A 72,089-nucleotide genomic window follows, 5' to 3' on the forward strand; every position below is an offset into this window, starting at 1 on the left:
TTAAAATAAAATTTTTCGACTCGGCTTATCAGGATTTTATTTTGTTCATATGTATATGTATATACATAAAAATTCGTTCCAGTCCAATATTTATCTTTCGATTTTCATCGAAATTTCCAGTCGACGTTACTGTACATTTCTCAACTGCTTTCATTTTTACCGTAACCGAAAAATGTATTACCGCAGGTACGATTACCATCGATCATGGTAATTGTAACTATATTTTCTTTATAACAATTGCGATAATTTGGTGTCGGTACAGTAATAAACCGATCCGGACGCTTGGGTTAGACTGAAAAAACGTAATCAACCAAACGTACGGATCTCAATTTGTATTTTGCAGAATTTTCTAGTAACTTTATCGGATGTTCTTGCAATTCCCCGTAACAAGTATGAAAGAGCAAACAAAAAAAAATAACAGCACACAACAAAATATTTCCTTCCTGACACGTTTGATACCGAAGCGCGATACGCGGGTCTGGATTGCGTGAGAGGGAATCGGAAAGCTCGGATATCACAGACCGTTATCGGTACATATTTGAGAGCCCCGATTTATGGCGCAAGGCAGGCTGCGAGGGAGCGAGCGGGGGATGCGGTTCCTAACCAAGCCGACGATACAGCCGCTCAGCTCTCACCCATTTACACAGGCGAGAATTCCTCCTCGTCAGAACGATAGAGAGGCGCGGAGATTCTGCCCGAATGCTGCTCGTGTGAGGTGCAGGGCTATCGCAATACGTCCGCTCACCTCTCGCGTATAAGCGACGAGGGATTAGGCTATCTCACAGCCTGTAAATCACGTCTGCCGCATTGTCATGCAAACAAATATTACCAGGCCCGTACTCTGCGTCCAGTTTTTTTTTAAACTCGCGAATAAAATGGGCCGACGGATAGCGGATGGGTGAAAAAAAAAAAACAACAACAACAACGATACCGAGATTTTAAAAAAGATGTATAACATTCTTTGAAACGAAGATTGATCTTTCTTTTTATTTATTGCAAATATGAGCAGGTAAGTTTTATTTGTCGCAACGGAAACATGATTCTTCTGTTTGTATATAGGGAAATTTTTGTAATATTAGAGTCGTGTTCAAGTAGATCGTTTTTCCGGGTAGAGCTTGAATGAAATTTTTCAAATCAATTTATTCGTTTAAGTAATAGACGGATTTACAATATTTACAATTACTACTTGATTGTTTATTGTCGATGATCTTAAAAACTGCTGGATAAATTTTTGAGAAACTTCTGTACCATCTCTACATTAGTGTCACCCGAGGTATGAACTAAAGTTGTTTAATCGTTTAGGTGCCGATAAAAAAGTGATTGAAGAGATTGCAGGCGTTATGCAGCTGGCACGTCTTAGTTCGGGATTCTCCGCCAGGTGGCGAAGGCTCGAAAGTCGTTCCCGCGAGCTAATTGACTCCTCGAGTATACAAAGCCAAGGAAGTAATACGTTCAAATTAATTTTCAAACAATTTTGGACACGCATAATTTCGAGTTCCTTATCCGAATATAAGGGGGTGCAAGTCAGTTACGCGTTTATGTCTTTTGTCGCTGTAAATCGAAAATGTGGGGTTGTATAAAAGTATGCCGAGATGGAGTTCCGGCGCTGATTGTGGGAGTAAAATGGAAAGCGAGTGACGCGGGCCTGGGTAAAATTTGGGTGTCCGCATTAAGTCAGCTTGTGTGCAGCGTGAGTCAGTGACTATGATTGATGTGGTTTGTACTCCCCATCTGACGGGTACCGTCTCAAGCACGCTACGATCGTGGCCAGTTAAGAATAGTTTTAAAGACATCTCCCGGCCCCCTAAATCCTCTCCGTGTCAAGTACATTGAAGTGAACGCGCACAAGTTATTCACAAATGTGGAAAACCGTACATTTACAAACACGGGGAAAGAATTAGATGAAGATAAATCAAAGTTAACACGATGCTAATCATCTGAGGTGTAACTCCCAAATCATCTGCAATGAAACTTGTTCGTGGGTATTTTTTGTTGTTGTTTTTTTATTTTACTTTTTTTTTTTTATGCTACAGCATGTAAACTTAATGTTGCGCCCAGGATTTCAAGCATGAGAGGATCGACGAGTAGAATGACAACAAAACGGTAGACGCGTCACTTTGTCAAATTATTGAGGAAGCAAAGATTTATATACGTTTGTGGAGTTTTAAAACTTTTAATCTGTATTGAAGAATGAGAAAAAAAAAATGTGGATATCCAAAATATTGTAGAATCATCAGAACTAATGAAAATATGAAAAGGAAATAAAATGACGGAATTATTAAAAATATAAAAAGCTAGAATATATAAGAATCGTCGTAAAATCGTAAAGCCATATTTTCATACCTTCCCATATTTTGAGTGTTCTATTTTTGACCTCTTATATTTCGAAATTACGTATATAATTCATAGTTTCACGTCTTCGAAAATATTGCGTTACGATTTTTTTACTACGTTGGTCAGTAAAAATAGAGTGAAACGCATGCACGAAAACAAAGTAGAGTTAGAAGACACTGTTAAAACTTGATACTACACTTTGAACCCAAATATGCGTGAACACGAATCAAGTTGTGTGGAATCTACGGTACTTGTGAAAAATATTCAATTCCGAACATGAATTTACGGATCTAAAAATTCTTTAGAAAGTCTTGAAAAAATATATTGAAATATACGTTTCAACAGCTTGAATGAATTTGAATGACGTGACGGGTAAATTAAGACAAAACTGTGTTTGAAAAAAAATCTAAATAGTTGAACAAAGAAACACACACTCATTCTGTGAAACTTATATTTATTCCTATCGTTCAAAAGAAAAAGGAAAAAGAAACAACAATTTAGATTCAGTATCTCGTATATACAGTGTGTGTGTGTATACAATAGCTAGGTATAATAGGCATAAATTGTTGTGTACGTTTGAAAATCGTCGGAATTACCCAGCGTGGAATGTATAGGTATAAAGAAAAGGTGCCGCGGGTATTTGCAAAACGTATTTTTTTTTTCTAGGGTTATCGCAAGATAGTGAGATTGCAGGTATGTGTATATATATATATATATATATATATATATACCTTCAATCTCACTATATATATATATATATATATATATACCCACCCATACCTGCAATCTCACTGTATTTATACATAATACGGCGATATCGAGCCGACGGACAATCGCTGCGTTCCTATCTATGCCGGATTAGGATCTGATCTGTACGATTTTAACCCCCGTGATTAGCTGCAGAGTTTTGGCAAATAAACTAATCGCTTCAAGTGATCGGAATGCCGCGTCGGAATTAGCTGAAAATACAATGTAAATTTGCACATATGTTATAATATGTTATATATATATACCGTGGTGTAGGCTCAGAAAAGTAAACAACCAAATGCACATGCGCCTATAATATAATCGTATGATTCGTGACGAGTTTTTCCTCTGCTTGTTGCGGGTCGATCAACTCGGTCAATTAAATCAGACGGTTACTGTCGGAAAAAAAAAACAGAGTTGGTCAGCCTGTCAAAACAAATGGAAAACTCGGGTCATCCGCACTTTAGTATTCAAACCCAACAAGTTGAACGCATCGATTGTAACTTTATGGATTTGTTGAAATATGTATAATTATATGGATTTTTATCTAATAGTTTTGGGATATTATTTATCGTCCCTCTTGTCTTGTTTCTAGATTCCATTCTCAATTAATATATAAGATGTGCAGCTGATGTAATGGTGAATAGGCAAAATCGCCAATTTCAATTCCGTGAATGTCTGATTTAAAGTAAACGTTTTTCGACTAACTTGAAACCAACTGCGTAGACAAAGAACAAACGTCAAGTTGACTAATATTGTTAAATGATAAAAAATGGTAAATCCAATCTTGAAGAAATTCATAAAACGAATGCTAGATAGGTTGATCTAAAATTTGATCGATATTATGCATAATACTGCAATTTATAGTAAATCAGAAAAATCCCAAATTCAAATATATTATGCGTTACGTGCACTGAGAAAAATTTCATTTGTTACAGTAACTAGAAAAATTCGTTAAAACAGATATCGTTAATAAAAAACTGTGTGAATATTGCTGGAATTGCGAAAAACGAGGTACGCGTAAGCATTTTGCGCTATTGTCGATCCTTTTTTTGATAATTGCAACGCAAAATTAGTTCGTTCGGTTTACTGTACTTTTTTAGTTAAACAAGGCTTCAACGTCAATTTATTGTCGCAAAAGCATTAAATTTTCGCAACAGTTGCAAGAAAATATATCAACAGTGATCGTAATGATAAAGAATAGTAACGGATACCAGACTTTCCGGTAACAGCTAGAAAACTAATTTTGATTTTGTACCTAGAACTATATTTCTCGATTGTGGTAAAAAATGAAATTAGTTAAGGACTGAGCGGTAACCGGAAATAAAAATTTCTCTCGGTGTGTTACTAGATTTGAGGAATGAACTTGACAAAAAAAAAAAACAAAAAAAAAAACATAAAAGGAAATCGAAAATCGCCGGTGTGTTGAAACGATTCGAATATGGATAGTGAAGAATCTTACGAAGTTGGTGTGTGGTGGAATTGCGTGGGCAGGGTGTTGGGGAGTCACGAGGAGTGGATTATCAGCAGTAACGTGGACAGATTGTAGATCCATCAAAGGTGGAGAACTCCGAAGTCTTGATTACGATTTCGGCGGCTTACGCTCTGTTCTTTGCTTACGACACCTAATCTCTGGGTATTAGTAGCTCAATACGTCGTCATTAAGACGTACTCAATAAAAATAAATTGTGTTCACCTCAGAGCTGACACAGTTATATATTATATATGTATGTACGCGATACGCCTAATTCTGTCCGCAAAATTCATCGGCTAACGTCGTTCGGCAAAAAATGGTAGAGCTGACTTTGAATAAGAACTATCATGAAAGTAACGAATCCACATCCAAACTCACATATCACTTTTTTGTACCCTAAATGAATAATTGATGGAACTATTAGCTTTTATCAGTTAACATTTATACCGTTCAATGTGATGGGACGGTTAATAATGTACAATAAAATACGGGCTGGGTGTAATCAGAAAATTAATTGGCCCGACCTAACATACGGTGTTATATGGGCCAAGGATAGGATCGATAACGAATATATTCCGTATTCAATGAGGGAAGACCTTTTATGAATATAATCTGACAAATTTGAAAAACAGTTCTGGCATTTTGTAATACACTTCATTCTCTTTATTTATGTACAACTTGTCAACGATTAGTAATTAATTATTCTGAGAGTTGAGACAAAATTCTCCCAAAAATGTACAGCACATTAAATTTCAGTGTTATTAGATCGCTGTTCAGATTTTGACGAATTCAAGAAACTTGTCTTGAATCGTGAAACTTTAAAAATATTGTTCCATGTGTTTTTTATATTGCAGAGAAGGACCTAATTCTGTAACTGTTCCATATCCTGTTTTCGATTTGATTCATCTGACATCAAAATTCCTGTATAGGTAAGTCCCAATATTTGATCTTAAAATTATTCACTATAGCTCGTCAATTAAAGCTTGAGACATTAAATGACTTTGAATATCTTTACATAATTTCTATAATGACTAGAAAATATTTTAAGTTGCTGCACACAAGGATTGACGAAGGCTTAAGTCAGTTTACGTAACTTGAGATGAATTGATGGATTACAGTATATATTACAGAAAGTTGAAATGGCATCGATTAATCTTAAACAATTTGAGTATACCGTCCACTGAATCCTCGATCGGCTGCGTAGCTTGCAAAATATTCATGTGACTTGATAAGCGTTGTCAAATGATATAAAGATACTTTTTTCCAACAACCTCATTCAAATTCATGAAAGCCCTTAAATGCTGCAAAATGACTTCTAATCACAGTGTCTTTTAACATACTCTCACTGACTCAACGTATACTTATTATACAAAATTATTACAAAAGTATTTAGTTTAACAGTCTAACAGCATGCATGATTTTTGATGTAATAATTTTTCCATTATTTTCTATGCTTCTAACATGTAAGACGATTTAAAAATAGTGCATATGAAAATATTAAAAACAGAAAAAATAGAATGATTTAAAAAGACTGAAGTTGCATGTTTTCAATATGCAAGATGACTTTAAGTACAAGCTTTGCATTGCTTGATTTATACATATAATACGTTCGTTTCCGGTTCCCAAATGATTTCAGACCAAATTTAAACTACCTAACTCTAAATCATTTCGACAATTTTCGGCATGCTGACTGTACATCTACTCTCATTGACTCATCACCAGCGAATGAACAAAACTTTTCACAAATATCTATCTATATGTATATCTGATCCCTTGAACAGGGAAAATAAGCAATAGTTCATCACGTTGAACACGTAAAGTAAAGTTTTGACAAGTGAACAAAATGATGTAACCAGACGAACAGCTAAAAGTAAAATTTTATCATCGGTACATGCGTCGTTTAAATTAAGTTCCTAAAACCGTGGCAAAATACGTTCCTGAGAATGGTCAAAGCGAGACCATACAAAATACAGTCACTGCATCGGGTTGTAAAATCGTGTTGCGACACACCAAGGCGCAATCAGATTTTCACCCTCGGCCAAAGTCCTGCAGGAGCTACACGCTGAAGAGACCCTCACAGTGGCCGAGAAGATGCAGGTTTGCGGCTGCCGAAGAGCTTGCGGTCGTCATCCAGAGCTTAAGGATCAGTCGGTTAACTGCGGAGTCGCCGAGCGCGAGCATTGGGCGAGGGGGGCGGCACCTCGGTGTAGGATGAAACGGCGAAGGTGGGGAGTCGGTAGCGTCAATCGGAGTTTAGGAGGCCGGGATTGGCGGTACTGGCGGGGGGCGTTCCCGGGGGCGTGTCCGGGGGCGGGGCCTCCGATTCGGGTCCGCAGTGCCCGATGAGCTCCCACCGAAACGGCCGGGCTTCGTCCGTCACTGTCGGGGCCACGGCTGGCTATCTGCGGATCTGTTAACAGCAGTTGCTCCTCAAGCCCCGTAACCACGGCATCATCGGCTAGCGAAGCTCCCGGCGCCGCGGCCCTTAACGGAAACCCTTCAGTGATTTCCTTCGTGACATCCAGGCGCGACGTGATATATCCGGGGTGTCGGGATTGTTTTTCGATCGATTAGAAGGTGACCATGGATGGCCTGCCGGCCGGACGTGAGAGGATAGTCGGAGTGGTTAGCTGCCGTTGATGGGACACAGTGTGCACTGTTTCATGTTGGACCCCGCGGTTTTGCAGTGATGTATGTAAAGGGGAAAGGGTGAGGGTGCCACAGGAAGCAAGGGATACTCGAGACTAGGTGAACGGTACCGGAGTCCTTTTGTATATGACAACGCGTCACCGACGATCATGGATTCGATGAAACGTTGTCTGTAGTCGTCCTTTGAACGGCAGATTGTGAATTTACTGAGAGTATTGGAACGCGAACTCTGCGTTCGCCGGGGCCTCGAAGATGATGGAGGTTCAGCAACAGCACTCACCGGTCGGGGTTGGACCCTTGGATTTCTCGAGACGCGGCGTCGCCGAGGCCTCGGCCTTCAGGATCGTCAAACCCAAACAGCCACCCTCCGCGATGCCTCATCAGCAATCCCTCCCAACGGAAACAAACAACAATAATAACGAAAACGCACAGGATAATCCCCAAGTTCCACCAGCAAACGAAGGTAATGTCTGAACACTAACGATGTGACGTTAAGATTTCCGATTGTGGCGGACTACCCACAGAACAAGTTTTTCGATCAATTCGGTAATTCATAATCAGGTACAGTCTTGTTTCAACACCAGATAATGCTAGATTGACATGAGATATAATTTTAGATTGACACCAAGTTATGCTAAAAATTTTCGTACATTGGATAACTGTATTACATGCGTACAAGCGCAATTTTCTGACATTTAAAACAGCTTGAAATTTTTGAAGACATCACTTAGGTACGTCATTTCATTCGGTAAAGCGTAAAATTTTATTTCGTCCATTCAACTGTTGTTAAATTAACCGATATCCGAACTTGGCACTTTTTCGAAATTAACGGGGCCTCCTCGAACGTTTAAATGGTAGATAGAATTTTGTTACAGCCAAATCATAACTATTTGGTTGAGCCAATGGCCGCCATTTTGGAGTTAGTATATGGGAGTCCCGGCAATCACATTTACAAAAATATTACGCAGATATTGGTTGAATCATTTAGTGAAAAGAATCAATGGATTCCGTGTTTTCAAAGGTTATCCTGTTAACTTGCGCCTGACATGAAGCTCGTGCAGTCTTAGATTTTATGGGCTTGTACAATAATAAACTTGAACTCTTCGTGTTTGATCTCCTTCCGCATTTCACTGGTAACTTATAACGTCCGACAATTATTATATTGCTGGGAATTACGGTTTGTAGATTTTAATCAACCTGCGGGCGTGATGAAATATAGTATTGGAATCTTGAAAAGAATCCAGTCCAAGTTATGTGGCAAATACCGACAAATGTTTTACCAGTAAATAGACGCGAGCTGAAGTCAGCTGCAGAAGGATTTTCGGTAAGGTTTTGAGAACTACTTTCAAGTTCGTAACTGTCAACTTAATCGAATAGTGTCTCATGCTAGCCGTGAAGTGGCTTATACCAATAAGTAGATACGATATTCAGTATCGTTGGGTGAAAAGTTTGTATCCAAAATTGTGCAGAAGTCAAGGAATTCTTTTTTTTTTGTTTTACCGACATGTAGTATAAGCTTAGGTGACCCTTTGCTGCGTTAAGAGTCGAGTTCAAATATAGCCAGCCAGTTTCTGCGACGTCGCGTCGTCGTTGCGAAGCTCGATGAATCGTTTAACTAAGATTTGGAAGCAATATCTGTGGTAATTTTGTGCATCGAAACGGTGTGATAGGCTTAGGCGTTTCTCTCAAAAGCGGCTGCAACAGGTGCGACGGATCGCATTAGACGAATAGGTATCAACATTAATACCTGCCCTAGTGGGGCTGAAATGTGGGGCGATGTAAATGTAATGATATCATCGTCCCCCGACTTGGCCTTGTCAAACGTGGGGCGAGTGATTAGCGCGTTAATTGCCAGGTGACAGGCAGGTCGGTGGGACTGGAACCGTACCGACAAGCTTGGCTCCCCATCAGAGAAACTTCGCATTTACCTTCGACAGAGCGATTTTGAAAAAGCAGAGTGTACCCGAAAAATTTGATTGATCGAACTTTATCGAAACCTCGAGTTGTTACCAACAGTAACCTGATTGCGAGTTCTTGTTAAGTAATCGATAGGGCAGTGCAATAGTAACCCACCAATACGCGTTCATCCCTCAAGAAATCATTATCGGATATCTATATTACCGACAACTTGAATTTCCGATCAAACCTTGAGACGATGCTTCGATCGAATTATATTTCAGATCAAGTGGATCATGACGATGAGTATAAATTTCGCTCAGGTGCCAGTGCAATGGTCGGAATAAATTTAGAAGACTGCTCTCTGCATGGATTTATAATAAATTGTCAGCTAACATCCCTTGTTTTCGACATTTCTATAAAGACTTAACTAGCAGCCTGTCACAATATAGGACAAAATATGACAATCCAACAATGTTGGATGAGTAGTTGAATCGAAATACATGTTATGAAATTACCCTTCCGTGGAACTAGATTTATCACTTTTAAGTATTCGTTCAGTGGTGAATGCTTCTCGTGGTGTCGACGACATTGAATCATAGCCTCATATAATACGAGCAACGTTACATACCGGTTACTTCTAGAAACATTGTTATAATTACCTTCTTGTGCTGGACAATCGAATATCTTCAATGTTTTAATTCACCGTCTCCTGGTCTTTTCGTGTGCCTCACAATTGTCAAAGTTCCAACAATTGAAATACCTTGATATTCTCTTGAAGTGTCTTTTTTAACGAATGTGGATGAGAACCATAAAAACCATACTTCATAGTTGAGTATAGTAGATGCTGTAGAAAATACTGCAACAACATTTCTGATTATTGTGAAATCATTCGATTTTTATGTCAGACGTCATGAGGATATGAAGATTTTTTCAACAGCGGCCAATAATTTTTTTCGCTCAATATTCATATACATCCACGTCGTCTTCAACTTTATTCTACATAAAATATAGCATCTTTCATGCTTTGTTCTCACTATAGATAAATCAAGACTATGACAGCCATGCTTTTTTTTGTCATTGTCAGTTAACGGCTACAAAAAATGAGTTTATGTTTTAATTTTAGAACATTTTATTTCCAATAGTGGCAAAGAGTGGAATTGATCACCGCACGATGTTCAGTCGAATCCACAGTATCAGCCCGAGCTTAAAATTGTACAAATTCGTCGGACCGCCAGGTGAAAATTTTCCGTGTCTCTATCTCGTGCTGTCATTCTCTGGTTTGAGCTTGCGGCGCAAATCACGATGGATTTCTCATTTATAGATTTACGACGTTTGATAGGAAAGACGCGAGAGCTAGGCAGCATTGCACAACGATAGCACGATGCCGCCGACAAACACACAATACCTACAAGCATCGGTCGATCGTGCGCGTTCGGAGCCATTCGTTTAGTCACGTTATCTACGACGGGGCTCGAGGTAGTGACTGAAGTTAGCCTGTAGCCACAGGGAAATATGATTTATTTGTGATAATCCTGTAGGCGAGATAGCTTTGCGGCGAGGAGAAACGTAATCTCCTAGCGGTCTGTGCCTATCTCAGATTACCCGTCGGTTTCTATTGCCCCGATTACGCATTTTACGCGTCTCTCTTCTTCTGCACCTATACCAAATAGCAGCAGGCCGCAGGACCCGGAAAACGAAACCCTGACAGCACAGGACTGAAGTCCGTCCGAATGGTGTCTAATAAGCCATTTATTGACGTCTAAAAGTCTCGAATCGACAAGTCTTTCCAACATGAAAATGTTGTACCCAGACATCACAAAACTCAAAACCGTGAAAAATATGTGTTATGATCCGTTTTTTGACATCAGAACGATACCTTTGTACCCGAAAGATGTCTTTCGAAAATCTTAGACGTCAAGAATGGGTTATAAGATATATCATAAACGTCTTTCTGGCCACCTTGAGTTTTCTGCTGTTCGGGTACCTTTCGGAGGTCAAAAGAGGGCTGTAACATTTCTTAGACGTATTTTCAGCGACTTTCAGTCTTGTGCAATCTCGAGAGTCTTTGTTACCGCTGCAGTGGAATCCCCCTTTCTCTTTTTCAAAGACAGTGATAGCGAGAGAGTGAGAGAGAGAGACAGAGAGAGAGAGAGGAAAAATGTTCGAAAAATACACCCTGCCCATTTCTCTTTTCTAATAAAGACGCTTCCTCGTTCCTCGAACCCCTGCCGAAGGAAGGAGATGAGGATGCGCACTTCTTGATCCCGGGTCTACGAATGGCGAATACTAAATCTCGAGTTCGAACGGTTTCCCGGCCCTCAGGAATAGTTCCCTTCCCCTACCCCTTCACCTCTGCATTTTGTACCGGACGTTTTTTAGCCGTCCTTCTACCCCGCCTCTTGTATATATATATATAACTCACCCTGCGGAGAATCCACTCTGTCATTCTGGTCTTCGAATTATTGTTACAGGAGGATGCAGCGTTCGGCTCGTATTCCCCAGACTCTGGGCGCCCTTTGCTAACGCCAACGAGGTCACCAGTCTCCCACCACTTCCCCGAAGCCACTCCGGTAAGGATCATCATTTATCTTGACGGACTTGATATTATAGATTCCTGCATTACCCTTTCTTAGCCCAACAACACAACGTGACGTCAGAAGGACGCCTCGAATTCCGGAAATACGTCTTGTCGATTTTTATCGACCATAGCCTAAAAGTCGAAGGATGGCACAATTTTTCGTATTTCCGATTGGGTGTCAGATCAAAGACGTCTTGTAGGAGTCTTGTATGTTTTACCGATAGACAACGAAAAAACAGGTAAAAGACGCGTTTATAAAGGGTTGACTGTGATGCAAAATTTCTCGGTGTTATTGATTAGACGTATCGAAAATGACGATTCTGGAAAGACGGCTTTCAGTTTCGACTCACAGATGACGAAAAGATGTCAAAAAGACGCCTGAACGTCATAATTATAATGCTTTCTGGTGTCTCTAATCAGACTTGTCAGAGACGTTTTAGATTCTGGAAAGACGTCCTTCAGTTTAGTTTCGCAGACGCCTAAAAGTCGACGAATGCAACATTCTTCGGTATATTAAATGACACGTTAAATAAAAGACGTCTTAAAGATGTTCTATATTCACGAACGACGTTACATCTTAACAAAAACATGGAGTAAAATTTTATTAACTTCCAGGGATGAAATTATTATAGCAATTATTATATGTTTTCAAGTGGAGATAGATTTCTAAGATCGCGACGTTCCAGTGAATGCACTGAGAAAAATTCGCGCTGAATATTTCTTACACCACATTATATAAACGTAATTCTTTAATTCTACGAAACAGTTTCGTATGATTCAACTTGAAACAAATTTACTTGACTTGAGGAAATTCCTCATTACTTCTACGAAGCAGTAAATAATTCCATCAAATTAAAGAGAGTATTACTGATTTTATGAAATTAGTTCATACAATGGTGCACAGAGGAATAACGTTGTGTATACAGACACCATACACCGAGAGAAATTTTTAGTTTCGGTTACCGCTCAGTTCTTAACTATTTTCATTTTTTACCACAATCGAAAAATATAGTTCCAGGTACAAAACGAAAATTAGTTTTCTAGCTGTTACCGGAAAGTCTGGTATCCGTTACTATTCTTTCTCATTACTATCACTGTTACTAGATTTTCTTGCAACTGTTGCAAAAATTTAATGATTGTGCAACAATAAATTGACGTTAAAGCCTTATTTAACTAAAAAAGTACGTCATTAACACAAAATGGTTTCGTGTACCTCGTTTTATGTATTGTCAACAATATTTAAACAGTTTTTTCTAACGATACCTGTTTTACTGAATTTTTCTAGTTACTATAAGAAATGAAATTTTTCTCAGTGCAGTCTCTGAGTCATACCCATAAGATTCTCGCAACGCAATTGCAATATTTTCAGTTATCGTTACCATCAGTAGTCGAAAAGATTCGAGTTGTCAATTCGAGAAATGTTTCAATAACCAGAAGGACATGAAAAAAAAAACGCAGGTAGTTTAATATTCTTTGATCGAATCTAAGAGTAATATTCACCATTCTGTGCAACTGTCCTCCGTTCCGTAAAACAAACATCCGGCGAAAGCAGATTCACCACGACCGAATGGTCGCGGTTTTTCTAAGATCAGCCAGTCGCGAGGCGAGTTCCTGAGCCGGCTAATCCATCCTGATAGTTCTAATTCAGCGCGCGTCTGCACCTATATAAAACTAAAATACCGCCAGCATAAGAGCACAAAGAGGCCGCCAATGCTCGGCCCGAATCCCTGTGTCGACTCTGTAATCTCCTCCAATTGGGTGGCATTGGGGCCCCATGCATATAAGGCACGGGGGCGGCGGGGTGAGGGAGCCGGGTTACGGCGTGACGCGTGCTACCATTTATCCCAATCATGCGGCCCGAGTCTTCGAGTTAACGATTGATAAATAAGAAAAAAGACCGCGTCATCCGGGCACAGAGGAAACAGCCGTGCATTATCCCCAAGATACGGCCCTCGCCCCTTTAATTACCCCCATTCCGAACCGTCTTCGGAGCCGCTCTCGTCGTTCCACCGTCGGATATAACCTCTCGATAATCGGTAGTTGATTTGGGGAATCTTAAGGAATTCTGAACTGACTATTAAGACGGAGGACTTTACACTCGGTTACAGTGATACGCTTATTTTGCGGAACGATTTTGTTTTACTTAGTCTTTATTTTCGGACCTCACAAAACTTAAGGAGGTGCCCTGGTCGATTTCGACGTTGACTTATATATCTCCAAATATCGAAGTCCACGTACCTCACACGTGAAAAAGGGCTTAACAGTCCTATTCAATACGCAATTCGGTACATAAACACTCCGATACATTTTCATTTCGGGGAGAAATAAAGAAATTGCATTAATGATACGAAGTTACTATCGCGATTTCGTAGAATCCGTGCCATTTCTTTATTTCTACGTCAAGTTAGAATGTATTGGAGTGTTTTTGTTCAGAATTATGTATAGACTGGCCTTGTTAAGCCTGTTTTTGCGTGTGAGATACGCGGACTTTGATATTTGGAGATATATACGTTAACGTCAAAATGATATTCGAGTATCGTCTTTCCGACCCGTTTTGTTCATTTCTAAAAGTTACGAAAAACATCTTTTGAATGTAAAGACGCCCCTTATTTTTCTTCAGAGTCAAAAAATGAGTCTTAAAATATATTTTAAACGTCTTCCTGGCGACTTTCAGTTGTGTGCTGGTTAGGCTCTCATTTCACCGTCAAACATAACCTCACGATTGGTCAGTTGTGGATTTTTGCAAAATTCTAGACCGAGAAGAAATATCAATCCGTTCACCACGATTCTTCCGTTCTACGAACTAAATTTTTTCATTTGACTCGGGTAAACTTTGTTCCATTTCGTTAAGTATTTCTACACGATGTAAATCATTGCCCTCATTCCGATCCTTGGGCCGAGTCTTTCCTGCCAATTCACCGTCAAACACAACCTCATGATTATCGGTCTAAAATTAGATGTTATTAGAATTTCGGGACCGACAAAAACGTGTTTGTAGAATTGTTGAAGAATAATATAAGACAGTAAAAAAATGACAAAAATAGATCTTAAATATCCTGTGTAGTGAAAAAAAAATAAAAATACATACAGTAATTAGATACAGGAAATTAGCGGAAACCGCTGATGAAACTGATAATTTCAGAATTGGATTTTCGAATTCCGTCGTTTGTTCAAGAAAATTGTGCCAAAGAAAGTGATAACTGTGCGTGTAAAAACAATTATAGAATTCGATTTTTAAAGTTCGTTGTTTCGACTACAAAGTGTTTTATTTCAACAAGCAATTTGAAGACTACAAAATAAAAGTGGAAAAAGTAGAATGTCAAAGAAATCTATGCCAAAAAGTTTTCCAAACGATTTTGTAATTCAATTTTGAAAATACATTGTTGTTGAAAAAACATTGTATTCCTGAAATTTTTGAAAACAATTTGAAAAAATGACAAGTAAATCAACGAGAGATTATTTAATTTCGGAAAGTAGTGTATATAACGCGTTTCGTGTCCCTCGCATTATTTCGCTCATTGCATAATGGGCCTTAGCCTAAACCTAAACTATGGAATGAGAAGAGTGGGAGTTCCCGAGAGGATGCAATTAACCTACAGAGTTCACTCTTGCACACACCTACAATTACCGATAGAGGAAGAAGCGTTTGCCTGCAACTTTCGCCACGCAAACTCGCCGATATTGTTGCCGAAACCGGAAAGTTCGCGCGTCTCGTTCGCAAAAGCGTCCCGTGCATGTTATGTGAAGGGTGAAATTGGGGTGTCGACGTGCGGGAAAAATCCTCGCTTTTTCTTCTTCCTCTTTTTCTTCTTCTTCTTCTTCTTCTTGCTTGTTCAGACGCAGACGTGAATTTAGACGCACAGGCGGGAAATCCGGTGTTGCGCAAGCACTGCACAGCAGCAACAGAACCCGGACGAAGAAGAGAGCAAACGATGACAACATGTGCCTGCTCCCCGATACTCGTTCCTCGCCTTCATGTCATTCCGGCAAGAAACGCTTTCCCGGTTCTCTCAACTGCGCCCTTTTTGCCGCATTTCTCCACCGCCAGACGCAACATTTGCGTAAGCAGTTCTTCTTTCCTCGGCTTCCAGCTTTACCTAACATCTGTCACATTTCTTGCTCTGCCCTCATCTCACTCTTTCTCTCGTCTTGTATTTCTTCCGATTTCTATCACTCGCTTTCCAATCCGCAACTCAATCTCCCATTCAACCCTAAATATGACGTGAAAAAAGTTACCATGGAAATTAAATTCCGAGAGCAACAGCGGTTCTTGTGCATATACAATCCTGCGGGATAAGCTCATTGAAGAAGTTATTTAAATTCGTCGTATTTATATCGCGTCGGCTGCAATTAAACATTCAACTTTTCTTGTACAATATTGAAAAAACAAAATGAAGTGTTTGACAACTTCTAGAAATGTATGAAACTTGACTTTGACTTGATCACGTTTTGTTTACCTATTCTTCAATGATTAATTATCGTCATGTTAGACTTTTATTCCGGCCTGTATGAAATTTTTCTTACAAACAATTTGATTCTGGAGTAAAAATTAGAAGTTAAAGCTTTTTAACTTGAACACTCAAAACTTTGTGACCCAAGATCAAGGTCGTATGGAAAACTTAATTGTAAATGGAAAAGAAACTTGACGAAAATGACTAATTTTTTTATTCTGCCAATTCGTTTACTGCGAATTAACATATTCGCCTATAATTTGACACTATCAATCGCCTAAAAAATACGTTATATATACATATCTTCATGCTTTATAGGTCAGGCGGTCCACCATTTTCAGGGTCGAACGTTTGGCAATAAATTTGAACCCTATGACCTGGCAAAAAACTACAAAATGCATGAATGTCCATTCATAAATATCAAAGTACGTTTATAGTAAAATTGGATTACGTTATCCGGTCTTTGCTTGTGTATTCGAATTTTCTTGGAATCATGTCTGTCACATAGTAGAGATGTTGTTTCTTTCATGTCCATAACCATTGTATGATGGCGCTGCCCATATTTTATCTGTTCGACATTTCCCGAGCAAACCGCCTTTCTAATTTCTTCATTCGCTTCAGGAAGCCCGTTTAATTCGATTAGGTAGCGAGATGCGGGGTAAACCAGAGACGTATCATATTTTTATTTGATTGCAAACCCTCGACATGACGGCGAGGGGAAAGCGAGGAGGCTGTTGGCTCCGGGTTTGAACACGATTAGCTGTAGAAGCGGGTGCGTAGAACATGAGGCAGGGTGTCCAGAGACACGTGCCTCGCGGCAGGCCCTTCGGATTATAAATATGGCGGGTCGCGCCACTTCAATAACCCCAGTTTATTAGAATTCGAGGAAGAGAAGCAGAGCGCCACGCAGTCGAGCTGAGCAGCCCGATTCTTATCATGATTTAAAACCGGATTTACACTCTAAATGGTCGAAGCGACGGTTTCCGGCCCGCCGATTGGTTCGAAAAATTTGACTGCCGGAGGGGGAGAAGGAATTATATCTCACGGTCGTATATCACCAGATATCACCGACACCTTTATGAATCCTCCTGATTAAACTTGCCTGTTTTCCAACTCCGTGTTGCTCACTGGAAACGCGGATGCCAGCTCGCATCGGAACGGAGAGACAAATGAGAGTCAAGATAATCCACCTTTTAATTTTAATGGTTCTTTGAAATTGGTCGATTGTAAATAGTGGATACGTGCGGATTTTCCAACGATTAGAGTATTCAATTTGCAATAAATAAATACTTTCCCAGTATCCAATCGACGTTATACATATAAAATACAACATGACAAGATACATTCCTCCGGATTCTAATGATACAGAAGTTGGTCTAAAACATCCGCCATTATAATTTACGCATGTTCAACGACGAATGGAAACATAACCTCAAATACAATTGCTCTAACGACTGGCAGCACGAATAGGGAAAATGATTACACGAAAATGATCCAGTAAAGAAGTTACAATGATTATTATTTTTTGATTCTTCTCTTCAAACATTGCGATTTTTTTTTTTTGTAAACAGAACGTTTATATAAATATTTCCATGCTCATGAATGCCGTTTATTAGCACTCAAGATCCAGTGGTCTAAAATTTACTTCCAGCAAAGTTGAGGTTCCATCCACATATTATTAAATTTGTTACTTTCCGAATGAGAATAGCAGCAAAAAAGCAATAATATGACCTCATCAAGTACAGCTCAAACATACCGCAAAATCTCACAACTGAATGGCAACAATTGACCGACCTTCATCTTTTGGGGACTTGAATATCGAGACGAGGCGAGGCGTGAACCTCTTTGATTCCGACGTTCCCTAGCCGGGAAACCCGCGCCTCGTTAGCGCTGCGCAACCCCTGTGCGTTCCTAAATACGAACCACCCTTCCCACCCGAGATACGTGACTCAAATCCCATTTCTTACCGTGATCCCCGCGTGGAAATACAGACAGGCACACGGGAGTCGACCGGCGCCTCGAATGAATCTTTTTCTCCGATTGACTCGTCTTCTTCTGCGACGGTACTTGCGAAGTAGAAAGTGAACCGTCAAGTATTACGTCGATTGGGGTTGACTTTGCGATTGATATCAAACGAATATCCTGGATTTTTAAGAATTCTAAATCGGTTTACAACGAAGCATCGATGTGTCTAAACTGCTGTTTGAATGAATTTCAGTATTTCGCAATTACATGTAATATTTTAAACAAATCTCTCTACCTTACGAATACAATGACTCGTTGAATACGTACGACTGTGTCGTCAAAATATTACTAACAAGTATCAATTTTTTGCCGACAGTTTTGTTTTTTTTTTGTTACAGTAAAACGGTCATATCGGTAATAAAGCTTAATGTTTTCAGGTTAGGTAGTATCTATATGCTTGCGGCATCTTTTTGGCCGAGGTCACATAACCTCAAAATCAATTGTCAACCATTTCGAAGACAAAAACTCGACGATCATTATTCTTCAAGTATCAGAATTTACACGACTTTTTATCAGTTTGTAAAGTATACTAATAAATCAGTTCATCGCACGTTTCGCATTATTTCATTCGCACCGCGGTGAAATGACAGACCAAAATATTACCCAGCCCAAAAAGATTGAACCATATTACTTGTATTACCGTTTCATCGTGAACACATGTGATTATGAAACTTCAGAATTACGCTTCAGCCTCCGGAATCATTTTCTACACAACGCGATTCACCTATCGTAACAATCATACCAAAAGAAAACTGTGAAAATTAACAGGTTGAGCGGGCGAATCCGCATGCGCAAGATAACCGGATTCCATTGGTCGACCGGATCGCATTGAGGCAATATTTCTGTATGCAAGTCAGGAGAGCCAACTTACTCGAAATCGCGCACGAGAGTCAATCCTTCTGCGTCAAGTAGCGATCAATTCAGGTTATGTCATTACTATGATTCGTAGCATCCATCGGTCATGAGTCGGTTAACAATGAAAATTTGCTAAGCCTTCTCGAATTGCAACATTAATCATTCGTCATCCGTTCTCCCTAGAAAACTCAAAATCGCGTACATAACCTCCACAAGCCCAGTTTGACATCTGAATCTTGTTGCGGCAAGGCTGCGTGAAAAGACGATGAATCTCGCGCATGCGCAATCAGTTCAATTCAGTTTCACCGTATCCTCCAAGCGTATCAACGTTGCTACAGAAATTCCTCTTATAAACATTGTTACAGAGCGCCTCTCCTTCGGCGTGGGAAGGCTGGTGGGTTCCCCGTCGACTAGGAGTCCGTCTCCGGTTCACTCCCTGTCGCCCGAGTCCCCCGGGGACGTGCGGAGCGGCGAGGGTGCGGAAGACGAGGAAGAGGAGGTCGACGTGGACGTGGAGGAAGTCGGCGACGAGGACGAGCGCGAGGCGACCTCCAGCCCGCCGTCGTCGCCGCAGAGCGTGACGAGGAACCCGGTGACGACGCACCCGCCGAAACGGTCAGGTGATAGCTTCAGCGTCTCGGCGCTGCTGAGGCCCGACCCGCCGACGGCTCACCCGCGGAACGATTCCCCCCTGAGGAACGGGGCGCCCCCCACGTCTGGCGCCCCCCCGCCGATCCTCTACCCGCCCCTGCACCTCCAGGGTGCCTCTCTCCTGCCCCCGCACCCCCACCCCCACCCGCTATCCTACCTCCACCCCCACCTCCTACCCCATCACCTCCTGCCCCCGCACCTCCACCCCCTGCTTCGCGGAGTTCATCCTGGACACCCTGGGCTGCATTCGGCACATGCTGCACATGGGCTTCACCATCCTCATCCCCTAGGCGATGTTTACAGTTGCGTGAAATGCGACAAAATGTTCAGCACCCCTCATGGGCTTGAGGTAAGTTTTTCTTTTTTCTTTTTTCATTTCTCGCGATATCGTAATTTCATTTAAACTATTTTTTTTTCACACATGGTGCCCAGAAAATACACCTAAAAAAAATTTAGCCGAATACGAACATATTTGAACGAGTTTTCTATCTTAGAGAAAAAAATCTGGCGGGTTTGAAACAAGTTTTAATCGAATCAAATCAAATTTTTTTCTCTACGTGTATACGCACCTGATGAATTATTTTAATATACTTGATATTAGAATAAAATTTTTATGTTTCACACACGTCTGGAAGAATTTTTTTTTTCGATTACTCTAAAATCGATGTTCAAACTCTGAGGATCATCTGTAAATTACATATGGTGTCTAATAAAATAGTGAGCGAGTGGGGATAACATTATTTGGGAACTTTGGATAGGAAAATGGGGGGTTGGAAACATTCCTGCAAAAGTACGATTTCTGTAGTTTTGAAGAACGCTTTTATTTACAGCCCATCTATTTTAAATTTCAACAATATATACTGCATGAGTAAAGTATACATTGTTTCACAAAGTTTGAGATGAATTTGTTGCTTAGTCACGGAAAAAATACGATTTGCTGAATTTTTCGGTACGAGCTCAAGGTTCGTCTGGTATTTGAAATAAAAATATTGTAATTTTGATGAACTATCGGTCACTGATCTTCAAACGGATTTCAGAATTTTATTAAGCTCATTGAGCTCTCAAAGTTGTCAGGAAAATTATCATTTCTCTGTGCAGTCCCTTCTTTACAGCTGAGGGTATAATCGATTAATTCTATCTCGCCATAAAGGTAGAATTTTCGAAGTTGCTGACAGAGTGTAGTTGAAAAATTCAAGTCACCTTTGTTTTTCTTTAAAATCAAGTTGTTATGGTGGCAAAGTGAGGTTTGACGCAACAGAACGCCTCGTTGTCGATATTTACGTCCACCCATGTGTAACCCTCCTTCACTGTCACACTTTGACATGGGAAAAGATTATTTTAGACGTAGGGCGGTTCGGAAATTATAAACTTCATCTCGAACTTTGGCTACAAATGCGGGTATCCGCGAAGCTCCGATCTCCGCGAGTAAAAAACTTTTTCCCTCCAAAGTTTCGATCATTCACAAACGTTGTCACAAAAAACAGAGCAACTTTATACTCTGTATTATTTCTAATCCATGGTCATGCCGTTATATTTGTTCTGATTGGTCAATCCTACAAACTTCATGATAAAAAATCTCTTATCTCCTGTTTTCAGTCAGTTTTATTCAAGTACAACAGGTACTACTTTCGTAAAAATGAGCTCCGATTTTAGACGTGAGAGCTTTCAGTCTCAGTCGCGTATATTTAAAGGTGCAACTTGTTTTAACTTTTTGGGTTGTTGATCAGTGACCAGAAATTACGTGAAAAAATACCTACATACAAGTGTTTTTAATCCTAAATCATGACTTGGTCATCGTCGACGAAGAGTGATCGGTTTTGAAAACAGAGTAGCGATAATTCGTTCAAATTTGATTTGCTTGATCCGTTTAAGGTGCACGCGAGACGATCGCATAACGGCAAGAGGCCGTTTGCCTGTGAACTGTGCAACAAGACGTTTGGTCACGAAATTAGTTTGACCCAGCACCGAGCCGTTCACTCTGCAGAGAAGGTGTTCGAATGTAAGCAGTGCGGCAAGGCGTTCAAAAGGTCAAGCACCCTGAGCACGCACCTTCTGATACACTCGGACACGAGACCATACCCATGCCAATTCTGTGGCAAGCGTTTCCATCAGAAGAGCGACATGAAGAAGCACACCTACATCCACACTGGTGAGTAAATAAACTACTTTAAGGTTACTTGGGACGAATTTGGCAGTGTGCCTTTGCCCAATGGTTGTAACGTGGAAAGAAGTAATTCAATATCTGATGTTTGTTTGTGAACGTCCGCTTGGTTTTATAATTAAGCTCTTCGTATAAGAGTTGATTATTATACTTGTAGTATGTTTTACTGGACAAGAAAGTAATCGTATTCTCACAGTATATAAGTTGCGATCATCGACATTCAATCGAGTAAATGAGAAATGAAAGTATCAGGGAGTGAGAAATATCTCTTTGACTATAGCTCTATAGCTATAAAATTAAATGATTTCGGTTTATTGGCATTGATTTATAGTGATTCCGTAGTAATTTCTACCTCCGCATGTGACTTCTGTTGGTTTCCAGAGTGCAAACTCACTTCCTTATTTATTTATTATCAATAATTTAGTATCATTGTAAACGATTTCCAGTGATTTTGGGTTAGCTAAAATCACGGTACATCGTAACAAGTTACTAGAAATATTGTGAAACGCTGAGAAAATATTGGAAATTAATGGAAATCACCTGGTGAACTGAACATCAGCAAACTCGTAAAATAAAATAGAAATCAATAGAAAACAATGGACACTGATGCTAAAGATCGATTGAAATCAACGATTTCCACGATTTCGAACGCTTGTCGAGTGATTTCTTCGGCGCTATCATCATTTGAGTCCAAGAGATGTGCAAATCGGTTCAGTTGCCGCAATTGATGCTTTGTGATTTGAAAAAACATCCAAGTCGTTCGAGTTCCTTTGATGTAAAATTCGATTTCCATTTGTTGAATGTACGAGTTCCTTGAGTGAAATGCCCCTCACTCTTATCTCAGTATCTCTACACCGTGGTCCCATCGAATGTCACACCAGTCAATCATCACTCTGCGTGAATGACAACGATTATCGCGTGGTTGTTAACTGCCCCGTATGGATTTCCGCTAAATAATGTAAGCAATCATCTGGACAAAGTCACTCGAGTTCGCATTGTCCGGCTTATACGGAAAGCGCAAGCCCTAAAAGTCTGAGCCAGCTGGGGTGGCACGGTTTGGAGCCGTGCGTTTCACCACGCCAGTAATAATCGTAATGTCTTTCGGGGCGCAGGCTGGAGGGCAACGAGCCCTAGGGATGCTCGGCCCTAATCTTCAAATAGAATTTCACTGCGACCAAATTGTCTGTGGGAAAACTGACGTTATTTATTACGCCCGACTCTCGAACAGTACCAGACCCAGAAAATCAAGGAGATCCTCGTTTAGTTTTTCATACGCAATAATATTCCCCTCGGCAATTAACACAGCCTGCAGGCATTCTGCGCGAGTCCAGATCTGAATTCCCGTAATATCTGCATTGCTGTCATACCCTCAACCATACAATCAAGATATCATTCGCACTGAAACCTGCATGCAAGATTGGTAACTTACTATCAGAAGTAAATTGGTTCATTTGTATATTAACCAATATCGAGTTTAGTATACAGTTGAGTTACCAGTTACTGTTGAGGACACTACTGGAACCTGTTATTACAGCGAATCCAATTACCGAGGTTACGATTCAACCTCGTAATTACCCTTGGTAACATTAGTGAGTCACATTGTGAAAAGAAAACTGTCACTGAACTGAGTAATTAGTGATCAACGAAACTACATGTACATTGGAATCGACCAATTCATCGAGAGATTTATGAGTATATTAGAAATTGGATTCTGTCGATTAGTACAGCTCCGGTTTTCTGACATCGAAACGAACAGTTGAATCAAGACTTTCGAACATGGAATATTCGAATTTAGCGATAGATCAGCATCGACCTAATAAGCAAATTGTATTTTACACTTTTTTCTCTCTCCTAAGAGTAATAAATCCGGGAAACGATAGAGTTTACAATTATGCTTGTGTGGTTAATGAGAAACGGTACAAAATTTTATGCAAATGTTATACATACACTTATAGTTGATTATAGCTTGCTCTGAGGTTATAACAAAACCCTACTACACTACTGAACTCCATAATTCACACAATCGTGATCACAAACCAGGTAATTTTTCGAATCTGAAAAATGTTTTTATCGCTTTATAGGAGAGGAAAACATTGATCTGTTTAAAACGATACATATTTTAGCTCAATCAAACCATAAATCGAGGTTTGTGTAAGATTATTTTCTGTCAGTGTAGTTTTGCCAATTGTTGTATTACTAAAAATAAGTGGACTTTGACATGTTCAATAGACTATTTCACATTCGGAAAACAGTTGTTTTTTTTCCAAGGAAAAAGATTCAAACGCTAGTTTCGAACATACTAAAAATATTCGTGCAGATGTAGAATTTTCAACTCAAGTCCAAGAGTTTTCTTATATAATGATACTGTTTCTCATGATCCCAAAGCAACGAGTAAAAATTGTACACTAGTTTCAGTTTCTTAGCGGAATTGTTCGAAATAATTGTTTGGTACGGTTTCATTGTTCGGCTGACTCTGTTTTGATGTAAATGATAATTCGTTTCCGTAGACCTCGAAAAGTTCAGTCCAGAATTTGCAAGAAAAGGTAGAAAAAGTCCTGATTTTTAATAATATCCGGTTTCTGGTTGCTTCAACGTTAAATGAAACTTATCATTTTTGAAGATAATTTAAATAAAGATAATTTAAGTATCTGCACTTTTATACCCGAATGAGACTGTGCTCACGATTGTTTAGGAAAACTTGAGAGAAAAACTGGAATAATAATGTTTTTTACACGTTATTCCAATGTAAAAAAGTGACATAATATGCAAGGTGAATATCCGAAGTGTACTTCACGTTTCTTTTTTCCTATGTGATACGTTGTAGTACATCAAAAAACTTTGAATACCATTTCATTTTTGCATGTTAATTGGCTGTTTAAGGGGTAAAAACCAGGCCTAAGGTTTATCCCCAAAAAATAAGGGATGTAAAATTTTGAGAACAAAAACATTGCGTACATCATCAACTATCGATAATGAACAAAGTTCAATTGATTTTATAATAACAAAATTTCACGTCATTATGGAGCAATCCTAAAAACAGTGATTTTCGGGTGTTGAATTTCAGGAGCAGTCCTCAGCCCTTTTTCATTTCCACGTATGAAAAACTACTTTTCCAGTTAGTTTTTTTTTTTGTATATCTTAGAACATATCACAGAACGAAGAGCATCGGCGATACACACTTCGGGTTCTTTTCTTGTTAGATTCCTTGGAGAATATTTTCGCACGTAAAAAACTAATGTTCCGACCTTGGCCAAGCAAAAAATGTAGGTAAATTTGGAAAAATCTGACGTCCAAGCATCACGATCGCAAAATTTGCATAAAGAGACCGTGCAAAGGGTCTCGGAAGTAAGCGGAGAGTAAATTTTGCGCCAGTCCAACCGCCGGATGTTTGTCTTTGATACCGCGTCCCCAGACGACGTTGAACCTTGCCGCTAAGGACGAAGAGTCCCGGCTGCAATGGTTCAGGATACGACGCAGCCACGGATGAACTGGGCAAGAAGAGGAGAGGAGAGGAGAGGGAAAAAGCTGTGGGTGGGGCGTCGGAACACTTGACACTCCGGTGTCTTAGGTTGATGGAGCAGCGGCGAGGGGATAAAGGAACGCGACGACGCCGGCAGGACGAAGGGACGAAGGGTCTCTGGGCCTGGTATCGCGTCTCCATGGCAACGCTCCCGATGTCTTATCAAATTATCACCTTGTCCTCTACCCGCCCCGCCGCGTCCGCCTCCCTTCCTCTCTTCGTTCATCCCTCTTTCGGTGAACTCTAGGCGAGGTCGGCGAGGAAGTGGAAGAAGAGCCGGGTCGGTGAGTGAGGGCGAGGAGGAGGACAAAGGAGGATACAAAGCTAAACCGATGGTCACTTCGCCGCGACTAACAACCTATGGGACCTCGGTGCCTCTTCCCGGCCTTTTCCCATGCCTCGAGGACTCTCGCTCGAGAACATTTAATTCATTATTCAGGGGTATGAAAAATTCAACCAACCGACAAACCCACCTCTAATTCTCTAGTCCCGACGAATTACCCTCAAAAACTACAACTGCGATAGTCGCCCAGGTTAGAATACGGAAACAAGACGGATGAACGGAAAAGCTCAGCTTTTTTTTTTTGGAACTGGAACGATCGGATTATCGCTTTTTTAGTTAGTAATAGATCTTCGAGTAAGGGAGATCGGGGTAAATATTTTTAACTAGACACATTTCGAGGTGGTGCAACGATGTCGAGGATAAAACGGAAACACAATGCAAAAAAAAAGCACTTTGGAGAAGCAAGTAAAACGTTTTGGAATGAATTATATCCAAACAAGTAACACTGAATAATAATCATAATAAATTCAAAACGAAAGGTCGCGACTGCCAAATTGTAGAAAAATTCTTGAAAAATTATAAGATTATAACGTTTGGTGTATCAAGTTTTACAAATTTCTTTACAAATTTTAATGAAATAAATTTGACCGTTGGTTCGGAATTTCAGACATACCTGACCGGAAGTAGTATCAAAATTTCAAAAGTTTCGGGATACGTCTCTTACCAGATACTTAATGTTAGGCTAAAATATCGTCCGAATTCGAAGAACAGTTCCACTGTAATTTAGCATACACGAAATAATTTTCAAAAAGTAAAACACCGGAAGTGGCAAAAGCTTCGAAAATTCCACGAATCGTTTCTATTAACAACTCGATTTTCTCACCCAAATATCATCCAAGTCAATGAAGCCGTTTTCTGGAAATCGACGATACAAAATTTTTTGCGGACACAAAAGCTGGAAAATGTTAAAAACGGTTTCTCGAACGTGCTTCCACATCGGAGAGAAGTTATTCTTCAAAACGACTTTTTTTGTGACGACAAATGCAAATTCAGGTATTCCACTTTACGATGATCTGGTCATGGGTTTTTATTTCACCCTGCACTTGGTCAGCCGTTTGTTGCGCTAAGGTTCAATGTGTTTCAACCCCCGAATTTACCCCTCCATTTTGGTGAAGCAGCAGCAATTGCAGTGTCGAGTTATACAGAATTACAGGGTAAAGCCGATATTGACACTATGGTAAATTGTGGCAGTCGAATGGCTGATTCGTGGCCAGGTTAACATTAGTTTCAAACCCTTGTTATTTTATTTTCTCACATTTTCATTATTCTTTTTCACCTTCGCCTGTGCCCGTCATTTTGCTCTTTCTTATTTGCCATCTCGAAAAACGGAGGATTAACTCTTAATCTGCACCGTGCAGTTAGGCCGGCAGAGGGAAGAATTTCACGGTTGTTTCTCCCTGTCGCGACTCTGGTCTCTGGATTCTATCTAATTCTCTTTTCTCTCTTCTCTGCGTCAGTCAAGCTCCATAAAACTGCGTGAGCAATGCGGGCAATAAATTCTTCATCAAAACTATATCTATCTACTCCACCGAGTATCCTCTAATCTTTTTCGCCTACCGCCATGACGGACTATCTGGCTAAAAATTATTATAATGCGGTGATAAAGATCAAGTGAAGAAACAAAATTAATTGTTTTAAATATTTAACCCACAGTGAATAGGTGTTCGGAAGTTTGTGCGACGAATTTTTCAGAGGCTTTTTTTTCTTTAATTTTTTCAGATTATTACTATTATTATCAGTTTTCGATGTTGTGAGCTTTTTTATTTTCGATCTTCCGTAACTTTAATCTTCTATCCTTCAGAATACAGAAAGTTAAAGTAGAGAAAATTCATAGTGAAGAATGATTAAATTGTATAAAGAGCCAAAATATAAAATCGTCAGAATAATAATATAAGAATGTAAGCATTGCAAAACATAGAATCGGAAAAAAGTCAAAATTCTGGCGATTCTATGTTTTTGATTCTACACTTCAACTTTTCCACCTTTCGATATTCTATGAAACAAATTTCTGGGTCTTTGAAATTCTGTGAAACAAATTCTTAAATTACGTCTCGGAACATTCGATACTGTGACCATTCAATTTTCCGGTCTTACTAGACCTTAATCCCCACGCCCTCCAAAATGTAGAAAGGCGAAGTAGAGATAAAGGCGAAAGTGTACAAAGCCAAAATACAGAATCGCCAGGATGATCAGTAGGAAGAGAAAAAGCCAAAACATAGAATCGATAGAACTGATCTATTCGTTTCCTGATTTTTCGACATTTTGACTTTTCTCTACTTGAACTTAACCCAATGTCAAGTTCCATGGAACGGATTCCCGCATCTTTATTAAGACTCGATACCGCGACCCTTCTACCCTGTGACCATTTCGCATTTCGTCAACGTTCCGCATTAAATTTTCAACCAAACGACAGGGGTAGCGTTTTCCTTTTCCACCATTCGGTCAATGCCTACCACGGAGAATAAGCAGTAGCCAGTAACAGGAGTAGCAGAAGCAGGAAACCGACGAGAGAGAGAGAGAGAGAGACAATTTATCGGGAAGCGTCCAAGGCGAGGTGGATGTAGAAGCGAGTTTTTTCCTCTCGGCGAGGGCAGAGAAAACGAAGCGAAGCCAAGCCAAGGGAAGGGTAGGAGGGTGGGCAGGGCGAAAGCTCGCACACCACTTCCACCGTTCCATTGCCGAGCGGTGGGAGTCGGTGGCTAATGATAATCATTTCACCGGCCCCGAGAGTCTCCCAGTCATGTGCAATAAGGGCGCGGCGACGGCGGCGTCGCAACCTCCCGGGGGATCTCGGCGTAACGTAAAATCATTATTAGCGAGGCGGGTGCCTGCCTCCCTCTATCCCTCTCCACCACCAGAGATCCCGACGTCGACCTGCGGTGCACGCAGGGATAAGAGCACTGCAAATATTGTTCGTGCACAAGACCAGCTGGAATAGACAGAGATACATGACCTCGTGTACGGGATACACTGGGTGTCCCGTTTGTTCCTTCCTTCCTTTAATTCCCTTGTCCTGCGCCCTGACGATCGGGTTGAAGGACCGAAAATTCGTACCTTTTTTGATTTTTTATTGCAGGAAATATTGGCCGTGACATTGACTGTTGATCGAATTGTTAGATTCGTCGGCTACGGATGATTGATTGATGATATTCAACGATAGAAAATATCACGTGGTTTTTAACAAAAGGATTCATTTCAAAACGCTTGAAAATTGTTGAAAATCTAGTAAATGTTAGATTTCGTTCGTAATTTCAATTATTCGGAAGACTATTGGGTGTTGAAATTGATTCGTAGCGTTTTACGCGTCTGTTTTCATGAGAAAAATAAAAACGCTACGAATTAATTCCCATATTTAATATATTCCAAAAGTTCATTCGAACACTTTTTTTTACATCCTTTTGGCTTCGTTAAATATTCAATTTTACAACATTGCGCTGATGTTGGATATGTCATCGGCAAATTGAATTATTTACTGAAAAACCGAAAGTCTGTATTCACCAACTCTGTACTAAATAGTCATCTAAATGAAATGAACTACTGTAAAATGAAATCGAACAAATATACAGGATTTTAAGCCATTTTGAAGAGATTTGAAATGGAGCACCGATATCTATAAGTTTTTACTGATAATCTCAGTATTTTCTGTTCTAACGTTCTCTCAGAAATGTCTGTACCTTACGTGTACAATAATTCGATAAATATTCAATGATTGACTATATATCTCGTAAAAAAAATTAACAAAAAGTATCAATTTTTGGCCAATCAACGATTTTAAAATGAAGGTTCGATTTAAAAAGTGACAGGATCGAAACAACGCTTTCAATCGATTTCACATTAAGAAAAACTTCATCCGTTATAGTTATCAAAAAATGCTATTAAAATTAGTATAGTTACAGCAACGTTTCAAATAATGTTGAAATCACAAGAAAATAGTTTAGAAGTAACTACTGAGTATAATCACATCAATCAATACTGCACTTTCTAGTTACTCAAAAATCATGGCTGTTTATCTGGTTCATTACAATATTTCATCTAAACAAGACCTTAACCTCAAACCTCTGTCGCAGCGATGTCAAACTATAACAATAACCACAAAAAAATACAGTAAGAGTGACCATACTTGGAAAAGATAATAAATCATACTAGATTTCCTGATTAATGCAGATAAGAAACTAATTTTCATTTTGCATTCCGAACTACATTTTTTGAAGTAGTCACGACCACATGGTTGCCTGTACCGAGAGGTTTTCTTGAAAGAACCTGCTCGCAGTGCGCGCGATTCAACTTGCTTAATTTTCATTGACCGCCATCCATTCGCGCAGCCTGCTGCCAACCTTCGCTAACGAGAACGAAATTCCCTAGAATCGAACGGTTGACAAGTGACAGTTAACCATAACCTCTCGACCACCAAAAAGGTTCGACTCGCGACGCCGTCGCGATCCACTTCGCATCGGTCACTCTGCCTGCCACTATACACAGTAACATTTTTACTAAGGTGCACTGAGAAAAATTCTTAGTTCCGGTTACCGCACAGTCTTTAACTATTTTCATTTTTTACTACAACCGAAAAATATAGTTTGAGGTACAAAATGAAAATTAGTTTTCTAGCTGTTATCAGAAAGTCTGGTATCCGTTACTATTCTTTCTCATTACGATCACTGTTACTATATTTTCTTGCAACTGTTGCGAAAATTTAATGCTTGTGCAACAATAAATTGATGTCAAAGCCTTATTTAACTAAAAAAGTAGAGTAAACCTAACAGACTGATTTTGCGTTGCAATTACCAAAAAAGGATCGACAATAGCGCAAAATGGTTAGGTGTACCTCGTTTTTTGTATTGCCAACAATATTTAAACAGTTTTTTTCTAACGATACCTGTTTTACTGAATTTTTCCCGTTACTATAACAAATGAAATTTTTCTCAATGTGGCTACGGATATAAACTAGATGCTTGCGAGCAGATCCTTCCAAGAGAACCTCTCGGTACGTGATGTCCACGACTAGAAGTACACTTGGGTACAATGAATCTGAGACGGCTAATTTTTTACACTATACAGTTATGTTGGCAACACAGAGAAACCTACAGCGCCACAGCCGGCCGAGCGCGAAACAAACTCAATCTCAATAAACGTAGCGTAACCCATGACCGTCGTATCTAACCTTAGAATACCGCGGGGATAATGACTTGTTGGACTGACACGTCAACGACGGTCATGGGTTATGTTACGTTTATTGAGATTGAGTTTGTTTCGTGCTCGGCCGACTGTGGCGCTGCAGGTTTCCGTGTTGCCAACATAACTGTCCAGTGTCAAAAATTAGCCGTCTCAGATCCATTGTCCCCAAGTGTACCTCATTTCGATCCACCTCATTGTCAGACATTTTCTTACGCGGAATAAAACGGGACACCCCGTGCATTTTGGCACACGCAGCCGTGGTGCTGGTGCAGGGGTTGTAAGTCGGTAGTTCGAAGGCCGAGGAAGTCAAGTGCGACACTGGATGGTGGTGCAGAGTGGAAGGCGACAGACTGACAAGTGGCCAGCGTTCAAATTCCCTGCACTGCACCGGTCTGCAGCCCGCTGGGATGTACTAGAAACAAAAATAAGGGTGAACTCTCCGCCGGATCGCCCACTCCGCTAATAAAAACATTCACCGGAATCTATTGTCCTACGCGAATTCATTCGAAGCTGTTGCCTCGGTACTCGGGAATCGCGAGAGAAAATTAACTGCATTACTGAAGATCGAATTGAAAAAACAAAACGAGATAACGGTTACAAAAACAATTTCCTCTGTTCTTTTAATCGGTCTTTTGCCACACGCTAAAAGAAATTTACATTTCTTATTACTGTACAATTCGTAAATATTTTCGTTTTTTTCGGCCTAACCGAGAAATATTATTCTTGGTACAAAATGAATACCAGAAAATCAAGCTCGTTCAATCCGATTCGGTGTTTCAGTACAGTTTCAAAATAGTCCTTCTTCCCGCTCTATTCTGTTAATAATGATCGTAAAATTATCAAGTTGTACCATCTTTTTCATGTTTCGCTGACTACAAAACATTTCAACAGCCCAAATGCATCTTCAAATCGACTTTGGCAACGACTCTAACAATAGCAGCATTTCATAAATTCTACAGACTTCATCACTGCTGATAAAAATGCTTCATCATTTTTTTTTCTCGTCAAGTTTTTCCTGACTACATCCCAGAGCATTTTTTCTTCGCTGTCATTGATTGGCATTGATTGAAGCATGTCGCAGAACTGGTTAAATTCGAAATTTGAAAATTTCACAGAGACCTTTACTGGTTGAGTTTCGATTTTCTCACACTTACTGTATCGAGATTGTGGCAATTAAGATAGAAATAAAGTATGTCAAAAATGTCGGCGTACATCGAATTATGTTGTGAACTGATATTATGGAGAAAATTCATTCGATTGTATGTTATCGATGACCTCGAAAACTAGCGAACCGATTTTCATGAAATTTTAACAGAACCTTCTTTCCCATCTCTAAAAGGTCTTACTACGTACAAACTAAAGTGCCTTCCCAAAAAAAGAGCACTGTTTGCCTATTTTGGGGTCCACCGTTTGTCTTATCAAGTAGTCGAGAATAAAAGAAACGGGCTTAATTTTCATCCAAAGTACTATTACATGCAAAAAGAAAGTGTTAGTTTATTCGTTATCGATAATCTGAAAAACTACTAAGCCGATTTATATGAAATTGGAACGGAAGCTTTGAACGACCTGTCTCTGAAATCCGATAGGAACTATTACCAATATTCATCTCGTCAAGGATTCGAATTACAAGATGTTAGCCTGTCATATATTACGTATGTGAGTTGAAGTGGACGCAACTTTAATCGTAACACTTGTGTTCATTCAGCGATCGTTTGCTCGTCGAGAAAGGCGTCCGCTTGCGCTTACACGATCCTCCCCGCGCTGACCTCGAGGGCTATTTGAGGTTTCCGAGTGACTTGACACCCTAAATTCAGGGTGCCGCAGCATCCCACTAAGCTGTTTAAACTTCTCAACGGTGTGACCGCCCTCAGCCCTCAACTCTCCCATCTTTCTCTGTCTGTCTCATTCTCCTCCCCCAGCTCTTGTTCCTCCCCATCTCTGCAGCTTGTTACCAACGACACGTCTGTCACAATACTTTTTGAGTACCTTCAGCATGCAACGTCTTCAGATTCATTCGCACGATAGTTAAGAGCGCATGTTTGAGTAATGGCGATTAAAATAGTGGATGAATTTAGAGAACTTGTATACCACGGGGTTGGTTTTATTGAAAAGTACGTAAATTGAGCTTCGTTTGAGTTTTTTTTTTTTCTTCTTCTCATTAGAATCATTTGACAAAGGGCATTGTTACTGACAATAATGTTGACGGTATCACTTACAATTAGTTTCGATGTTCTTTTGCAATACTCACGACATCTCGAAAATGGCTCGACCGGTTTACTTCAAATTTGGAGATAGGATTCTTGAATAGTTTACCCCTTTTATAACTACCTACAAATTTTGATTTACTATTTTCTCACGAAAATTATGACAGAATGAAGTTGAAATATGGTTTTCTTGTCCCAAATTTACTACGTTTTTATTTAATTAGCAGAACAATGTGATGACTACAGAAAAATTTGGACCGTTGAAAATAGGATAAAATGTCCCAGAATGCTGTCTTTAAATTTAAGGGAGCTTTCCAGTGTGACAGCCCGAAAAATCACTGTTTTTCGCGATTTTTTTTTTTTAAGAAAAAATAATCTAATCGGTCTGGTTTTTTTTTTGTATATTAATTGGGTATTGAAGAATACAAAACAATTTTTTAAATATCGATTTATTTATTAATTAATATCTATAAAAATGATGAAACAATTGTTGCAGAAAATGCACTTGGATGTGGTTTCCACGTTGGGGGTCACAATTTTGATTTGGAACAAAAAACACAAAAAGATTATTGATCGGTATATAATTGGCTTTCGTGCTATGGAGGCTTTTTTCTTTTTTTTTTTTTTTGCAAAAATGGGGCCGGTTTGAACAAAAAGTATCGATTTTAGCATTTTTTTTTGGCAGTTTTTTTTACAAAAAAATAGGAAGATGTCAAAAAAAAAAAAAAGCTTCCATAGCACGATAAACAATGACGTTAAGAATATTGTGTAAAAAATTCAATTTGATAGCTTTAAAACTCTGCCCTCCAAGTTGGACACCGTTTTGAAAAATGCTGTTTCGAAAAAAACGCGTTCAAAGTTTCAAGTGAGGAAATTTTAGATAAATCGTTTACTTACGGTCAATCAGCGATGCCAGGTCCATACAATATCCCTTCTGCTTCTTCGAAAAGATCGTGCTCAATGGATTGTTCAGTCCGACGAGCTGTCCTCGCCTCTTTGCTATCCAGGGACGCCCGGCGGTTTGCTTGGGTGATGCGCTCATTCTTGTACTTAGCGGCGAAATCTGCGGCGCTCGGCCCTATCGTGCATCCCATCGTCTCGAAAATTTTTGAAATTGGGTCGTAACCTTCATTGAAGGTGCACACGGCACACTGCGTAGCGATTTCTACTATCTGCTTGCCGCAGAATACGTGCTTTGGGGCTAGTTGCCACACAAAGTGATTGATTGATTTTCAAGAATTTAGCACGCCATCCGCTTTTTTTTTTAAAATTGAGTGCGACAAAAAAACAAGTCGCGCGACTAATTTACGGCTAATTGACGGCAAATTATGCAATAGTCCGAATTCACATTTTCGACAATTGGCGAGCCAAGTTCATGTACGTGCAGGTAGGAACGAGACAATAGAAATAACGGTCGCACGGGCAGCTGTAGCGCTCCGTTGCCTTCTTCCAAGAAATGCTGTACAGTAACCGAAATAATCTGAATTTCGGCATGAAAATTTCAGGGAATATTCGGAAGAGTGTATACTATTCGATAAAGCAAAAAAAAAAATCGATTTTTTGAAAATTTCACACTGGAAAGCTCCCTTAAAGTAAATCGCTCAGACAGTTTTTGAGAGATCATAGACGCCGCAAAAAATATTATGTAGCATGGATGACGTTACCGTCAACGACAATGCTTCTTATTAATTATTGATTTTGATGTTTTTTTTTCTTTTTAACTACGTAAATAAAGTTTCACGTAGGTACATACATTTGAATATTATCATACAAACCGGAATCGAACTGAATATTCGATTGTCGAGATATAAATTCCCAAACATAGATTATTTTTCAAAGGAGCAAAGAAAAGTGTTCAAAGAAAACCTGAAACAGCAAAACTAATGCTGAAGTGGGGTTACATACGTCCAGCAGCACCAAAAATGCGCTAAAAGAAAAACTGTTTTCAGAAGGGATAACAATAGAAATAAATATAAAGAAATTTTATACAATGTTTATTGGTACTTAAAGTTTATAAAAAAATGTATTTTAATTTTTCTTGACAAAAATTAGTACATAAAATATCACGTGACCCAAAGTACAATGAAAAAAAAGTTGCTCCACGGTCTGCATCATTTATCCTTGAAATGTTGATGGATCTGTAAAAATAAAAAAAATTCTTGTAAAATGAAGTTGTAGTTATAGTCTGTCGAGCCGAATTTTTTAATTTCGAAAAATTTTCCAATTTACCGAATTTAGAAAAAAAGTATGCGTTTTACGTCATAAATGTCACACTTTAATTATGTTTATAAAATTTTTTAATAAAAATATCGAAAATCCGGCTCGACATACTATAGAGAAAACATTTTCAAATATTTAAAAAAAAATCGCATCAAAAAATGTTAAAAACTGTATGAGTTATCATGCAGACCGTGCCGGGAAAAGTAGTTTCGAGAAAAACGCGTTTAAACTTTCATGTGCATTTCGCTCGAGGTCGCGCGCAATTAAGCAAGAATTTAAAATGAATTTTTTAATTTATTTATTAATCTCCCATTCCAGCTTCATATTGTATGCCTTCCTGATCAGTAAGCAATTGTTGTTGCTTATTTATTTCCAGTCGACGAGATGTTCTGGCCTCTTTTGTTGCTTTCATAGCCTTGATTCGTGCGTGTTTTAGCCGGTTCGAATTTTCTCCGAGACAATAGTGGTACCCCTCATATCCAATTGTTATTCCAAGTAATCTTTCCATTCTTAATAAACTCTCTGCTCCGCCATTAAAAGTAGATACAGCAACATTGGTAGCTATTTCAACTACTCTCCGACTACCTGGACTACCCTTGGGTGCAATCTTCCAAATCTTCGAATTAAGGGATCGTCTCAGTGTGACACTCCGAAAAATCACTGATTTTTGCGAATTTTTTTTTTAATGTTCACATAAGCTAATCGGTCCGGTTTTTTTTTCATAAATAAATACGTTTATGAAGAATACAAAATGATTTTTTTAAAGTTTATTTATTGAGTGCATCATTGTTGTATAAATTGTTGTAATTTCACGTGAAAAAAAAGGTGCTGCACGGTTTCCACGATGACGGCCGCAATTTTGATCTGAAAAAAAAATTTCAAAAAGATTATTGATCTGTAGGAAAGTCGCTATCGCGCTATGGAGGGGTTTTTTTTTTTTTCAAATTTGACAAAATGGCGGCGGTTTGAACAAAAAGTGTCGAATGTGGCCCTTTTTTTCGACAGTTTTTCGTAAAAAAAAATAGGAAGTTTTCAAAAAAAAAAAAAAATGCTTCCATAGCGCGATAAAGAATGACGTTTAAAATGTTCTCCCGAAATTGGAACTAGATATCTTTAAAACTCTTCCTTTGAGAGTGGAAACCGTTTTGAAAAACACCATTCTGAGAAAAACGCGTTTAAAGATTGAAGTTGGAAAAGTTTATATAAATCGTTTACTTACGATCAATCGGCGATGCCAGGTCTTGATTTTTTTCTTGGGGGTTTCTCTCGTACGTCTATCCGTGGTGGATGTCAAAAACGAACTGAAATGCTTGGACAGTTTATTCTGCAAGGTTATAGAACCTAAGCACCTTAGTACTCGCGCAGGTAGAAAACCCGTTCCCTTTCTACAAGAAACGCTGTAGCGACCGTAATAATTTGAATTTCGATTTAAAAATTTGAGAGAATGTTTAGAACAGTGTATACTATACGATAATGCAAAAAAAAAAAAAACAATTTTTTGAAAATTTCACACTAAGACGATCCCTTAAGACTCTCATTAACATTCTGTGTGAATGCACCTAAGCACTTTTCAAGTAATTGTTCGTCACTTAATGATTCATAGATGGGTTTTATTGCCTGCAGTACAATTTCAGGTAAAGGGGCTTTGTGCTTGTATTCATCAATCGTACCTTCGGCTTTTGCTCTCTGCCAATCACACCAACTTTCTTCTCCAGGTGGACAATGAAAATGCTGAGGTTTTTCGTCCGTTGATGATTTATGGTAGAATGTCGCCCATATAGCATTTTTCATATTTTGCAGTGAGTCAATATTATTTCTAATTGCCAAACCGTAATAAATAGTTAGCTCGTCTATTAGTTTGCCAGTTAATTTTCCTTTTCCTCCCAAACTAACTTGTTTGACTTGATTCGATGTATTTGACTTTTTCTTTGAAGTCGTTCGCTTCTCTTCTTTCGTGATTGACGTTGATTTTTTACTGTCACTGACGACTTTGCGAAGACGCGTACCCATACGTTTTTGGACATGACCCACGCATTCTTTCTTCATTACTTCAAGATCTTGATACGGCTGAGCATTCGTGATACTAGAAAAAGTTTTTGTATCACCGTCACCTATGTAATATTCACATTTAACCCCATAGTTTTCTAATGACCTCCGAAACATTTCCACAGCATTATCTGGCTCCATTTTCCCAGAGCTACCTTTGTGATTTGCTGCACAATTTTCGTGATGATTTTCTAACCACGATTCATAGTCAGCCGTACCTTTGAGCTTATCGTGAATTTCGCACTCTTTGCAATATCTGCTTTTTACCAAACATTGCAGTCGACAACTTTTCCCGAGAAATAACCCATTAATGTTGTGACTCCGAAGAACGAAGAAAATCTTCTCTTCATCCAAGTGCCATCTCCGGATACAATAATTCCATCCTTAGATAATTGTAATTTATCTTGATTGGCAGATTCTTTAAGTTCTTCTTCCGCAGCAACTTTCATAGATGCTTTAGCAACGGTTCCTGAAGCTTCTTCAATAATATTTGTAATTGAATCAAAAGTTGTTTGCGCGATACATGATGCTAAATCCATGACACCACAAAAAAGCTGCATTGCCTTCAATCCTTTTCCTAAAAGTCGGAAAGCGAATGCGAAGCGTCGATTTATCTCGTATGCAGTGTTTAACAATGGCGATGAAAAAACACTATTGATATTAGCGTCACACGCTGTACAAAAAATATTTAATTTGAAACCAAGTCCACGTGGACCTGCTTTTAAAAATTTAACTTCGCCACCACATGTACGACAGACTACACACTCCGAAATAGCTGCAAAAACCGCATTGAACTGTAAAATACAGTATGAGAACGTTGGATCGAATGAAACCTCATGTAATTGTCCTGATAATTTTTTTGCAGCCGAGCTAGTGTATTTTGTTTCACTCTCCATCTGATCTGGGCCTCTGAGGAGGCTTCTTTTTTCCAGGACGTGAACATCGTTCACTTTTACTGCCTTTACGATCTATACTACGACGATTTAACATTTTCGAAAATCACAAATAAGACACACAACTGTTCGCTTCGAATGATCAAAAACAACTAACCTTTAGTTTCATAAACCTTAGCATATCGACCCTACACATACTTTAATAATACTTTCATAGATGTCCCTATAAATGCTTAAAGAATAACAAAAGAACCGACAGGCTGAAAGGCTCCGAAAGTAACGGCCAGCTGCCTCAAACGAAGTACAGCTACCTGTGTGCATTAAACTCTCGTCGGGCGGTCCGATTTTCTACCGTAACTTTGTATCTATGGGGAATTTTTACAATCGACTTTCACAGAAATACGCCTAAAACTATAAAGAATAATAACCTGTAAAAAAAAAAAAAAAATGGGTGCGTGTACTTATGTACGCGCGTGAGAAGTTATACTTCTTTGGCATCATTAAAAAACAATAAAACAAATAACGGATGTCTTACATTATATTTAAATAATCTATTAAATTTTTGTCACGAACTTTTTATTAAATGTTCTATTAAATTTATTTCTTTATTTTTTAAATATTAAAAAACCAATAATAAATATTCAACATTGATAATTTAATAATATTTAGTATTAATTATATTAAATAATGATATTTTAATTCATATCAATAAATAATACATACGGATAACTAACCTCAATTATATTGGAGCACTTGAAAAAGTATTTTAGCACAATTTTTTCACTAATATTCACAAATTTTTCGAGACTTAATGAATTCGGTTGAGTGGGCAACTTCATCCTGTTAATTTTGTGTTCCAGTGATATGCGCGCATCTTGAAATTTCACTCTCATCAGTTTTTCATAACGCGCTTAAAGAAGTATAACTTCAAAAATCGATTTTTTGAAAATTCTGGACGTGTGTAACCCCTTGAGAGACGAGCTGATAATGAAATAAACTAAAAGTATCATTTGACAATTGCAGCGATACGGATTATCTCGACGAATTAATGATTAAATATGTAACTTGTACAATATATATATGTACATACATATATATATGTCATACATGTACATATATATATATATATATTAGTTGAAATTCAACCTCTGTGAGAAATGAAATTTCAACCGATGAAAACGATTAGCACACCCTTTGTCAAATCACTCGTAATTGTGACAACTCCCGGCTGAAAGTTTCCTCTTTGAACTCTCTCTCTCTCTCTCTCTCTCTCTCTCTCTCTCTCTCTCTCTCTGTCTCTGTCTCTCTCTTTCTCTCTCTCTCTCTCTCTCTCTCTGTGCACTTGTTCCCAAGCTTACACTGCACCCTTTCCCCGATTTCGCACCCCTGCTGCGGCAATATGTGTTTCTCCCCGTGTCGTTTATCACCATCGATACTCCTGCACGGTGTCAGCTTCACATTCATCGTATAAACCAGCCCCGCAACTACCGCTGTGTGTTATTAGATATGCAAATTGACCGGTGCAACATTACACGGGGTGCATCGCGCCGCTGCAACGCTTCGATCACATTTACGTGTGAGTTAGCGAACGAGTGAATCCGCCACCGTGCAACCATATATTTATAATACAAACCCCTTGTGTGATCACCGCGCATCGGTGAACGTGTCGGTTCATACGAACTAGGCACGAATGATTAAATTTCAGGCAAATATTGCCATCATGCGGAGGCACATCCAATTCTCTCGTAGATGACTGATCCAAACACGCTATGCGGGGGGGGGTGAAATTAACTGCACCATGAACCCGGCATGCGCGAGAAAGAATTCTTATTCAATCGTTAGACTCGGCTGTTGGTGTGTTATTTTCAAAATCGTGCTCGTTGTTGGATGGATGATTATAAAAGACTTCCAGGATTTTTGTAGAGTGTTTTTATTCGCGGCAATGAATTCGCTCAAAGAAGTCATTCGTGTGACAGTTCGAAATGAAATTCTGGATCGAAGGAACTTGACTGACTCAAATGTTGTTTGAGATCGCGAGGAATCGATTTAGGTAACTTGAGTCGTTGAAAATCGTTGCGAATCACTTGAAATTGCACGGTGAGCTTTGGATACGATGGAAATCGTTGTTAGTCTTGCGGTAAACGGGAAATGGTTTCAATTGATCGTTAGCATCGACGAAGTGTTTTCTATTGGTTTCTATCTTATCGTGTCGTTTCGTTGATTTCCATTGATTTTTAGTGGGTTGTTGTAACCCCCCGTGATCCTATCTGATCGAAAAATCAGTGGAAAACGCCAGAATGGTAATAAATCATTAAAAATCAATGCTGAAATCACTTGGTACACTGGAAGCTAATGAAAATCGTATGTTCTAGTAAAAATAACTCCGAATGAATGTCGACGCATTGAAATGGTTCGTCCGGTGAAAACCTTAAATCTCAAAAATTGTATGATCAGAGTAAACAAGTTTTCGAGTGTCTGCACAATTTACAACCAACCGCTGAAAATAAGTCAGCTCTGCACTTGAATGATATTCATCGCAGTGCTGTCATTTGTTTGTGAAATATTTCTTGGGTATAAATTAAATCATCTTTATTTACTTACAATTAGAGTTGAATTCGAGTCGATTCGAGTTTCACTCTATCAATTAAGCGACCAAATATATCAGAAGATCACATTTTTTAACATTTTTGAGAAATCCTAGTTAACCTGACAATGTAATAATAGCTTGTCGTTAGGATTGGATGAATACGTGAATCCTAATTATACAATCTGTTCCAGTCTTCACCCTCGTTAGAAAACGTTTCACGTGTCTAATGGCGTAAGGTCGTAAGTGCAATTTTACAACTTTTTGCTGTTGAAGAAGGCAAAATGGCGTATGTTTTTTTTTCGCACCGTATCTAGGCTTAAAACATGAAAATATGGTCAGAAACGTTGGAATTGAATAACAATTTAAAGGTGCGACCTTTTTTAGTGTTGATAAGAATCGAAAAAATAATTTATCGCGGTAAGTGCCTCAGGGCGTAATTTCCAAAAATTATTATTGCCATTTTTATCATTCGGATAAATGACCATCTGGATAATCGACATTCAGAAAATCGGACATCCAAACTGCGTACAACTTTGTTAGTTTCGATTTTTGTGCATTGCGGTAGTCTGTGAAACGTAATCAAAAAAAAAAAAAAAAAATTAAAAATGTTGTGGTTACGACTTTCGGTTTCAATAATATTTTTCACGTATACTTGTTAATGGAAAAAGGTTGTATGTGCCTAAGATACGACTTTTTGCGTTTGTATTTTCAAACGCTTCATTTCAATTCAATTACACGTTTTGATTATTTTCACAGCAAACGGTAAGAAAAAAAAAAAAATTCTACGCCCCTTTGCAACTAAAATCGCATTTTTATTTGTTACAAACTTACGCCGATAGACACGCGATTTAATTCTGGTTCTATCCAAAATTGATTTGCAATTCACAGTGAACAGTCAAAATGCCACGTGCGACTCTTGATTTATCGTTTTTCAAATTCGCCGTTTATACACTATATCTGTCTGCTCAGAAAGTCATTTTTCAACACTTCACGATGAATCGGTGAAACTTGTCGACAGATCGAAGTCAATTTGCCCCGTCTGCTAACATCCGCAACAAACGTCACGGTCATAACTTGTAACCTCTCCTCAGGATGACTTGAGGATATCTTTTTACCCTGTTACAAAACACCCCCGTGTCTTGAACAAGGACGAGAATTTCACACAGAGGAAAAATTCCGTGCTTGTGTTGACTGTTATACAGCCCTTAATTATTTTCTTTTTTTACCATACCTCCAGGCCATTTTTTGATATACTCACCGATACTGTATTTTCTTCTAACCATTGCGATAATTTCGAGTTTTGTGAAACAGTAACTTGATGTTAACATGACGCGTCTGTGAAACTCTATAACTTTATGATTTGCTTGAAATTTAAACTCGTAATAAAACGTTGTGAATGTCCAGATATTATTCAAAATAACGTCAAAAAGTAGCGTTTTTTGAAAAAAAGCTTCTTGCGGTACATACTGAGGTGAAATTAAAAAAAATCTACAACCATATACATATATAAAATTTGGACGACTATAATAATCACACTGAATGGTTGACGGTAACAAATTTTCTTAAAAAAAAAAAAAAAGCAGAGTTTATACGTAAGTACCGCAGAATTTTCTATCGACAATGAAAAACGAGATTCCTTCCCTTGCGGAGAGGGTGGAGAAGGGAAGGAGGTGGATTATCCGGGATGTAAGCGATATTCACTCCTTCTTAATTTTCCCCTCCTCTGATATCGCTGCAACGGAATACACAGATCCGATTTGTCACGATTCCTAATACCATCGGCGTCGTAATAATTAAATAATAGCCGTCCGGGTGGCGACCTCGACTCTTCTATTATCTTCGAAGCATCTCCCTCTCGATGGTCGCACTGCGAACAGAACCATCACTCGTCCCTCGAGGCGAAACGGAAGCACTAAGGAGCTAACCGACTTACGGTTACCCGTCGGCTCGAGTTTCATCCTTCGCATGTCATACGATCATCGTACGTGTGCACCCGCCGAACCACTTTGCACGATCTCGGATTATGTGCCTATTCGCATATACACATACGTATATATGTAGGTGTACGCTCTGTATTTTATGAAAAAAAAAAGGCTCGCGCACTGAGAAAAATTTCATTTGTTACAGTAACTAGAAGAATTCGGTAAAACAGGTATCGTTAAAAAAAACTGTTTAAATATTGTTGGCAATACAAAAAACGAGGTACACCTAACCATTTTGCGCTATTGTCGATCCTTTTTTGGTAATTGCAACGCAAAATCAGTCTGTTAGGTTTACTCTATTTTTTTAGTTAAATAAGGCTTTGACATCAATCTATTCTTGCACGAGCATTAAATTTTCGCAACAGTTGCAAGAAAATATAGTAACAGTGATCGTAATGAGAAAGAATAGTAATGGATACCAGACTTTCCGGTAACGGCTAGAAAACTAATTTTCAGTTTGTACCTAGAACTACATTTTTTGATTGTTGTAAAAAATTAAAATAGCTAAGGACTGAGCGGTAAACGGAACTAAAAATTTCTCTCAGTGCGTGAACATCTTAGAAAGATTAGCAATTGGAAGGGTAACGATATCGAATTTTCAAAGCCACGAAAATCTGCTTCATAGAATTTCGAAATGTAGAGAGTCGAAATACAGAAAAGTCAATGCGAAAAAAGTTGAATTATATAAACGTCAAAATGTGGAATGGTCAAAGTATAGTACCTATAGTAAACTATATGACTTTTTCAACGAAAGAGAAACTTTTTTGATCTACAGATTTAACTCGATGAGCTTCAGTTGCAATTTTCGTATCTGTTCGTTCGGCACATTTCTGATCTAATGTGTCCATTTCCGACTCATCGTCGAGTGAAAAAAATATATTTCGCGTACAAGCAAACATGCAGATATTGAAAAATGACGGAAAACGATCGTTAAATTACGAAATAACAAGGGTTAATTTCTTTCCCCTATGAACATAAAATGTAAAGAACCGGATCATAAGCTTGATTCATTTTTCGATGGTCGATTTCATTTCATTCCACGTAAAGTATGATTTTAATACGTTCTACTGATTTTGCATAATTTTGTGCGCGGACTAAAGAATTCTTTCCGCGGAATCCGGAATATTTTCAGTCTTTCTAAATTAGGTATCTAATTTCATATAAACTGCAAATGAAAATTCTTTTTAACCGTACAAATGTATATAATTAATAAAATTGATGTAACATTTGACGGGTGAACAATGATTGGTTCTTTTTTTTATAACTAATATGAACATACTATCTTCTCTAGATCGAGGCATAAAAAAGCTGGAAATATGATGGGTCCAACCTTGAAAAGCAAATTATTCGATGAGAAGCGCGGTTAAAGCTTGCCATTTATTCCGAGAATATAAATCAGGATTATAATAAATAAATCCATCAACTGTACTTATAAAGCTGAAGCGTGTTGACGGTGATATACGTAGAAAAACAAAATACCATAATTTGCATTTGTTTCGTTCAACGCAATTAACGGCTTACTTTCAACTGAAATTTCATTTCGACGAAAGAAATGTTCACTAACGTCTATGAAATGAAGAACAGAATTCGAACCGATTCGAAACAAAATGAAAATGTTGTTGATTTCGCGGGAATAATTCTTTAGTCTGCACAAAAAATTATGCAAAATCAGTAGAACGTATTAAAATCATACTTTACTTCGACTGAAATGAAATCGACCATAGAAAAACGAATCAAGCTTATCGTCCGATTCCTTACCAATCTGCAAGTAATATAAAATGAGAATAAAACTTTTTCCGAATTGGAATAATATCAACGGTTCACAGTGATTGATTTGACAAGAGTAATCAAAGGTTATACAAAGCTTTGTTTACAGAATACAAATCATCAGTTTCCTTTTTGATAAAAAAAAAAAAAAGAAAAAAAAAACACAGTCGTTGTTCATTTAAGACTGCTGGAAACAAAATTTCGTTTCTATTCAAAAGAACCCGGCTAATTGCTATAAATGGTTTATTAATTTCTGATAATCCAAATAAATAAATAAAGCGTTGCTCAGCCTATAATCGCAACAAAAGACCAGGGATTATTTTCATTCCTCGATCGTAATCTCGAGACAATGTAACGATTTTGAACGGTGTGATTTGCAAATGAGAGAAAATCTGAAAGAAGCTTTAAATTTGTTGCTATTATGTTCTACACTCGTATCACTTGTCCTGCATTTTTTACTACTGCTCGAGCGACGTGGGAATCGGTTTATCGGTCTGGAGCGAATCGTTCTCTTACCGCACTGCACCGGGCAAACGGACTTTGCTAACGAGGGAATAATGGGCAGCCGAAGACAAGCGTCAAGGTGTAAACCCACGGGACTCCCAGGAGTCTGGTTCGACAACGAGAAACGGCGATTCGGTGCCAAACGCACACATTCGCGAGAATTGAGCTCACCGCAAACTCCCATGACAGCGTTTTGCCCGTTATCTGCGGAACAACGAGAACAACGAGCTGTCGTCACGTTGCAGGGAAAGTCCGTTTTAGTTTTCGCAGAATAATTTTTACGTTGCATTTTAACGATCCTTGTATCATATATTCGATTGGAAACAAAATGCGCACACATTATGACGAACGATCGGTTTTTTGTTTTTTAATTTTTTTTTTTTTTCACCCAGTCTCTCGGTCACTTTTCATCGACATTTATAAAACAAATTTAATCCAAATTTACCGCCGATATTTTAGATGCTTACTGTGTTATTATGAAAAATTGAAGTGATTTTTTGACAGCGAACTTTAGTGAAAAAAAAAAAAAAAGAAAAAAAACATCATTGCTTATCAATCGGACGAAATCAATGATGTATTGAGAAATTAGTTGCATCAGAGGTACGTAATTAAATTCCTTGAAACAGTTCGCAACAATAAGGGAATTTGCATTTTTCTTTTTTTCTTCGGAAACCTGTCAACATCGTCAAGTCTTCAGCTGAATTAATTACAGCTGTGATATTCGTATCTTGACAAAATACGTTCTTTCGCGATTTTTGCGAGAATTTGTCGTTACAGTGACCTTAAACAAATTCGTTCGACAAACTTGATCAAAAACACTGCGCATTCTTTATTCCTGTAAAGAGAAGGTTTTTTCCTGAAATTTACAGTTTCAAAAAAAAAAATAAAAATTTTTTTTGCTTTTTTTTTTTCCAAACAGTTGTCTGGCGGTGAATATTATTGTTCCAATATAATTATACTAGGATTTTAGGATCAAAATACTGAACAGCCGAAGATCATATAAATCATAAAATCGAAGCTTGTCACTCGAAATTATCGAAATTTTGCAAGATTCGAACATAGTGACAAAAAATGGTGTCTTAAATTCAGAAACCATTGATCTCGGTAACGTTCAAAAACTTGAGTTCTTTCATTTCAACCGTTCGAAATTTTAACTGTTCAGAAATTTGAATCCTTTTCAACTTTAGTGATTCTAAATTGATCATTTGAATCCCTCGAAATTTCGACTCTTAGGACTGATCGAAAATTCTCCATAACATTCGATCTGTGATTTGATAATTCTAAAGTTCGGAAAAAACAAAGTTTAGTAGTGAGATTATGACGGAAAATAATTATCTTTTTTATTAATACGCACGAATGTCATCAAATGAACACCATGCAACATTCAACATTCGTTATCCAACATTGGTACATTGAGAGAAATTTTTAGTTCCAGTTACCGCTCACTCCTTAACTATTTTTATTTTTTCCTCACAATCGAAAAATATAGTTATAGGTAAAAAATAAAAATTAGTTTTCTAGCCGTTACCGGAAAGTCTAGTATCCGTTACTATTCTTTCTCCTTACGATCACTATAACTAGATTTTCTTGCAACTGTTGCGAAAATTTAACGCTTGCGGAAGAATAAATTGACGTTAAAGCCTTGTTTAACTAAAAAGGTAGAGTAAACACCTCAGAAACTGATTTTGCGTTGCAATTACGAAAAAAGGATCGACAATAACGCAAAATGGTTACGCGTACCTCGTTTTTCGTAATACCAAAAATATTCAAACAATTTTTTCAAAGATACCTGTCTTACTCAATTTTTCTAGTTACTGTAACAAATGAAATTTTTCTCAGTGTATAATTTGTCCGTTATCAGTTTTCCCCGTATCGAGGCATTAACTCTCGAAATACCGACTAGAATTTTTCTTTTCGATGAGATCATCGGCAGTTTCGAGCTGCGAGGCTGCGGGTCACGTGATTGATATAATCCCGGTGCGGAACTCGAGGAATATGGGTTGAAATCCGCGCTGTCCTTACAGGCGGTGAATTATGAGGAACGGGCAAAACGATGCTACGTTTCTTCCTCCGAATGCCTCCCTCTTGCTATCTCAGGCTCTACGAATGGCATCGAGGGCAGCGAGAAAGAGAGAGAAGAGAGAGAGAGAGAGAGAGAGAGAGAGAGAGAGAGAGAGAGAGAAAGAGAGAGAGAGAGAGTGGGAGAAGAGAGGAGAGGAAAACGCGAAGGTCGATGAAGACGAACGGAAATCAATGCGCCACCACCCGAGTCCGGCTCTTCTTTCTTTACCCTCCAGAGGCTTCCTCCTCTACCGTCGGACTCTCGTTCAACTTGACAGAAATTCTGAAATCCGGGTCCGATTTCGGAATTGGGATGGGAATGAAAGTGTAGGAGGATCGGAAAAGGCAGAGTTGCAACGACGAATTTTTATAGACGCGAAAATATGTTTTGCGAAATTTCATACAGTGGAAATTATAAAGATGTAGAGAGATAAGGTGCAGAGAATCAAAACACAGAATTCTGTATTTTGGCGGGCTTGAAAATCTTGAAAGATTAGGAAATGGATGTCACTGTATAGAATTTTCAAGGACGTAAAAATATATGTTTTATCGAATTTTTGAATTGTGGGTAGTAATTAGTCGAGGTATAGAAAAGTTATGAGGATGTAGAAAGGCGATATACAGAAATCAAAATATATATTTCTGTATCTTGAATAAAAATGCGGGTGCGCTGAGAAAAATTTCGTTTGTTACAGTAACTAGAAAAATTCAGTAATACAGGTATCGTTAAAATAAACTGTTTGAATGTTTTTGGAATTACGAAAAACGAGGTACGTGTAACCATTTTGCGCTATTGTCGATACTTTTTTGGCAATTGCAACGCAAAATCAGTTTGTGAGGTTCACTCTACTTTTTCAGTTAAATAAGGCTTTAACATCAATTTATTGTTGCACAAGCATTAAATGTTCGCAACAGTTGCAAGAAAAGATAGTAACAGTGATCTTAATGAGAAAGAATAGTATCAGATTCTAGACTTTCTGGTAACAGCTAGAAAACTAATTTTCATTTTGTACCTAGAACTATATTTTTTGATTGTTGTAAAAAATTAAAATAGCTAAGGACTGAGCGGTAACCGGAACTAAAAATTTCTCTCAGTGCGTGAACATCTTAGAAAGATTAGCAATTGGAAGGGTAACGATATCGAATTTTCAAAGCCACGAAAATCTGCTTCATAGAATTTCGAAATGTAGAGAGTCGAAATACAGAAAAGTCGATACGTAAAAAGTTGAATTATAGAAACGTCAAAATGTGGAATGGTCAAAGTATAGTACCTATGGTAAACTATATGACTTTTTCGACGAAAGAGAAACTTTTTTGATCTACAGATTTAACTCGATGAGCTTCAGTTGCAATTTTCGTATCTTTTCGTTCGGCACATTTCTGACCTAATGTGTCCATTTCCGACTCATCGTCGAGTGAAAAAAATATATTCCGCGTACAAGCAAACATGCAGATATTGAAAAATGACGGGAAACGATCGTTAAATTACGAAATAACAAGGGTTAATTTCTTTCCCCTATGAACATAAAACGTAACTTAATTTTCTCTCGGAGTGGATCGATAAATAAGGTTTTCAAGCGATCTCGCGAAGACTGGTGCATTATATTACACTCCAGACGACACGAAGATAAGTTGTTAACTGACTCGAGTATATTATATAACTATATATAGTAACTATATATATATATATATATATATATATATATGTAATATGTTTTTCCGTGTCCAGTTAGGTTAGAATCAAAAACTCAACTGTGTTTCTGTAAAAGTAAGAGATTTATTTACACTATGTATTTACACTATGTACAAAACTCACTAATAATCTTAGTTCTTACCTGTAAAAGTAAGAGAAACAACATTTAAAGCTTTTAATTTCTATATTTTAATTCTATGTAAAGGTCTCGTGATAACTGCTCTCTCCTTCGTTCAACCTTGTTGAATATTTTCATTTTGAATTTTTTCTCTCCAAATTTACCGGTCGTCTCCCCAAGCCCGTGCTCTACCGCGCCGTCGGTCGGTGGCCTTCGTCGGTGACGCGGCAGATTCAAAGCTTGAGAGAAGCACGACAGAAGTACACGCGTGTCGTGATTTTCTTTACATATATATATATAGAAGTTGAAGAAAGAAGTTCGAAGCTCTCCTGACCAACCCGCCTGTACATCCGATTTCAAGAGTAGTTAATCCCCCGTGTTGAGTGCATTTGTAGGGGTAACCGCGGTGTAACCTACAACAACATCGCAAGGGATGGTGGAAGAGTCTTGAGGGTACCGAGGGTGTAAAACTTTTTGCAAGTGTCCGTGTTGCGCGCCTCGAGATCCTTAAAACGTCGTAGAAGGTTACAATCTCGTTACCGGTATAAGGAAAGTTGCGCCCGCGTTACTTTTGCCTCGGTATCACGAGGGGGATGGGCAAAGTTTCGAGATACTTGTTGGGGAAGTGATCAAAGTACACTTTTGGGTTTCGCCGGTTCGCGCCGAGCGGCAGACGTCGCGAGGATCATGAGGCGAGGATCGCGTCCGGAGGACCCTCAAGATTTCTCCGAGTTTAATATAGTTTTAGGGGCTTTACGGGGCTTTCGGGCCGAGGGGCGGTGGCCTCGGAGCCGGGTGTAATGGCGTCTTAAGCCCAAGGGGCGCCTCGCTATCATCCTGGCCCGGCCCAGCATCACCTTCATCCCCTGGCCCTCGAGATTCTCATCGCACACAGCCGGGGGGAAAAAGCGAGAAACGAAAGACGAGGAAACCCCGGAACGAAAGCAGCCGGGAGCCTCGGAGTTGCCTCTGAAAAATTTAACTCCGAATCTCAACTTTCTACCGCAGTGTGCAAATCTATAAATCTTTGACCAGGCAACGCGCGTGGATGCACCATATATGCGATGCACACTTGAGCAGCCGACACCCCGGTGCATTATACACGATGCCGTGAGCGTTCTAACCGAGGTTGAAAATATATACTCGGGCAAACGTGATTTTGTTTATAATACGGAATTTTTTTCATTTCCAAATCACTTCGTCCGATCTGAAACGAAATTGTGTTCGAAGTGAGCAAAATTTTGTCTGATTTCGCTGAGTGAAAAATATAAACACCAGATTCTGTCGTTTACAAATAAAACTTTTGTTGAAAGAAGTTTTTAGTTCCGGTTACCCCATTTTTTTACCACAATCGAAAAATATAGTTCCAGGTACAAAATGAGAATTAGTTTTGTAGCTGTTACCGGAAACTCTGGTATCCGTTAATATTCTTTCTCATTACGATCACTGTTGCTATATTTTCTTGTAACCGTTGCGAAAATTTAATGCTTGTGCAACAATGAATTGACGTTAAAGCCTTGTTTAACTGAGAAAGTAGAGTAAACTGAACAAAGTGATTTTGCGTTGCAATTACCAAAAGAGGATCGACAATAGCGCAAAATGGTTAGACGTACCTCGTTTTTCGTAATCCCAACAATATTCAAACAGTTTTTTTAACGATACCTGTTTCACTGAATTTTTCCACTTGCTGTAACAAATGAAATTTTTGTCAATGTTAATTCAAGCAACCTATTTGATTTGGAAAAATATTCTCAATGCGTATACAGATTTAATGAGTCGGATTGGTGCAACGAAAATCGAAATTCATTCGTGGTAGATGAAGAAAAGTGAACAAAATATTATTGCCACTCTTGTAAGAATTTGGTCACTGCGTGGTAATGCAAAAATTTGTTAGAATCTAAGAAATTTTACGGAATTCGACTAAACTTTTCTTTCGGTGTAAGGTTTGAAAATATACCTAGGTCTGAAATCCAGATCAGGTTAGCACCAGTAATGAAAAATCATATTCTGTATACATATCTTTTTGGTAAAATATAAATCAAACTGCACCGAGTTATAATTTATTTATTCTTCCCAACTTAACTTGGTAAAATCAAGAATCAGTTCTTATATTCACAATGCTAAGAACGTAAAAGGTTTCTTACGATTCCGCCTCGAAAGCATGAAAATTCAGTATCAGGAACGAAAGTTTTTGAGACCGTTGAACGCGAGAGGTTGAATCAGAACAAACCATAATTATGCCACGTGTAATGAAAATTTTTCAAATTGAAGGCGATATTGAAAAGAAAAGCTCGTATAGTGAGATCAGGATCACAGAAGCAAGGGTTAAGAAAGAGCGTTTAAACCGCCCTTTAAGAGTGTATGCAAGAAAACCTCGGAGAAAACGCGGGTCGTCGTTCTTGATTTTTACGAGGCAGTAAATTCTTGAGGAGGGCTTGCAGCTTCGGCGTTAAGATTCCTGAAGCTACATAAAGACGGGGAGCAGAATTGTTGTGCCTGTACGGTTCACGAAGAGTATAATTTCGATTTTGTCTCCCCAAAGCTCGTTCGCGTTTCAAATGACGCTAGAAAAAAATTTAACGATACCTACGATATTTTATCACGCTTTATCGTTAGATTTAATGTACTGAGAAACACGCGAGCAAAAAACAAATTTTTTCAATTCACCAATTATGTCAAGAGAAATGTTTTTTGGTTCCGATGAATATTGTTTCAGTCAATACAGGTACTATTAAACTAACTCAAATTTCTGTTGGATCGAAAACTCAAGATGGTAAATACTAAAACTAAAAACAAGCGCTTGGGTATCGATCTTTTATTTCACATCGGTTCGAAATAGAGAAACAAGTCTAGCAGAAATGTTTGGTATCACTTTAAGATATAGTTTATTTTGTCGAGGAAACAATTTTTTACAGATTGGTTGTATTAATATGTAACACATTTTTTTCCACCATTCAATTCAAGATTATTACTATTTATAGTTGAACATCAATATTAGTGCAAGTTTAGAAATCTAAAATTGATCATCATAAAATATGTATTTAAAAAAAAAGTGTAAGAAAATTCTAGAAAATAGTCTCCCAAATAAAATTAATCAATGCAACAAGCCGAAATATGCCAACGTCAAAATGCAAAGAGGTGAAGTTTGGAAAACTAAAACATAGAATCTTCAAAATTCTGCCACATTCTTATTCATTCTGACGGTTCTACATTTTGACTTTCTATGCTTTGACCCTTCTACTTCTTGAATTTTCTATATTCTGGTATCGTGCATTTGAAAAATTTATAAATCGTGATATTATCATCTTCGAAAAATGTCTGTATAAATATATGTCTGTATAAAGAATATTGAAATTCGAAATACAGTACATATTGTCAGACTCTGGGGATTCTGTGCATATTGGGTTCCTACATTCTTATCCATTCCAACGAAACTGTACGTTGCTTATTTCTATCTTTCCCCTCACTGAGATAAATTTTTAATTGCGGTTACCGCTCAGTTCTTAACTATTTTCACTTTTTACCACAATAGAAAAATGTAGTTCAAGGTAGAAAATGAAAATTACTTTTCTAGCTGTCAACGGAAAGTCTAGTATCCGTTACTGTTCTTTCTCATTACCATCACTGTTACAAATATGTTACAAAAAAAAAAAATAGCAACAAATGAAATTGTTCTCAGTGCTTGTCCGAATTGCAAAAAACATGTATATCAGATCCCAGCGTTGTTTTTTTTTTCAAAATTCGATATCACGCCCCTTCCATAACAATCTTCGATCCTTGTGTACACGTTCACCGCAACCCGTACCCCGCTGTGTCTTACAGCATTATATAAAATCAACTCCAACAACCCTTCGTAGCGAAAATCGCAACGATTCGAAATGAACAGGTACGAGTCCCTTGCGCCTGAACGCATGCAGCCTCGACAAGCGTGGAACGGCGGTTCCGCTTTTCCCCGAGCCTCAGTCAGAGCGTAGCGGCATCATCAGGATTCGAGGCACGCCCGGGTCAAGATTTCCTCCCGAGCGGGAATCTCAGCTCCGAGCCCCCCTCTAGCGGCTAGCCGCTCCCCACCCTCCCCCCCTTTCGCGAGCCCTGATTGGCGGGCAGGGGCGGCTCCTTCCCCCCGTCGCCATGACGACAGCGCCACCCTGCAGGCCGCGGGAGAGATTCAGCTATGCGGACTATGCCCCTCAGCGCGACGCGGAGGCTGTTAATGGACTCCCTCTACGTCCCGTTTCGGTCTGAATTCTCCCTCCGAGGTAGCGCACGTCACCGGCCAGAGATAGGGCGATCCTCGAGGGTCTCGGCGAGGGGGAGAGGAAAATAGGGCGGCGGGGGGGATCCATAAACAACTCGTTAGCAGAGCCTTCAATCTCTTCGATCGCATCGCCGAGAGTCACTCGGAGGTTTCTTTTCCGACGCCAGCTCACCACCCAACGCTTCTCGATCTGGCGGGTCAGGAGGGGGGGAGGGGGGAGGTAGTTTTTTTTTATCATACTTGGATTTGGAAAAAAACCCTTCATCTTTGTTATTATTCGTTGATCTGATCGGATTTATCAACGATTCATTATTGTTATAATTTGCGTTATTGTATGTATAATAGGTACTCGTGTAGATGAGGAATCTGATTTTCACCAAGCAAGCGATAAATCTACGGTAGTATAATAACAATTATTATCATTCTCAGTGAAAAGCCCGTATTAAGGATTATTTTATTTGTTATATAGTTGTCAACGGATTCTATTAAAATGGTTATGCATAAAAAAAATATATCGATGAATTTAGTGAATATGGCGAAAGAAATGTTTTGTTAAATAAATTAAATGTGGTTCCATTCAATAACACGAAATATTACACGGAATGCTTTTTTAATCAATCAAATGATATTTCTTCGTTACTTGGTCGTTTATTTCCAATTTTTAGTTCTTGCGTGAACCATAGGTATGCTTCAAAATCATTTAACGGATCTTTGACGGGAGCAGGTGGAAAACATTAGTATACTTTTCGCCCCTTTGATTATTGTTACGTTCTTACTAAAATTACAGACTTACCGTGTAAAAACTATAGATACCCTATTCATTTCCTAAGAACAATTATTAAATTCTTACTAGTTTTATATTTGTTTCTAAAAGAGCAACATCAATTTTTGATCGCTATTTTACCGGGAAAAAGAATCTTATAGATAGTTTTCATTCGTTTCGAATAGTACTGCAGTAGGTGTAACATATTACACTCATGATATCGAATGACAAATATTCAATGTCCAGTAGGTCCTACTTTTTCTTAGACTTGAGTGCTTAAAAAAAGCTGTTGGCAGATAACGGAAAGCGAAATTCTTCTCTTGATTATGAATAAACGGAAGTAAAAAAATGTGACTGAAACAACGACAATATATTTTTTTTTCTTCTAGTGTGTACTTTTCGAGCCATTAAAAATCGTTTTTTCTAATTTTTTGATTCCAGGTGAAAAACCACACAAATGCCAAGTATGCGGCAAGGCGTTCTCCCAAAGCAGCAATCTGATAACTCATTCCAGGAAGCACACCGGCTTCAAACCCTTCGCGTGCGAGCTTTGCGGAAGAGCGTTTCAGCGGAAGGTTGACCTCAGGCGACACCGAGAGACCCAGCACGCCGACCTTGGCGCCCCGACCCACAGGCCTTCGGTAGGCTCCATATCCCAAAACAGCCTTGCATCTGGAAATCCGTCGATGATGCAGTAATCGAGGGCCCAGCGTGGACGAGTTTTCAATTTTAGTCTGTATAAACGCTAGCAATTCATTCCGCGAGGGCGAATTTATTTCTCTTCAATTCCAAGGAGCAGTAAGTCGAAGAGAAAGAGATACGTGTAACATATAGCAAGACAAAGGAATCCCATTCCCGGTTTGTTTTACTCGAGAGAGAAATACCGAGAGTGTACGGTGAAACTGAACAGATTTAGCGTTACCGACTGCGCATGCGCAAGCTTCGTCGGATTTTCACACAAGCTGGCCGCGCCTCAAGCTTCAACTGTCAAACGTGACTTACGGAGGTTATGTAGACCATACTGATGTTTTTAGGTTAAGCAGATCTCACATAGTTTATATAGTCATTCGGGAAGGCTTGGAAAACTTTCATCGTCAACTGAATGATGACTGATTAACTAATACGATTCATCGTAACGACATAATATTTCAATTTGCAACTTGACGCGGCAGAGTCTCACATCTCATGCACTGTTTCGAGTTGGTTGGCTCACTTGCCTTGCAGACTAAAATATACCTGCGGTCCGATCTTACAACCGGCCAATAGAATTCAATTCTTTTACGCATGCGCAGCTGATCACTCAGTCTGCTATTAATTTCTCCGCTTTCTCTTGGTATGTTCCTTTCCTGCCATATCGATTTGTTCCCCGTTTTACATACATTTTTACTCCAGCAATACGCGCGAGCAAGAAGAGTAAAAAATTATAACTGGGATTATTCAACTGATTACGGTCTGATAATCCTTTAATCCGATCTTTTATGGATTGTGCGTATGAATTTAATTATTCTCCTAATACGTTAATCCCGCCTTAACAACGTCTAGATAATTCACTCGCCATACACCTGCAACAAAATCGCTGCTGTCGCATGTATGAATTACGTCAAGAACTCCTGTTCCGAAGCAAACATCGCAGTATAATTAATCACCTAAAAACTTTGCCTTATAGATTGAAGTACCGGTCGGTAATACAGAGCGTGCGATCATCAACGATCAGCCTTGTTGACATAATTATACGATCTATATTCAAACTGAAATCGATCAAGTGTGGAAATGTAACTGTTTTCTACAAACCGTATGATCCTTGTGATATCAAAATGCACAAAAAGCTCACTGCAAACAGATTCGAAAAAGTAAAGATTTTTCCGATACTTAAAGTACCGAGAAGGTAAGAAAAAAAAAAAATAGTACAATGTTCTATCATACTGATCGTTTCAGTTCGGCAACTTACATTAAATACTCACAGTGGAACCTGAAAGACTAGAATCAAGACAAGCGAAGTAAGAAACATAACAATACAGATGTGTTATTTGCCAATTTTCGAAACATGCATTCAGCTTGTATCATGTATAACACTGAGTTGTGAGAAGTCCACTGCAGACTTTCGACAGACAATTGGAAAACGTTCACGAATTTTAGTATCTCAAAAATCCCGCTGCATTGAACAGTCAAGTTCGCAACGGCCATGTTTGAAATTGGATCATTCCGAGACAGCCAACTTTCTTATTTTTGACTCCTTGTTACGCGCATGATCAAAAAAACAAAGTACATCGATTCGGAGGATAATATTTCAGAATTAACGTCACCCAGCGGCAGCCGAGCAATTGAGAAAATGGAAGGAGGAAGAAACAAAAGAGAAAATAAAATAGAGAGCCCGTATGATACAGAGTTTAATTATTTATAAATGTAAACGCGCGCTCGCGTCTACCGCGTGTGAATTTTGCATATCTCAAACAGATGTTGTTTGTATAAGAAGGGCATTGCCGCCCAGTTGCACCTGTGACCAACATTGTAAATATTCTATATAACTGTATAATCTATCCCTATATAGAGACGAAATATTATTATGTATTAGGTAGACTCTCCTGAACCTGCACACTACACTTTTCTTCCCGGTGCGGGTGTACGAAAAGAAAAAAAAAAACGTCTTGCCAAAAATCTCTCGCCAAAATAATATTCTACCAACTTTCTCTATCGCTATCAACTTTTTATTGTTGTACTATTAATTATTATGTAATTATTGTAATTAGACACTATTATTATTATTATTATTATTATTATTATTATTATTATTATTATTATTATTATTATTATTATTATTATATATTAATAAAAACAACGCTGTTACTATTTGTAAAAACAAAAAACGTAAAAAGAAAAGAAAAGATTTAACGCATCTTTAAATTTATTCCTCCTCTACCAAAAACCACTTACTTATGTTAATCATTTTTAGCACACCGTGTGTATAAAAATGAGTAAAATTGTTCGTTGAGGTCGGTGGATCAGAAACAACGTGATAGAAACATATAGCTTCCTGCTATACTGTAGAAGCGGTGGCCTTAGAGATAAAGATCCAATTACGTTAAATCATTGTATCAGCTTAATGAATTAATTGATGCATCCTGTTTTTGGTTGTTGGAAAAGTTTCTAATTGCATCGAGCCATCTTCTTCGCCCGCCTGTATTTATCGCTATTAGCAAAGTGGGTGAGCCAGGAAGAGAGAACGTTGAAGGAGGGGGGAAATTCATACCAAATTCATACTGCAGGTCGTGAGTTATTGATAATATGGAGATCGTTGTCGTGCAGGGGATCATGAAGTACAAGACTCGACGCCATTGTCACACCTTTACTCAATTTTGGTTTGAAATATCTAGAATATTGGATGAATATTTGGATGGATTGTTGATAGTTGAAAAAACAAATGCAATATGTGTGAGTCTTTTTGTCAAATAAGTAATCGTTTATTCTACCAGAAGGTACAAACGAAATAACAGAAATTGTCATTGCGATCTCGGATTCACAAAGTAGAAAAGATAAATTTGTCGTATGTCGATTCTATCTTGAATTATCAGTTATCTTAACAATTTTTAGTAACTGAGTCACTTTCTCGAGTAAAAATTTGTGTCTCATGTACAAAAACGTTGGATTCGGAATACTATGATTTTTTGAGGTTTTTCAGACCAGGTACAGATTTATTTCTTTGTATCCAGAAATCCAGTCAAATCTTCATATTTCTTATTTTTCAATCAATGCTGAATTCTGTACATTGTTTCTATTTTCAATAAGAGAAAAATCGGTCCTGAACGATCTACAGTTTCAGTGTTACTATGCAAATATTTCTATCTAACAATGATTTCAAGTGTAATTATTTTATCCACAAAAATCTTTAATTTATACGGTTTTTTAAATCACCCACTATTCCTCTTGGATTCCGAAATTTTGTTTTCCAGGATACAATTCGAATATCTCAATGAACATTTGCAGTTATACAATTAACAAAGTTTCTCTTCAATTTGGGTAGGTAAATACTATTTGAATGCAACATATTTTCAAAGTTAGATTCAGAGAAAATGGAGTCTGTCTCAAATCAAACAGCGTCCGGTAGTGGATTTTCTAGTATTTAATTCAAGTTCATCGAAATCCCTCGTCGTAGCGATGATTATTGATTATTTCCGAATTTCATTTGGAGTACGAATTTGCGTTTTTTTTTCTTTTCCTTTGTTACGGTTTCCAAATATCTCGGTTGAAATTTTTTTTTAATAGCAAAATTTTCATACAATCGCATTAAACTGTAAATTTCGAACTGGTAAATATACTGTTGAATGAACGATCATGGTAGTATAAGATTTCGTCTCTGATTTTCGGCTGTCAGAATTAGTTTTCCGAATTGAAAATTGTAGATCCAAAAGTGTTACGAGTGGCAGAGAAGCATCATTTTGAAAAAATCGTGCATCATGGGTAGGTACAAGCAAAATTTCAAACGCAACGAAAGACGAATTTCGCAGACGATACGTCACGGTCTGATTTTCGTATCCCGCGTGAAACGACGGAGAGGACAAGTAGAACAAATTAAAGGGGCTGACAATTATCAGCGAGTAGTTATGCCGGATCATTGACTCCCCTCGGAATTACAGGCACTCATCCCAATTCCAGCAAGTAGTTTGAGATTTCGTCGGTGGGAGGGAGGAGGTAACGAGAACGGTAACGGCACAGTTTGGTATAACTCCGAGCACCGCGGGCATCTAACGCATGCATGTCGGATAATATCTGGTGGGGCTGAGGGGGGATAATTTTCGGATGGATTTCGGGCGCTGTGGCAAAGGCGAACTGCGAAGGACATAACGACACTGACTGCGCGCGGGCTGAGCTGCACGGCGATGGGCGAAGGCAGATTGGACAGTTATTGCATTCTGGGTAAGATTAATTGACGCAGGGCGGCTGGAGGGGAGCCCGGACACGCCGGATTCCATGCCGCCCTGCAGCGCAGCGCCACCATGCGGAAGATTCGTGTGCGTGCGTCATGCGTGCGCGAGCGCGTGTGCGCAGTGGTGAGATACGGTTATTAACCGATTGCCCCGAAACCAATCCACCCTCCGCTAATAGTCGCTGGGTAATTGAGAGCGTCGTTATTAAACGGCATATAAGCTTTGCTATTCGTGACTCCTAAGCGTTGCACATATATTCTCACGGCCCTGACAAAGTTGGGCTTATACGCATAATACATGTATAGTATAAGTATACCTGTATCGTGCTAAATTCTGTTCACCTTCTTTTTCTTCTCGATGTTTAAACGCAGCTGCATTCCTATTTTCGAAATACATCAATCACGTGGTAATGTGGCACAATTTGTGTATGAGATTGTCTCAGAGTATTGAAAATTATTTATTTACTCATTTATTTGTTGAGGTAATTCAATGCCACTGGTGGTAAAGAATTGTTCATATACTTTTCTTCACTGCTCTACAAATTTTTCTTCACATCTTTTCGTACATTTGCATACGGGCTTTTCCCCTGTCCCGATTATTGTAGGTATCGATAGGGAATGGAAAAGTCGTTTTATATTTACATCATTGAATGATTAGATCTGTAAGCACTTGTATGAATAATCATACTGTCAGCGATGGCATTGAAATAACAAACATGACATTGCATTACATTTATCATTGAGTGATAAATTTACAATGAAGTTAGTGAATACGTTCAGTTAACATAGGCGCATTTGTCACTGATTACTGATAAATTGTCAACCCCTAACGTATTGAAATCTTGTCTGAAGATCAAATATGTCTGAATAAAAGTCTAAATTGGAATCAATATTACAAAATTTAACGGACAGTGTTGTCTTCAGATTTTGACGTAGACAATTATTTGAGTGCGATTATTTTCAAGATATTTTATCCAAACTATTTTTCAGTTAACTATTATCAGATAAAATTTTCAGAGACAAAGCTGCAACTCGGGTGAAAAATGTGTCAAAATAAAAATATGACAAGACCAGACGAGTAGCTGAAGCTACTCAAGTTAAATATAATTAACTGTGATCTATAAAAAATACTGAATTTCAACTGTAAATACCTTGGACTTGTTAACAATGTTAGAAAAATCTACACATTACATACATATATTTCACCAGTTCTTCCATCAAAGAATTTGTACATTTGGTCCAATTCTAATGAAAATTAGGTAATTCGGCTGATAAATGATTTCTCAACAAATAATCTGGAATTCGTTTCTTTTTTAGCCTTTATAATATGAATTAGACTGAGATACAGTGGAACTTTAAAAATCTTCGTTTCATCATATTTTTGTTTTAAAACTTTTACAAATGGTCGCATACGCATTATATATTCTTTTCTGCGTTTTCCCAACTCTTCTTTAATCAGATGTCTGATCTAAGACCCAAAAAAAAAAAAAAAAAATTACAGAACAAGAACATTTGCCTATAAAGTAATAATGTCACGTTATTTTGCAAAAACCTATTGGGAAAATTTTTCTCTACAGTCGTATAAGTTATTCGTCTGGTTTTAGAATCCTTGTACGCATTTAAAAAATATGAAAATAACATTGTTCGCGACAGCAAAAGATATGCAATTTCATCAGGCCGCAGCAGTTGTTTGCGTGAGAAATTCGGCATCCCGTTTTGATCCGCAAATCACTTGTAAATTTTGGAGTTTTTGGAAGATTGGTAGTCCAACTGCAACGAGTTCGGGGTTGACTCCTGCAGGCGAAGGTGAACCTGGTAGGTAAAAAAAAGTTATTACCGAGTCTACGGAGGAGTGGTTGTAAATAATATTCCAACATGATGTCGTAGGTATGCCACGTAGGCCATCCGCCAACCGGTGGCAGCCGAGACTCGAGTAGCAGGACATATTTCAGACGGGGTGACCGTGCAACCCTCCCAGGGTCGTGAATATCTTAATAGGCATAACGCTGCTTGTATCTAAGCGCCCGGCGAGCATGGACCACTACCAATCTCCCCCCTCCCCTCACCCGTTGCATATTTTTTGCTCTCTTCAGTCTGAATCGAATTTTGTGCGGGAGCTTATTTCTCGTTGCTTGATGAGGAGGTTGTACGGATGAAAATCAATACTTTTTTGTTCATTTTGTTACAAGACCGACGCACCTCGCGTGATTATCAAATTGTTACATTCGTAAGGTACGGTCTTTCTCCTCGAAATATAAAAAAAAAAGAGACTCGAATCCCGAACAAGAGCTTCGATGTCGATTTTTTCAATTTGCAAACGCTTTGAAACGATTGAAAGTTTAGTTTTAGACTCGTTTGATTTCACTATGCGACGGGTCAATTCACGGAAGATAATTTTCTACACTGAGTAAAATTTCATTTGTTATAGTAACTAGAAAAATTCAGTGAAACAGGTATCGTTAGAAAAAACTGTTTGAATATTGTTGGAATTACGAAAAACGAAGTACGCGTAACCATTTTGCGCTATTGTCGATCCTTTTTTGGTAATTGCAACGCAAAATCAGTTTGTTCGGTTTACTGTACTTTTTTAGTTTAATAAGGCTTTAACATCAATTTATTGTTGCACAAGCATTAAATTTTCGCAACGGTTACAAGAAAATATAGTAACAGTGATCGTAATGAAAAAGAATAGTAACGGATACTAGACTTTTCGGTAACAGCTACAAAACTAATTTTCATTTTGTACCTATAACTATATTTTTTGATTGTAGTAAAAAATGAAAATAGTTAAGGACTGAGCGGTAACCGGAACTAAAAATTTCCCTCAAAGTTCTATTCCACCATCATAATTTTTTGTTCTCACATTGCTATCGTTAAATATATTATTTTTCTATGACTGCACTATTATTAATGTTCATCAACAAATAGCAATACCGAATTGAATATTGAGCCGTAAAAAATCTGTTCCCGTGAATTAGTAGCGAAATAGGTTTTCAAGCGAAATAAACTATGCTACAGGTGTGAAATTGTACAAGTCTATTGAATTTTGAACTGTTCAAAGCAGTTTGAGGTAAAGAAATTCGAGTCCGAAAGTCTTGATCATATTTTGAGTCTCGTTTTTGTCGTTTCTAGGGGAAGCACCGGAGCTTGCGAATGTCATAACATATGAAAGCTGGACGTGTGACTATTTTCTAATAAAATTACCAAACAAGTGTTGATTTTTAACGCTACCTGTTTATTAAGGAATCTAATTCCAGTGTATCGAGTCGAAGAATAGCTGATTTTTGCGATATTTTTTCTATGGTTAAAATACGATAATCAATTTGATTTTTTGATATCAAATCAAAGCACCCATGAAGAACAGATAATAAATTTTTTAAACCTTTATTTTTATTTAATGGAAATTTTTGTAAACGGTTTTCTCGAAACGTGATTTTTCAAAACGGTGCATACTTTCAAAGGAGAGTTTCCAAGTTCTCTGTCTGAAATTTGGACACAACCTTCTTCATGCCATTCCTTATCTTGCTATGGAAGCTTTTTTTTTTTAAATCTTCATATTGTCTTTAACGAAAAAGCATCGAAGAAATAGGCTGAATTCGATAATTTTTTTCAAACCGCCACCATTTTGTCAACTTTGATTAAAACAAGAAAAACCTCCATAGCAAGATAGCGGCTTTCATACTGATAAATAATCTTTTTACAAATTTTGCTTAACATAATATTTACGGTCACCACCGTTTCCACCGTAAGACTCCTTTTTTTCACAGTCATATTTAACGTTATAAAATAAATTTAAAAAACATCACAATAAATGTTTAAGAATTTATATTCTGTTCTTCATGAGTGCTTTGATTTGACGTAAAAAAAAAAAATCAGATCGATTAGCGTATTTTAAACATCGAAAAAAAAATATATATTTTCCGACCCGCTACACTAGGATGATGTATTATTAGAAAAAAAAAAAAAAGAAATCAGAGATTGACGGAACGAGAGTTTGTGTGATTCGTCACGGAATGCTCCATACACAAATTTTTCCGGCTGCACGTTCAACGGAAGATCATTCAAAAATTCGGTGGGGTCCTGAAGTTATATACAAGGGCGACTAACGGACACGCAGGAGATTCGTTTGGTTCGACTAGCGACTGTCTCTTCGGCTCGGCTCGATCAGTCTTTACTCTTCAGACATTATTACCCTGGTCCAGTTCCACGGCAAAGATGCCGTCTGACTGATAGCCGGGGCGCGTGCCGCGGCTGCGTTCTCATCCTCCGAAGTTCCAGCCTCCTCGGAATGCCATTCATTTCCCTCTTCTTCGACTCTTCTCTTGTACCAAGGTCCGTCCCTCTGCTTATATAGGTATAATACAACCCACTACATCCAGCTGCCTTCTCGCCCTTCTTTCTTACCACCGTTTCTTTTCTTCTCGTTTTATCTTCTTCACTTCGAATTCGCCGCACGACGCTATTTATACAACTCAACCATCCGAGATCGTGACGACAACTTTTGCATTTTATTAAAAGCTTACTGACAAATCGACACCCCATCCACACCGCTTTCCGCTGCAGGACTTGTCACCTCGTTATACGCATACCGAGAGGGACGGTGAAACTTACCGTTAACAGGCCGAGTGACCGACTGCGCGTGTGCGTAATGATCGGCCTCTATTGGTCGGTGAGATTTTATCGCGGCAATATATTCGTACGCGAGCCAGGTGAGCCAACCTATTCACATCGGGAGAAGAAACGTCAAACTCTTCCGCATCAAGTTCCGAATTGAAATCATTGCATAACGACTCGTAGTAGTAATCAGTCGTCAGCCAGTTGATAGTAAAAGTCGCCACATATTTCCGAATCACTACATCAACTATTTGAATTGAAGCTTGAGGTGGTCAGCGTGCATGAAAACCCTTGAAAGCCCGCGCATGCGCAGTCAGAATACCAATCTGTCAACTTCCACTGCTTTATGATTTCCGCACCATTAACAATTATTCTATATCATTTGATGAGCAGATAACTTGTAAAACCATTGAGGTTACCGCGTTAATAATTAAACCAATTGTCGAACAATTATTGAGTTCCTCGGAAAATCGCACACACATGAATTGGTGAATTATTGGATTTCGAAAATAGATTGCGGTGAATATAACTTATTGTTAAACGATCCAAGACCAACGAAGACGAACGAAAGATTTGAAAATCTTGTATCTTTTCAGGAACGGTTGCAAGTTTCTATTCAGCGGGAAAATACTTCCACTAATCGATTCGAGAAGAAAAACAAATTCTACCTAGATATGATCAAGTTTATTTAAAAATCAAAAACCGTTGTCAATAATTGAATCCAGACTCTTCGGAAATTCTCAGAATCTACAATTGTGTAGGTACTATTGTAATTTTTTTCTGAATCATAATATTGATTGAAATAGACTTCTTCGCATATACTTAGCGAAATTATGCAGAAAAATTGAAGGTGTAAAATTTTAATTACAGAGTTTATGGATTCTTATACTTGAATAGTTTCATATAATTAGTGTCCTATTAGAGCATTTTCAAACGTAGTCTTTATTTATAGATATTGATCAGAACAGTTGTCTGCAAATTACCGATAAATTATTTTTCAACCTTGAATATGAACCGGAAGATAAAGATAAAAACTGGCAGAGAAGATGGAAATTTGACGGTCAGACTTTCCGTACATCGTTTCGCAGCGAATTTTTCCGAGTCCAGTTGGAACATCAAACAGTTAATATTACGCAAATAGATGTTTAAAATTATTGCACCAAATTTCGACGAGCCTCGGCCGACGTTTCGAGGTGAATAGCTGCCGCTCTATTCCCACCTTACCCTAATTAATAACCGTAGCGATAAAAACACGTACTTACAGAAGCCCCGGTTACTTTCACATGGCTTGTTCTACCTGCTCAGAAACTACGGTAACAAACCTCACCTCCGTTCTTGAACATCGCCAAATGCGCAAATTTTGCATACCTAGTGTAAGCGGATGTGCCTAACTCGGCTTCGTGTGTGTGCGAAAACATAAAACGGGAGTGAAACTTGGCCGTCCAACTGGCTGCGCTAACGGGATAATTATGAAAATGAAAAGGCGTTAAGCATTCGCTTGCCTACGAATTGCTCCACTAGCTATATATTTATCATCATTATATTTGGTCCAACTATTACGCGTGACTGTTATTATTTTTCGTTACGATTATTGTGTTGAACTACGATCATTCTTATGACCATTATTGATATTATTATTGTTACAGTAGACTGTTGATATCGTATTTTAACCATGCATCGGGTGTACAGTCCGGTCAAAACAATGTCCGACCAAAATAATTACGAAACCGAGACTAAATAACCATTTTTTCGTGAAAAATTACAATAACAGCTTAATTAGAATAACAGCTCGTTTGATTTTGAATTGGATTATTTATGCAGTCCCTTAACTCCGTTTTTTCGTAAGCTCGTCAATTGATCGAAGAAACATAACTTAATATGTTATAAAATCAATACAGCATATAAACAAGTAATCCTTTGTTTCAAAATGTAATCAAGTTTCAACCAAAAATGTCTATCCAGTGACGTAGAGTTCGTTCGGGGACAAACTATACGAATAATTGAAATTGAAAAAGGTACTTAGTAACGGAACCCAACTGAGATCACTAATTACTAAACTATTTCCATAAAAATGCACGCTTTTTTGATAAAACTTGACATAATGTAATTCAAATATTGATTCGCAACCACCGTTTTTTGTTATTTTCGTGTTCGCGCTTTTTATGAGACTGTACACCCGATACATCGTTAATTAGTTTATTTTATATCACCCGATCGTTGGGCAAAACGAAGAGTTTCACAGAGTTTATTACAAACATCATAGGTGTCAAAATTCTTGGTTATATAACGTGAGGTAATCCCTTTATCAAGAATTCCATTAACTCGATGCTCGTGATAATGAAAAATTGACTTTTTGAATCCTTGACCGTTGGCGAGAACCCGACACGCAATAGCTATGCGGATGCCATGTTGTTCGGACGAGGAAATTCCCGATCAACTCCACCCCAAATGAGATTTATGTGCCCCCGAATTACGTGAAAAATTTATTACACGGACACAACGGAATTGAAGAATTTTTATTCACTTTGTCTGTCTATATACGCGACGTTTCATTTGCAGATCTGTTATACCGATCTGCAACGCGTTATTTCTTCTTCGTACGGGGAAACAATATCATACACCAAAATTACGAAATAATAAACACTAAATATTGTAGAAATTGTTCTTCCATGAATTACAGGAAAACTGACAATTGGAAGTATCAGCGGTTTCAAAGTTATAGTTCAAAGACATAAATATACTGATAAAGTATACATCGGTTTATGTAATAATTTGTCATTGAAAAGACATACCACGAAGGATCTCCAAAGTTGAAATTCTATCAGCTTATAGTTTTGAAATAAATATTCTGGAGTCGTTTTTAGGAAGTGAACAAGTGCAAAACGAAAAGCTTTTTCTAATTTAGGGTCGTTTTTAAGTACCATATTTGACGATCGACGATATTCAAAGTGCACCAAAAACTACCTAAAAATCTATTCTTAGTAACGAGGTTATTTGATTTCCAAAAAACTAGATTTTGCGAAGTTTTTGGTTCTCTAATTACGAATTTGAGGTCCTAAAATTCAAAACGGCGAAATAAATCATTCAAAATTGATAAGACTTTTAAAAGTTGTTATAGGTTTTCATAAAACGTGGTTACTCAAAGTTATTTTTGGTCACTGAAAACGACCGAAAAAAAGGATCATCACGGTGTATCGAAAGACGAGATATTTCTTTGACTTTTATGCAATTCTGCGACGACTTAGGCGTAACGGCAAATTGCTGCGATCGTTGTCCTCGTGTGAACACGCGCACGGTGACGACTAGTGAATTCCCTCGAGAGGCGATTCATTACCCGTCATGAATAACTGAGCCGGTGATCGGCTCCGAGTGATTATTTGTCGGGTGATGCTGTTGGCTCCACTATCGAAGACCCGGTTAGACGAAGGCGTCCTGCCGGGTCTCAGGTCTTGAGTCTCAGGTTTGGCCCCCACGTCTGTCGGTCCGGTTCGCGAAATCGAACCCTGGAGACAAGATCCGGGGAGGAGAAGAAGATGCCCAGCGGCGAAGTCTCGACTCTTCTCAATGTATCTCCTTTAGCTGCATCATTGATGGCGACCCCCCCCCCCCCACCCGACTTACACAGTCTCTCGAGTATATTTCCTTATCGGAACTAAATTCTATTCCGATTCCATTAATTCCTGAGCTACTCGAGGGACCCTGTATTTATAAACCGTCGGGTATTCTCCTAGTCTCCCCATCCCCTCCGATCCAATGCCTCGGAGGACAATCATGTCCTCCGAATTAAGATTTCTCGCTTCTGATGTCAGTCAAACGCTCAGCTAAAAGGTATATTCGACATTTGAAGCCCCTTTTACTGTCAACGTGACTTTTGATCTATTCGGTTACTCATACGGAAATATACTCGGGAGACTCCGTAGTTTTGGCTGCCCAGGTCTTTTACCTTGTGAATTTCGACCTCCAGGACTGGCGCTTCGTAGTTACGTTTTGTTGAAATTGTTGCTGTACATTCAATATCTACTAGCAACGTTATCGACCGGACGTCGAGATTCACTATGTAAATTATTGTGTATGTATTGTAACGTTTTGGCGAACGTCACGAAATAAATACGGGTTTGTTAGCTTAATTAGCGAAGCAATCGTAGGCGGAAATTAAATATTGAGAAAATGCTTTAATGGCAAGTAAGTGTTTTCAGTTTAACGTCCGAAATAAGGCTATTCTTACAATACTATCGGTTGACGCAGCAACCTTATTCATTTTATCACATATGAAGTCTTACATGTCTTTTATCTGTGATGACTACTAGATCAGTTGAAAGGGAGGTAAACGGGTGATTTCACCCTTTGTAACAGTACATTACGATACATACGAGCAGAATTATCAGGTAGTGAATTATGTTTTAACGTTCTACGAATGTACGCTAAACTAATGACAGTATCTAAGGCTTTAAACAAACGAGCACAAAAATTAGCTGTACTAGGCATCCCAACCTTAAAGCAGCTTACTCAACTGAGTTAATGATAGTAGTGAGCGCATAAGCACATCTTGAATTGTGTATTTGCAAATATGTGTGATGATGTATTGATCAACACTTATTACCCATTGAACAATCCTCGAGCAGCTAGGGCGTGAGGTATCTGGTAAATCTCTTATCATCTGGTAAAACATTGACAACGAGTAAGCGAGCACAAAACTAGCTACACCAGGCATCCGACCCCGAGCGAGATTTAGCGAGCGAGGGTTTTAAAGCAGTTGATACTAATCGTAAGTTGATCAAAATTGGTGCATCTGCCCGAAATAGCAATACAATATTCATATATATTTAGACGTCAAACGGTAGTATGTTAACATACTACACGTTAAAGGTTGACAAAAATGTAGTGATCGTGAAAAAATTTCAAAACTCCTCTTCACTTCTATTTTATGCGTACAATTCAATTCATCGCCAACTTTTATACAATCAACTGCAGAAAACTGTGAGTCTGGAAGACATTTACGAACTTACGGTTGGCATGCGGTTAACTATTGGCTTGGAATATGTCATTTTTGTGTTACCAAAGTCAGCTGACTTTTTTTTTCCGGTAATAAGTCAGATGTAAGTTTCATCATCGGTGCTACTTGGGAATCAGAACTGCAAGGCATTGTAGTTTTATCCTGACAACATTTCAGCTTTTCTTACTTATTGAAAGAGATCTGTGACAGAAAGTATCACCTCGTGTGAACACCAGATTCTTGCATGGTGGTAACTGGTCAGGGAAAACTGGGGAATCATGAAAAAGTCGAGGGATTCAGAAAATGATCAGAGTACTTGTCTAAACGTAAATGAAACTCTCAATTAGGCAGGTAATATTGTGGCGATGATTCAACACAACAAGAAATAAAGCTTCCCCGATGAAGAAGCAAAAACCTAAGAATCACTTATCATTCGCGTACTCAATTCCATGATCATTAAATAATAATAATCATTCAAATGGGTCTCGTTAGATCAAATTTTAATCAGGAAAAAATTATAAGCTGATCAGGGAAAACCCGGGAATGTGTTAACTACTGTTTAGTGGGCACTATGTCTTGGATAGTAATCACACAATAAAATCTTATTTTCACACAAAAATGCCGGTTTCTCACGACGATGTTCTTCTACGTAGCTCCATGCGTCCAATTACTAATAGTGTAGGTATGTCTTTGACAATGTCTTTAGCAATGTCATCAGCCTACTCTCTTCATGACGATCTTGTCCCACGTAGTTTCATATTCTTTGCCAATGGTGTGTGTGCTTATTGTCGAGAAATGTCATCAACTTACTACGTTCATGACAATGTCCTTCCACTTAACTTTATATTCTTCGACAATAGCGCGTGTCTCTCAATTGTCCAAAAGTGTTATCAACTCACTATCTTCATGAGGCCATTTTCTTGCGTACAACTTAAGATTCTTTCCCAATAGCCGTGCGTTTGCCAGTTGTCGTGGAAAAGTGTTACCAGCCTACAATCTACCATCACGGTCCATCCAGATACGAAATGACGTTCAAGAAGCTGGACGTGCATCGCAGGACCTCGTCAGTAATACAGTTGCAGACTTCCGGCCAACGGGGCGTCACCTTCGGCACGTACCTACATTTCAGGAGTGTGATATACAGTCTGGTAATTCGATTTAAAATGTCGCGTGCGAAGCGGGAAAATGGTAATACGGCTCACCGCCCGGATCCCGGTTCCCGGTTCGTGCAACGGAACCAGTCGACATTCGCATGGGTGTAAGTAAGCGTTCGGATACGGTGATACAGGAGTGACGCGATGGTTTAAGTATTCCATGCGTCGACGTCGAGTGTCGAGTGAGTTTCCACCGGGCCGATATCGCGGGACCCCGTAGGACCAATACGCGGGACAAGTCGATGGGTAATCATATAAAGCGAAGAGCTGCGCGGCATCAACTTTTGATCCGCCATGTCTCGCGAGGGGTACGGGACCCGCTCACCGATACCACCCTCGTTGTAGGTATTCAAACGACGAGTCTAACTTGATCTAGTAAGCGTCGCTCCCTTGGGCTCCCAGGGGCGTCCTTTTCCATCCTCCGCTCGACAACGCTTCGTCTGGTTGTACAGGGTGACCCGCGCCACGTGACGATCATGGAGCAAACTGGGCTGTGTCGGAAATTTTATGACAAGTTCGATTGTACGCGTTTTTTCGAGATGACAAACTCTGCCACCCAAAAAAGAGAGAATTAATCTGACACGTTGGCAGCTCGCAAAGTGTAAAACTATTACTTACCATCGATAACGGGATTGGAACGGATAGAAAATAATCTGAATTCCTCGATCTTGGATTGAAAAAAATCGAGAAGAATCCTAATCGTTATCGTAAACTAAATCATTCGAATAGGGTAATTCCGGGTGAAATGGTCATGGGTAAGAGTTTTACTGTTTTTAGATGTAAAATTGGATCCCAATTCTTTTGACTCCGATTTGGTTAACTGGGGTAAAGTTTTATCTTACTTTACACTTTTTTATTTCGTCTCCGAGTGATAAAAGTGGGACAAATTTTTACAAATGATCATGTCTGGTCGATTTTGCTTATGTATATGATCATTAATGAAAAATCATCGGAAAATTTATCAGACTACCATAAATATGTATACTTGTGATTAATTTTCACTTGCTTTGAGGTCTTGACACGCTACTGGTATTGCACATAACCTATGTTTCCCGTATTTTTCATCAATGACTCAGACCTCCCTAGTGTTTTTCAAAGTTTCAGAACACGGTAAAGTGGAATATATGAAAAATTTGATCCTGCTATAATTCTGATTTTGACAGCTTGGAAATTGAAATATTTCCGTTAAGAATAAAAGGACCACGTACCATCTAAATCAAATTTTAAAAAAGAAAAAAACCCATTTGAAAAATCTTCGGCATTTATTTTTTAAGCCGATCGTAACGACATCCTTATTAACATGTGATAGAAATGAATTAGCGAAAATTTGAACAACACAAGCTGACATATGAAAGATTTAAGAAAAGGTTTTGTAATTTGAACATTTAAGATTCTTGAACTCTGGTGATTTGGGTTCTATTCTAATCTTCCTTGGTTTTGGATTGTATTTATTAGTTTGAACAGTTTTATTTGAAAAAAATATGTTCGTACTAATACGTACTAAAATATTTCTGGAAATCCAAATATTTTTTTCTCGTACGGTTTTCCTACGAATTTTCAACTATTCCGTAGAACTGAGCGAGAAGTAAAAACCGAAGTTAATTGATTCGGACTCAGCAAGCTATTCATCATCGTGCCAGTGCACGGAACCTTCCGTAACGTAAAATAGTTGTGGGTTTCCCTTCTCTAGTCCGTTTTCCCTGCAAATCCAAAACACGAGTCGTTGAAATTCGCGTGAATTTTTACGTTAACTTTTGGCTACTCCTCAACCTGCAAGCTATGAATAAAAAGAAATTAGAAAAAAATTGATCTTTGTTCATTTCGTATTGAAATAGTCAACAATCTAGGATATCCATTCGATTTCAATTCCTACAAATAGCTGTATTGAACTGACTATTTATACAAAAAAAAAACAAAAAAAAAAAAATTCGTTTGGGTGAAGTTGTTTAAAAAAAAATTTATTTTAATATAATAAGCAATCGTGGAGTGAAATCAAACGGATTTGTGTACCTACTAGAATTTGAATTTCCCGCCCCTCGGTTTCAAGGGATATTTGTGCTAATTACTCCGAAAATTAAAACTTGAGCTTTCACTGAATTACCAGGCACGGATATTTTGGGCGTTAAAGAATCATCTTTGACCATTTTCATATATCCATCTGGTTGTGTATGTGATCAATTTTTTGTGCGCTGATATCTCAAAATTGAATAAACTAGACTTTCATGGTTTGTGTCGATTTTGAATTCAATCTCTTGACATGTTTACGAGTTATTCATATAACAAAATTTAGAATAAAAAACATTTTAATTAATAATTTTATCCAAACAAGAAATGCATTCGAGCGTGATATTGATTACTTGTTTTCACAACCAGAGAAATGTAGTACCAGAAGCAATTAAATTTGAACTGTATAAAAAGTTTATCCGCGACACATCTCTAAAACTTTACT

General features: G+C 38.4%; 1 protein-coding gene across 2 annotated transcripts; it reads left to right on the forward strand.

Moving 5' to 3' along the window:
- The first annotated feature begins 6,941 nt into the window (after positions 1–6,941).
- Positions 6,942–56,651, forward strand: LOC124219302 (fez family zinc finger protein 2). 2 transcript variants are annotated; one of them, XM_046626664.2, is made up of 7 exons: positions 6,942–7,667; positions 11,575–11,673; positions 11,737–11,920; positions 15,519–15,742; positions 19,378–20,012; positions 21,536–21,812; positions 54,400–56,651. In XM_046626664.2, the coding sequence occupies exons 1-7, from the start codon at positions 7,457–7,459 to the stop codon at positions 54,654–54,656; spliced, it is 1,887 nt and encodes a 628-aa protein (XP_046482620.1). In that variant the 5' UTR covers positions 6,942–7,456; the 3' UTR covers positions 54,657–56,651. The 2 variants fall into 2 exon arrangements, with proteins under 2 accessions (XP_046482620.1, XP_046482621.1); XM_046626665.2 differs by lacking the exons at positions 11,737–11,920; positions 15,519–15,742.
- The last annotated feature ends 15,438 nt before the right edge of the window (positions 56,652–72,089 follow it).

This window comes from Neodiprion pinetum, chromosome 5, assembly GCF_021155775.2.
Source record: "Neodiprion pinetum isolate iyNeoPine1 chromosome 5, iyNeoPine1.2, whole genome shotgun sequence".
Classification (NCBI taxonomy): Eukaryota; Metazoa; Arthropoda; class Insecta; order Hymenoptera; family Diprionidae; genus Neodiprion; species Neodiprion pinetum.

Coding starts and splice junctions, on each gene's coding strand:
- LOC124219302 (XM_046626664.2), top strand. CDS start 7,457: ATGATGGAGGTTCAGCAACAGCACTCACCGGTCGGGGTTGGACCCTTG. Junction 15,743..19,377: donor CCGCCAGACGCAACATTTGC/GTAAGCAGTTCT, acceptor ACATTGTTACAG/AGCGCCTCTCCTTCGGCGTG. Junction 21,813..54,399: donor GCACACCTACATCCACACTG/GTGAGTAAATAA, acceptor TTTTGATTCCAG/GTGAAAAACCACACAAATGC.